Genomic DNA, 72,089 nt, shown 5'->3' on the forward strand with positions numbered 1-72,089 from the left:
GATAACAAAGAAATAAAAGATGATAGATATTGAACTACAACCTTAAAATAACTCGAATAATAGAAAAGAAAACCAGACAAACTACCAAAACCCCTTCCTAGTAAGGAAAGGAGTGTCTTCCTAATTGCTAAGCTTGACATCTTATCCACTGATTTGCATAGATGCATAATTAGAGCTTCCACCACTGTCCAACATATTTCCTTCAATAAATAATTTTTATATATCCATGTTTATCTCATTGCTTCTCACATATTATACATTACGGGGTGTTGGTGAAGGATTCTGTGTGACACTCATAGTGTCAATGGTTTGCACTACGATCAATTTTTCTCAAATCATCCCTTCTATTTCTCTTTTAAAAGAATGACAATCCTCAATATCGTTACCCTGATCATCACAATGATATGCACATCATACATGAGAATCAAAATTTCTTAAATATGGGTTCAAAGTGTACCAAAAGAGAGGAGTGCTCATGCCTAACTATCTCAATCTCCTGAATAAACTGGCATATGATTCCTCAATTGGTACAAAATTATCCTTTGATTTCCTCCTCTTTGCAAACTCCAGTCTTGGTTGAAACTTATATTTAGAGGTTCCTTGGTAAATTTGTAGGGGTCAAGGATGATGTTGAGGGACAAGTGCATGCATTGTGGATAAAAAGACGGATGATCATATAGTTGTGTATTTTTCAAAGGATACTGAGGAAGTGGAATGGAATATCTTTAATTTTGAAAAGAGAAAACTTGTTGTAGATGAGTATGTGGATTTGATGTGTAAGCTCAGGATTGACAATACTATTTAGACTGACCTCTCGAACTCTAGTTTTCCCCTAGAATGATAATAGGTATGTTTTCCTTCTTCTTCATTTTAATTTCTCTTAATTAATTGCAATATCATCCCAAATGTTTCATGAAATCCTCATATACATCATGTTCCTCAAATTTTGATATCTCAAAGCTTGGAGAAAGGTTAACACTTGAAGAAATTCCCCAGTTGTTGTATAAAATATCTTCATAACCTGCAAGTCTTAGGGAGATTTCCATAGCATTTTCTGCACTCTTCATTTTTCCAACCATTTTCTCAGGCTCTTCTGGCATGCTAGGCTTCTTGGTAAGAAATTTTGGTAGTCCAGTTAACATAAATATAGGCTCAGGAGTATAACAATGATCATCAAGAGTATTGAACACAGACTCATTATCAAATTCAAGAAGCACAACTATTTAGTGGATATCCATAGAAGCCTCGGTAGAGGGTTGAGCAAAAAAATCAGAGACGATATATTGTGTTGTTAATGTAGTAGGATTATAATGAAGAGCTAGAGAAAGAGTGGTGGAAGTATTTGGATGCAGTTGACATGTAATGAATTTTGAGGCATTATGTGGTGCATTAACAATAGTAGAAAACTAATTTTGCAATTGTGATGGAAAACTTAAGGTATTTACGGGGTCTATAGTGGAGAATGAAGGGGGAGGCAACCCACTACCCCAAGCTCAATACATTTACATCATTTGTTGCCTTAGTATCACAATCTCTTTCTTTAAACTCTTATTTTCCTAATTCTTTATTTTATCCATGATGTCACTCTTTATATCCTTGTTGGACACAGCTAACCCTTCCTTGGATTTGGTGTAATGTGAAGGACCGACCAGAATACCACAAACCAACAACCTTAAATTAACTGAGCAAAAGACAATAAATGCATTAGAGTTCAACACTTTCTCAAAAAAAAATTCTCTTTTTTCTTTTAAAAAGATCACTGAACCAAAGAAAGGCGCCTACGTATCTCACTATCGAGAGAGGAGAATCAGGTATACGTAGTTCGTGAAGTTTGACCACAAAATGGCCAGTCGAATTATTTTTCTTTTTCTTGAATCTTAATTAGAAAAGGAAATAACAAAGTATCAAAAGAATTGATGAAAATCTTTTGAATTTTTTAGGTTTAAATACCCTATGCAAAATGAAATTTGTGATTACCAATAAATTTTTTTTTTTGTATTTTCATATGGAAAAAGATATTTACAAAAAAAAAAATTGATTTTGGAACTCATAAAAAAATGATACCTAAAATTATCAAAAAATATAAATATTTTTTGTATTTTTCATATGAAGCAACACGTGCATACAACTAATCTAAAATGAAGAGAAAGCCGTTTTTTCTTTTTCTTTTTTCATTATTTTCAAAAGATACTGACAATTTTTTTTTTTGGATTTTCAATTTGAAATTTCATCCCAAAATGAAACCTAAGACTATTAAGGAAAATCTTTTTGTATTTTTCTTTTCAAGGCATATATGAAATAGCTACTCTAAATGAAAGACTGAAGAAAATCTTTTTAATTTTTCTAAATAAGATCACCGAACTCTAGAAGAGCTGCCTACGTATCTCACTCCCGAGAGAGGAGAATCAGGTGTGCGTAGTTCGTCCAAAATAGATAATTAAAGATAAAAAAATCGACTAAACCCTAAATTATGGGACCAAAATAGACAATGAAAAACGTTAATAAAATCTTTTTTGAGTTTTTATATAAAAATGACACCAACAACTATGAAAGAAATATTTTTTGGTATATTCATTATATAAAATGTACAACACTTCTACCATTTTTTTTTTGATTTTTTATTTTATATAAAGCTCCTATTGAAAAAATCTTTTTGAAAATTTTGAATTATGGATGCTTACTAAAGAAAAAAATAGGATGTTTTTTTTTAAAAGAAAATGACTGCAAAAGGTAAAAATCAAAAAAATCTTTTTGAATTTTTGAATTGCAGAAAACGAAAGCCATAAAGAACTCTAAAAACTGCGAAACCCTTTTTTGATTTACTTTTATTTTTTCTTTCTTTTTTTCCTGAACTTTTCCTTGCCTAAACACGCGTTTTCCTTTAATTCTAACATATGTTTTCCCCAATTCAATCTGTTAAATGACCTTGCTACCCTCAAAGATGTAGTAATTAGCATGTAGGGATGCTTTAGGGGTGAGCCTCCTACAAAGGACCAAGTGCCTTAGTCACAATATGATATAGATAAGCATGACCTAAAGGCTTACCAAGGTTGGGGTCTACTAATAAGGTTGTTCGGGGAAGCATATGATCGATAGTAGCTACAATTGCTTTCTACCCACTTCATACGTGTAACGGCTCCCCCTACTAAAATAAAGATGACTCAAATAAAGTTCATGTACACAATGGGTACTTTGGGACTTGTTGACAAAAAAGGTCTCAGGGTATTACATATGATGCCAGATATAAAGCGATAAAATATAAGAAAAACTGTAAACACACAACACGTAAGTAATCAACTATGATATAACAATAACACATATGACAAGACAAAAAAAATGTCAATACACCTATAGTGTCAAACTAAGTTGATACAACTAAAAAAATGAAGCTCGAATTCTAAAAAAAGTCCCTAGCAGAGTCGCCGGAGATGTCACACCCCTTTCTTAACAAAAAGATTGATTTTATGTTTGAAAAGGATTTTATTATTAAAGTTCCTAAAACTAAAAATGTGTTTCAAAAGTGATTTTTACAATTAAACTTACAGTCTCCACTTGGCATAAATCGGGTGTGCCAATTCACCTTTAGAAATCCTTTTCAAAATAATTTGACTCGTTAAAACTGGTCCACTAATAGAGATTTTGATTAAGGAATTCTGTTGACCGAAGAAAAAATGTTAGCCACCCCTTGGTACCATCGTTCAACCATAATCTATTCATGGAGTATATCATCTAGTACGACACTATGGATGTATAAACCAACCAAATACATAAATAGGAAAACAAACAACCAAAACAATCACAAATCCAAAAATAGGGTCCAGTCCAATTTCTTACATATCAAAATAAAAATGCTGAAATAAAAACTTAAACTATTCTAATTACCCTAGTTATTCTTTACCTGATGCCTCAGGCCTTGATCATAAACCTCCTTTGTGTACATGATACTTCAGGCATTCCTCGGTGAATAAGTACAATGTTCCTCGAGGCATTCCCCAGCAAATGAATGGAATCTTAATTATGTGCAATAAAATAGAAATCATTCAACAAACATTCAAACATTCAACAATCCACAGTTCCTAAATTTGCCTATCCGATCGAGCATTTGCCTACTATTTTCAACCTAAAACATGATATTATCAATATTTAAAAAATTTGACGCCTATTTCTCATTAAACAATCATTCACGAATCAGCACCAAGTAATCAAATTCATTTTTATCAATTTTTAATTTGCTCACCCAAATCCATTCTCAACCACATAATTAATCAATTTCAATATAAAGCCAACAAATCAAACGACAACAATCACGAGAGTTCACATACATTCAAAAACACCACAAAATCACATCGTCAACTACATCAACTAAATAATAAAGAGTAGAGTCAAGAATTAAAACCTTAAAAGAGCAGAGTTTTGTTGATAATAGTGAATTAATGAAGCCTGAACTCAAAATTCTTGAATGGAAAATCTAAACAACGAATAAATCAACTCGATATCAAAAAACCAGAACTCAAAAATTTGATTCAAACATAAATCCATAAAGAATATGAGTAATCCAAAATAATGATACTTGAATCTACATGAAATACTAACACTAACATGAATTAGGATCGATTTTTCTGAAGAAAATAGAATTGGCGAGACGTCTGCTGACGGGTCTTGTAGGAACAACAATAGACGGTGATGGTGATGTTTACCAGTGGTGAATTCAGTGGATTACTGACCAAAAATTCATCAAAAATTGTCAAAACCATCTTCTTCTCTCCCTCCATTCACTCCCTCTCTTTTTTTACTTCTTTCTTGATCTCTCTTTGATTTCTGCTACCCCTTTACTATTTTTGTCTATTGTTTTCTTGCTAATCTCATAGTGTGCATGTTTTTTTTGGTGTGTGTGTGCATGTGTTTTCTCTGTGTGTAGTGTTGTAGATGGTGAGTGTGTGTAGAGAAGTTTGTGTATTATAGAAAAATGCAAAAAAAAATACGGGAGTGATGTGTGTCAGTAGAATTGTGTGGTGTAGTGGTTAGGATTAGGTGGGGTAGGGGATTGGTAGGGTAGAGGATGATACATGGAATAGGTAGTTAAATAGTTGAAAATTTGTTATTTTTTGTCTTTTTATGGAAAATTATTAAATGTGGGTGGGGTGAATGATAAGGTAAGGTAAATGCATAAAAATTAATTTTTGGGAGGGATAAAATTATGTGTCTACAATGTCTAACCAACATCATACACCAATTGACCATTCCCAACAGTGCCATAGCTATTAAGATTTGTGTTTTGACTCAGCTATAGCTTACCAAATGACTAATGTGTGAGCAAAAGCCAACACATTTAATGCTTTTTAGCTCAAAATAATTATGAATTCTGAAGCAACTCTTGTTGTTTTGATGTGTTTGCTCATGATATTGTAGAAAAAGGTTGAAGAAATGAAAATAAATGACAATGGAGAAAAAGAGTTAAAAATTTGAGCAAAAGAGAAGAAAAAATGGCTGACAACGTCGGTGATAAGGCGTCAGCCTCATGATAGCCCATCAACATTGGCGTCAGCCTTAACCAAAAATTTGGCTTTGATAACAAATTCTGATGATGACGGTGATAATGTGTCAGGATCGTGATAGCTCATCAGTGACGTTGTCAGAATAAACCAGAGAAATGAGAGTGAAGGAGAAAACCTGAAGACATTGGTGATATGCCATCAGATCCCTGATGTGGCGTCAGCCACAGCATTAGCCTAAGACAGAGTTTGATGGCAAATAGAGCACTTCTGATGCTGTCCGTGATAGGTTATCATCCCCCTAACGTGGCCTCAGCTATGACATCACCTATTTCAAGAAATTTTATTAGTTTGGTTACATTATTTCCTTAATTAGGCTTTAGTATAAATAGCAATTTTTAGGTTTTTTAAATTATCAAGTTTTTATTATTTAGAACAAGAACATTTTAAGAAGAGAGACACAAAAATTGCTCTCTTTCATCAAATATTTTAGTGTTTTGATTATCAACTATATTGTGGGTTTCTACTTTGTGATTCAATCGAAAGGAACTACTTGTTTTTTTCTATCTATTCGTAAGCTTATCATTATCATCATGAATTCAACTTGTTATTTCATTCATCTAATCATAAGCGGATAGTTCCATTAGTCGGGGTTATCGGATCCATGGATTAGGTTTTGACTTGATGCTAGGTGTTTAATGGATTTAAAGAGTAGTAGAATATCTTGAAATTCTGTTGTTTTAATTGAAACCTAGTGGTTGTAAACATTAGGTTATGCCTTAGGTTTTATTTGCTTCTAACGGAGAAGTAGACTAGAGGACGTGAATTATCAACAAAGACTCGGAAGCTACCAACCTTCTGTTTAATGATTAATACCGTAACTAGATTAATCTACCTGAGATAACATCCTATTGGAAATAGATAAGTTATCTAAGTTTGAGAGAATTAGATAATAAATCTGGTGAGGCCGAGAGATAAGACAGATAGCATAATCATCAAGGATAATCTATTGTTCTACTCATTTCGAGGATCTCTAGCATTACCTAGTATCTATTAATACCCGAAACCTTTGGTGAATGTAACTCTGGTTTCCCATTTATATTGATAACAACACTAAAATTCAGATAGAGAAGATTGATTCATTGTGAACCTTAAACCCCCATCTTTTGGAAATAATAAACTACCAGTAAAGCATTTCGTAAACAAATTGACGTTCACACCCTATTCCCTGTGGGATTCGACCCCAACCTAGTTGGGTTTTATATTGACAGTGATCGCTTACACCCATTCAAGAGTGTAATTTGACCGTTATCAAAAATAGCGCCGTTGCCGAGGAATACGATTGTAGACTGAAAACTTTATGCGCAAAAATTTGCTGATAGTTAAGTTTCCTTGATTTATGCTCGGTTGTTGTTTTTGTTTATTTGTAGGATTTGTTTTTGTTTATGCCAAGCGTTACCCAATCCGAAACTCCACAACATGAGCAAAATGGTAGAACAACCACTGCGATATGAGATAGATAATGATGATGATATGGATGGAGCAGGTGTAATAGGTGCGATCATTCCCCCTCCATTAGCACCTGGAGCGAAGTTCAATATTACAAGTATAATGATCTAGCTCTTACATATGAAGGGGTTGTTTGGAGGCCTTCCTGGAGATGACCCCAACCTATATTTGGTGAATTTTGTCACCATTTATAAATCCTTTGATAACCCGGGGGTGATCTAGAGCATTATCTGGTCGAGACTGTTCCCATTGTCTCTGTCCGGTGAGGCAACATTGTGGCTAAATGAGTTGACGCCTGATTCTATAACCAACTGGACGCAGTTGAGAGGAGCTTTCTTAGAAAGATTCTTTCCGTCGTCCAGAAGGGTACAGTTAAGGGATGAGATCAACAATTTTAGACAACTTATGAATGAGGCTTTGCATGAAACTTGGGAGAGGTTCAAGAAGAAGCTAACACAGTGTATGAATCATAACATGACAAACATACATTTGATGGAAACTTTGTATAGAGCTTTTCACTCTGTGACAAAGACAATGGTAGACTATGCTACTGGAGGGTCATTTGTTGCTCTCTTATTTCCAGGTGCTGCTAACATGCTAAATAGGATGACCAAATTAAGTAGGGCTTAGTACGCCAGTGATTCTGTGGTGATAAGTCCAACTATACCTGTTGAATTGAATGTTGAACATCGCAAAAGGGATAAAGATAAGAATCAATACATAGATCATCTAAAGACCCAAATAGACCTGCTCACTAACCACTTAATGTCAGGAAGGATGGAGCAGGTAAAATCTGTAATGACTCGAGATCGTGTTGGTATAGAGCCTAAAAAATAAGTTAACTATTTTGCTAATCATGTGGGTTTTTCAGGCACTAGCCAAGGGAATGAAGGTCAGAACGGGTATGACAATCCTAATCACAAAGACAGGGAGCAAGAAAAATGGAGATGCATCACTGATAGAAATGGGTTGTATGTTTGTGTAGGAAATCAAGAAGCTGCTAGGACTGGTTTGGGAAAGTGGTCTATGAAAGATATGATGAAAGAACTATTGAAAGGAGTAGAGGCTACTAATATAGGAGTAGCTAGTATGAGGAGTGAATTTTCCAATATGAGTCGGCTAGTTAGTTCACATGCAATTTCTATCCAGCAGTTAGAGCAATATATGAGTCAACTATCCTCATTACTAAATCATGGAATAAGTGGCACTTTATGTGCTCAAGCGGCTCAGGATCAAAAGACTGATAATTTATGTCTAGCGATCACCAGCAGGAGTGGTATGATTTTACCTGGCCCGACTGTGGACAAATTTGTAAATATTAAGGCAGTTGAAGAAGAACAAGCAGAACAACACCCAGAGGAGTTCAAGAAAATAAATAGTTCTATTGAGATGTCAGACAAGGAGAAGGAAAAGGAAGTGGTGTTGAAATCCATCCCATGGACACCACATCTCTTTCCTCAACGGCTATGAAAGAAGGCGGATGATGCAAAGTTTAGAAAGTTCCTAGAAATGCTCAAGCAGTTGACTATCAATGTGCCTTTAATCAAGGCACTTGAGCAAATGCCAGGATATGCAAACTTCATGAAAGATCTTATGACCAAAAAATGAGCAGTGAGTTGCGAACTAGAAGCAGACCTCCACCATTGTATTGCGATTTCCACAAGAACCTTGACACAAAAGAAGTCGGATTCAGGTGCAGTCACTATTCCTTGCACAATCAGAACTGTGGAATTCACCAAAGCACTGTGTGATTTAGGAGAAAGCGTTAACCTGATGCCATTGACTATCTATAAAAATTTGGGTCTGGGAAATCCTACACCTACCAATATGAGGCTGGTAATGGCCAACAGATCAGTAAAGCGACCTATTGGCATTCTGTATGATGTGCTGGTCAAGGTCTCTAATTTCATATTCCCTATAAACTTCATTATTCTGGACTCCGAGGTGGACTGCAAGGTGCCCATAATCTTGGGTCAAACTTTCCTCATAACCAGAAGTGTATTGATCGACTTGAGAGCAAGTGTGCTCTTATTCAGGGTGAACGATTCAGAGGTATGGTTTAACGTGGGAAAATCAATGAAACATCATAAGGAAATGAGTGTGTTCTCAGTATTTGATGTATACTTTAAGGACAAATAGGATGTTCCCAGAACTAAACAACTTATTATCCAACCCTTATCAGCGGTTGTGATGAACTATGAAAGTGAAGGAATTAAGGAATATGAAGAGACAGTTGGTGCCCTGACTGTTCTGGGCTCATATTCTTATGCTCCTAAAAAGCTAGACCTTGATATGGCTAATCGACCAATGCCACCAGCCAAGCCATCCATTAAAGAACCTCTGGTTTTAGAGTTGAAGGAGCTGTGGGGTCACTTACGATATGTGTTTCTTGGAAAAGGGAACACACTGCCTATTATTATTGCAGCCGATTTGGTAAAACGACAGGTAACTACACTTATTTTAGTACTTCAAAAGCACAAGAGAGCAATCGGATGGACCATTACAGATATTATTGGCATTCTCCCTGGCATCTGTACTCATAAAATCCAACTACAAAAAGGTTGTACTCCTACCATAGAGCATCAGCATCGTCTTAACTCACCAATAAAAGAAGTATTTAAGAAGGAGATTATTAATTGGTTGGATGCAAGAGTGGTTTACCCCATTTCTGACAGCAAGTGGGTAAGCCCAGTTTAATGTGTGCCCAAGAAAAGAGGTATGGCGGTAGTTGCTAATGAGAAAAATGAACTGATTCCACTTAGACCAGTAACAGGGTGGAGAGTCTACATGGACTACTGTAAGTTAAACTCTTGGACGCTAAAGGACTACTTCCCAATGCCATTTATGAACCAAATACTTAATCGATTGGCTGTTATGGGGTGGTATTATTTCCTGGATGGTTATTACGGATATAATCAAATCAAATCTGCATTGCTCTGAAAGATCAAGATAAGATGACCTTCACATGCCCATATGGCACATTTACATTTAAGAGGATGCCTTTTGGACTATGCAATGCACCTGCCACTTTTCAACAGTGCATGATATCCATTTTCTCTGATATGGTAGAAGACACCATAAAGGTATTCATGGATGATTTCTCTGTGGTAGGTGATTCTTTTAAAATATTTCTGGAGAATATAAATATGGCATTGCAAAGGTTTGTTGAATTTAATTTATTGCTTAACTGAGAAAAATGTCATTTTAAGGTAAATGAGAGTATCATGCTTGGCCACAAAATCTCTGAAAAAGGGATTAAAGTTGATCGAGCAAAGGTAGAAGTTATAGAGAAATTACCACCCCCTATTTAGTAAAGGGAGTGCATAGTTTTCTTGGTCATGTAGGATTCTATCTGAGATTCATAAAAGACTTCTCAAAACTTGCAAATCCACTTTGCAACTTATTAGAGAAGGAATTGAAATTTCCCTTCAATAATGAGTACTTGAAGGCATTTGAATGCCTTATAAAGAAGTTGGTGGAGGTCCCCATTGTTATTGCACCTAACTAGGCAAAGACATTTGAAATAATATGTGATGCAAGTGGTGTTGCACTGGGAGCTGTATTGGGACAAAAGAGGAATAAATTGTTCACCCGTATATATTATGCCAGCAAAGCGCTGAATGGAGCATAAAAGAATTACACAGTAACTAAACAGGAATTGATAGCTATGGTGTATGCTTTTGAGAAATTAAGGTCTTATCTGCTTAGGACTAAAGTGGTAGTCTATACAGACCATGCTGCCTTGCGGTACTTGATGGCCAAGAAGGATGCTAAACCAAGGCTTATTAGATGGGTGTTGCTACTACAAGAGTTTGATTTCAAGGTCAAAGATAGAAAAGGGAGTAAAAACCAGGTTGCAGATTATCTATCTAGACTAGAAGGTGGATAAGAAGTTAGTGATAAAATAGGGATAAATGATACATTTCCAAATGAGGAGATCCTGGCAACTGCTATAGAAACGTTGCCCTAGTACGCTGATTATGCAAATTACATTGTGAGTGAGATCCTCCCAGAAAATTTTTCGTTCCACTAAAGGAAGCATTTCTTGCATGATGTAACACATTATTTTTGGGATGAGCCTTATCTTTTCAGGAGATGTGTAGACAATATCATATGGAGATGCATGCCTAAAGTAGATATACGATGTATACTGGATGCATGTTATGCTTCCCCAGTTGGGGGTCACTATGTAGGGGACCGCATGGCTAGGAAGGTGTTGCAGAGTGGCTATTATTGGCCAACATTGTTTAAAGATGCCCATAAGTTTATGTAGGAATGTGATCAGTGTCAAAGAAAGGGATCAATATCTAAATGACATGAAATTCCCTTGACTAAGATGCTCTAAATGTTTTTATTTGATGTGTGGGGTATTGACTTCATGGTTCCATTTGTAAGTTCTTACGGGATGAAGTACATTCTGGTTGCTATTGATTATGTTTCCAAATGGGTTGAAGCTGTCGCATTGGCTGATCATGAGGGAAAGAGAGTTATTGCATTTCTCATGAAGAATTTCTTCTCTTATTTCGGAGTACCGCATACTATCATAAGCGATAGAGGATCTCACTTTTGAAACAAACTATTTCGAGCAGCTCTGGCGAAGTATGGTGTGAAATAACATAGAGTGGCTACTCCATACCACCCGCAAACCAGTGGGCAAGTGGAGGTGTTGAATCATGAAGTAAAGGCCATCCTATCCTAGACGGTGAATACTAGCCAAAAAGATTGGTCACAAAGACTTGATGATGCCGTGTGGGCATACCAAATTGCTTTTAAGACACCTATTGGAATGTCACCATTTCAACTGGTCTATGGAAAAGCGTGCCATTTGCCAATAGACTTGGAGCACAAGGCCTTATAAGCACTCAAAAAGTTGAATTTGAACTAGAAGGAGGCAACAGAAATAAGATTAGGGCAACTGAATGAGATGGATTAATTCCATCTTAGGGCATATGAATGAGCAGATTTGTATAAAGAAAAAAATAAAAAAGTACCATGACTGGAAGATAGAGAAACAAGAGTTCAAAAAAGAGGACTTGGCACTTCTTTTTAATTCTAGAATTAAATTATTCCCAGGAAAGCTGAAATCTAATTGATCAGGTCCTTTTAAGGTAAATCAAGTCCACTCCTCTGGAGTAGTGGAGCTCAAAAACGAAGATGGCAGTACATTCAAGGTAAATGGGCAATGGGTAAAGCTTTACATTGGACCAGAAGAATCAGTGAAAACCATCACCATTATTTTTCTCGATGAAGTCTGAGGTAACCAAGACACCTGCATCATGCCACGATGTTAAATCAAGTGATGCATAGGAGGCAACCCATGATTCCTGAGAATAATCCACTCCAGGTATATCCTAACCCTTAGTTTTATTTTGTTTTAATTTTAAGTTGAGGGTGTAAGGTAGCATGTTGTTGTGGTATATTCTATAAATAACTAGGAGTAGTGAAAGTTCTGTAGGTAGTCAACTTGTTTTTGTGGTTTTGAACACTTCTCCAAAGGTTTGTTTTGCAATACTGTATGAATTGCCTCAAATAGTGACTATTGTGCAACTGGTTAAGGCATTAGTCTGAATAACAGCATAAACCAGATAGGTAATATTTAGTAAAATTCTTGTGTGCCATGTGTGTGTGAGATCTTACTGTGTTCCCTGTTGTATTGTCGAATCCAAAACTTGCCCAGTTTGTCTTACCATGGTTAAGAGATAGGGGTTATGAAAGGATCATAGGCAGTTTTGGATTTTAAGTCACTTTGAGCCTAAATGACTTCCCTGAATTTACAAAATCCCTTGATCGTTGTTTTGATCCTGAACTAACTATTTTCTTTCTATGAAACCTATCACCTTTTCATTTAGATCATAATGAACTTGTTTTGGCCCTGGTTCTCCTTGGACACTGTGCACCTTGACTGAGGCAAACAACCTAAGTTGAGGGTGGCTATCATAGGGGTGCGTGATGTAAATTGGGCATGAAGACGGGTAGATTAGAAGAAAAAGATTAAGAGAAAAAGAAGTGGACAATTGGGTGTTGGTGAAAAAGAGCAACAAAAGACACTCTGTTTGAATAAAAAGAAGTGCACCCATCCTGAAAGTGTGATAAAAAATAGAAAAAGAAAAGAAAAAGAGAGAAAAAGAGGTTAATAAGTGGACCCCATAAGTTAAGGTAGTGCCAAGGAGTTTAGTCACTCTAAATACCGTGTAATATCATATCAACCCTAGCCTACATTACAAGCCAAGGAAAGACCTATAGTGATCCTAGCATACCTAACTGGAAACCTGGGTAATGATGATAAGGGCAAGCATATGGTATTTGGCATACACTGGTTCGAACTTCATTCTGAGGGTGAGAGTGTTTTTGTGATGATCCCCGTGTTTATATTTTTGATGTCTAACATGAGAGAAAGAGGGGAATTTCTTTGTTGTGAGGGCACACTAGTATCTTGCTAAGTTACTTACTTGTTTGGGTAGTGTACATTGCATGCATGATTGTTTTACTTACTTGATGCCATGGGTAGAAGCCTTTGTGTTACATAGTTGCTTTTAAATAAATGGCACAGTAGTTTGAGTTGGTTGACCATGGAGATGGTAAACTGAGTTTTGAGCTAAAATTGGTTATTGACTGCTGAATGTTCGTTCTATTCTCTTAGTTAGTTGTTTCTTGAGGACATGCAATTGTTTTAAGTTGAGGGTGTTGATGTGTGAGCAAAAACTAACACATTTAATGTTTTTTAGCTCAAAATAACAGTGAATTTTGAAGAAACTCTTGTTGTTTTGATGTGTTTACTCATGATATTGCAGAAAAAGGCCGAAGAAATGAAAATAAATGACAATGGAGCAAAAGAGTTGAAAATTTGAGAAAAAAAGAAGAAAGACTGGCTGACAACGTCGGTGATAAGGCATCAGCCTCGTGATAGTCCATCAGCATTGGTGTCAGCCTTAACCAGAAATTTGGCTCTGAGAAGAAATTCTGACGACGACATTGATAATGCGTCAGGATCCTGATAGCCCATCAGTGACGTCGTCAGCATAAACCAGAGAATTGAGAGTGAAGGAGAAAACCTGACAACATTGGTGATACTTCGTCAGAACCCTGACACGGCGTCAACCACAACGTCAGCCTAAGACAGAGTTTGAGGGCAAATAAAGCACTTCTAACGCCGTCTGTGATAAGTTATCCACCCCCTAACGTGGTACCAACTATGGCATCACCTATTCCGAGAAATTTTATTAGTTTGGTTATTTTATTTCCTTAATTAGCTTTCATATAAATAACATTTTTTAGAGGTTTTAAATTATAAAGTTTTTATTATTCAGAACAAGAACGTTTTAAGAAGAGAGACACGAAAATTGCTCTGTTTCATCAAATATTCTAGTGTTTTGATTATCAACTATATTGTGGGTTTCAACTTTGTGATTCAATCGGAAGGAACTACTTGTTGTTTTCTATCTATTTGTAAGCTTATCATTATCATCATGAATTCAACTTGTTATTTCGTTCATCAAATCATAAGCATCTAATCCCATTAGTCGGGGTTATGGGATCCATGGATTAGGGTTTGACTTGATGCTAGGTGTTTAACGGATTCAAAGAGTAGTAGAACATCTTGAAATTCTGCTGTTTAAATTGAAACCTAGTGGTTGCAAACATTAGGTTATGCCTTAGGTTTTATTTGCTTCTAACGAAGAAATAGACTAGAGGATGTGAATTATCAACAAAGACTCAAAAGCTACCAACCTTCTGTTTAATGATTAATGTCGTAACTGGATTAATCTACCTCAGATAACATCCTATTGGAAATAGATAAGTTATCTATGTTTGAGAGAATTAGATAATAAATTGTCTGGTGAGGTCGAGAGATAAGACAGATAGCACAATCGTTAAGGATAATCTGTTGTTCTACTTATTTCGAGGATCTCTAGCATTACCTAGTATCTATTAATACCCAAAACCTTTGGTGAATGTAACTCTGGCTTCCCATTTATATTCATAACAACACTAAAATTCAGATAGAGAAGATTGATTCATTATGAACCTTAAACCCCCATCTTTTGAAAATGATAAACTACCAGTAAAACATTTTGTAAACAAATTGACGTTCACACCCTATTCCCTGTGGGATTCGACCCCAACCTAGTTGGGTTTTATATTGAGAATGAACGCTTACACCCATTCAAGAGTGTAATTTGAGCGTTATCAATGACTTAACTTAATCTACAAGTTCAGTAACCACATTATAAGCAGAGTTATTCCTTTTATTCTTAAACTTGGATTCTTGAGTATAACCAACAATCTTGAGGCAGTTTTCTCTAGTATGTCCTTTGATTTTGCAAAAATCATAGAATAAATTATAGTTCTTCTTGAACCTTTTTTGGTTCCCATTACTCTTTGAGTACATAACAACATTATAGGACCCTTGCATACCCTGCAGGTTAGTTTGACCAGACCCCAATACACCTACATTTGCTACAACTAATTTCTGGCTTTCATCACTTACAGTCATATATTAAGCTTGATTGACATTAGGTATAGGATTTATCCTTGGAATCTGACTACTAGCTTACAAGTATGAGTCATTGATCCTATGAGAAACTACAATAATTTTTGTTTTTGAAGATGTAGAATGTAATCTCTTGATCCTTCACAAGAACATCATGAACTAGGACCAAAACTTCAAATTCTTCCCATAATCCCTTGAGTTTTGAATAATACATGGACACTGAGTCAGTACCCTGGCTTAGAATTGCAATTTCCTTACGAAAATTAAAGGTTCTTGAACCATCCATCTTGGTGAACTTTTAAAATAGATCATCCCACACCACTTTAGAACTTGAAGCATACATTATGCCTCCTAATAGAGTTTTCGATATAGAGTTCATGATCGAAGATTATACAATAGCACTCACTCTTCCCAATTATTTTCCAAACCTGGAAACATTTCCTTTTTACATGATCCATCAATCAACCCTAACTTGTTTCTATCCAATAAAGCAATTTTCATAGATCTAAACCAGACAAAATTGTTTTCAACTCTGATTAATTGAAAAGAAATGATTCGAATTCCACTTACATCTAGAGCATGCAAGTATAATGGGTGATTGTGATCTATTGTAGTTGAAACTCCACTACTGCTTTCAGCATTTTGTGGTTGATGATCTGTAGAATTATTTGCCATTCTTGCATCTTTAAAGATTCTAGAGTATAGTAATTTCTGAGAAGATAATCACTAACAATTGCAGAATTTTCCTCAATTGACAACTACTTGTAGTGGCTCTGATACCATGTAATTTTTTAAGAATTCATCAATATAACAGTAGAAGTTCTTGATGAACTCCACAATGTAGAGAAATGAGAGTATGAATGGAGAAGCAAAAAAGTAAAAAAAAAAGAGTAGAGATGCTATAAAGAAGGGAAGGATAGAAATTTCTTATTGAACTATTATTCAATTTGTTCCTAATGTTAAACATATCAGAGTAAATATACACTTAAACTAACCAACTTAATAACTAACTTTGTGAAAGAATCTTAACTAGTTGATGGACTACTTCTACTTACACTGTTAATTCTACTATTTTAACTAACTTTTGCATCACTAATATTAATAACCTCAACCTGGATACTAATTTGGCTATTTTCTCTCCATTACTATTTTCTCATACGTTTTACATATGTTATCAAACTACTAGAATATGGTTAAGGACATAAAATTTAGCCTCATTTGATTTACAAGATGACATTAGTCATTTTAATGTACAAGATTACGCAAAAAAATTATTTATTTTTATTCAACACTAACACAATGTTGGATTAAGTTGTCAATGGGATGAACTACCATAACTTCAAGTTCTTCATTAGTTTACAAAAGGATGCTAAGTAGTAAGTGTTAGCTTTGTTAGAGGTGTGAATGGAAAATGAATTGGCAATTTTTTTCAGAAAGGCACCAAGAGAAAAGATGAAATTTAAATAGACGCCTTTTCAGTTTGGATGGTTATGGCCTTTCCAATGGGTATGACTTATCCGAAGAGTTACACCTTTATGAAGGGGTGCACCTTTATGAACCATTTCTTCATGAAGCAACACATTGATTTCTATAAATACCTAAAAGTTTTCTCAGTTAAAGACATGAAATTTGAACAAAAAAATACTCCTCTTTTATGGAAAAACTCTAGTGTGATTTGCTACCGTTGAGTGTGTTCGTAGTTTAACAGAATTTGAGGTATCATTATTTTGTCGAAGTGATTCCTTCTATTTAAGAGTATATATTCCATAACCTTGGGTACTTGAGGGGAATAATTTTCTTGAAGACACACCGTGAATTTGGTGGACTTGAATCTTTTTGTTTTATCTTTTTTTCTAAAAGTTGGTTTAACTATTTTTCCAGAAAATAGTTTGAACTTCATATTGATAATTCTTCAATTATTTGAACTTGTGTTTAGAATTCTTGAAACTTCATTTTGATAGTTCATAAGTTCGTTGAACTTTTGTTGAAGTTCGTAACATTTTATTTTTTTAATTTTCAAGAAAATATTATGAACTTCATTTTTGGTTATTCATAAGTTTGGTTGAACTTATTGTTAAAAGTTCAAAGTTGTAATACAGATCTTAAATGTCATTTGATTGTTTATATTATTATTTGAATATGTATTTGAAGTTCTTGTTAAAGAATACATATTTTACTAAATCCGAGAAAAACAACAATCTTAGGAAATTATTGGAAAAAAATAATTTTTTTCTTGATTGGTGGAAAGAAACAAAAATTCACCATTTATAAAAAAGTTCTTTTGTAATCTATATTGGGACTGATTTTGTAGAGACTAAAGTCTTGTGATTTTTTACTCCCTTGGTTGGAAGAATATACAAATTCACAAAAAAATTAGTGTGAAAATTAAGTTTGAAGAATATAAATACTTCACTGATTCGTTAAACTCTCTGTATTTTTGTGTTTCTAAATATTAAAAATTTTGACTTTCTAATTTGTTTGAAATTAATATTGATTTAAAGATACAAAAATTGTATCACAAGTTAAAGTTCATTTTGTTGACGATTAGAAGAACATAAAAACTTCACCGTTAAACTAGAAGCAAGTTGGTGTTTAGAGTTTTTAAAACTTTATAGTTAGTATTCTTCTGGTATACTAAATTGGTTGTCTTTTTGTGACATCAAAATTTCCTATTGAAAGTCATGCAAATGATGGAATTACAAAAGTAGCAGCAACAACTATTTCTACGATAAGTCTACTAGTTTTGCGCCCGCTATGGCACCAGCAAAAAAATTTAAAAACTTTTAGGATGTGAATTTCAAACATTGGCAATAAAAGATATTCTTCTATTTGACGACTCTTAAATTTTTAAAGGTTCATCTCTGAAAATATTATAGAATTGCTCGAAAAGACATTGGACAAGGAACGTTTTATGGTAATGGAGGCATGAAAAGACTCAGACCTTTTATGTAAGAATTGTATACTGAGTGTTCTCCAAGAGGACCTATACAATGTGTACAACGGTCTAAAAACCTTGAAATAATTGTGGGATGCTTTGGAACGAAAGTATAATTTTGAGGATACTGGAGCTAAAAAGTTCATTATTGCAAAATTTCATAAATTTAAGATGATAGACCGTAAGACTATCATCTCTCAAGTGCCAGAACTACAAGTGATCATCCATGATCTCCTAATATAAGTTATAAACATAGTGAATACCTTTCTTGAACATATTGAAGGTGTTCTTGATAATTATAAAACCTTTGTTGTAGGTATGATTGTGAATGAGGCTTTCTAAGTAGCGGCTATAATAGAGAACTTGTCACCTTTGTGGAAGGACTTTAAAAATTACTTGAAGCATAAAGAAAATAAAATATTAGTTGAAGACCTCATCGTGAGGTTACATACTCCGCTTTTATGAAAAACTCTAGTGTGATTTACTACCATTAAGTGTGTTCGTAGTTCGACAGAATTTGAGGTACCATTATTCTGTCGAAGTGATTTATTTTACACTGGGAGAATATATTTCATAATCTTGGATACTTGAGGAAATAATTTCCTTAAGGACACACCGTGAATTCGATGGCTTGAATCTTTTTTTTTAATCTTGTTTTCTTAAAGTTGGTTTTACTATTTTTCCAGAAAATAGTTTGAACTTTATATTGATAGTTCTTCAACTGTATGAACTTGTGTTTGAAGTTTCTGAAACTTTATTTTGATAGTTCGTAACTTGGTTGAACTTGTATTGAAGTTCGTAATATTTTATTATTTTAATTTTCACAAAAATAGTATGATCTTCATTTTTTGTTGTTCATAAGTGGGATTAAACTTATTGTTAAAATTTCAAAGTTCTAATTATAGAGTTTAAACTTCATTTAATTGTTCATATTATTATTTGAACATGTATTTGAAGTTCTTGTTAAAAAATAAAGACTTTACTAAATTCGAAAAAAACAACAATCTTAAGGAAATTATTGAAAAATAAATATTTATTTTTTTGCTTGATTGGTGGAAAGGAAAAAATTTTCACCATTTATAAAGAAAGTATTTTGTAATCTATATTGAGACTGATTTTGGAAAGACTAATGTCTTGTGATTTGTTACTCCCTTGGTTGGTAGAATATAAAAACTTCCTTTTTTTAATTGAATATGGACCCTAAGGGCCCAATTTTATTTATTTAAACAAGAAAATAAAACCATGTCCATAAAAAAAAGAGCATCCCAATCGATACATTTCCTTGGAAATAATAATACAAAAAGTAAGAAAATGAAGAGGCAAATGAATCAGAAGCTCTGCTAATTCCTCTCCATCATCTTCCATCATTTGAGCAAATAGGAAAGTGATGACCTGCTGTGAAACAAATGTAAGCTCCTTTCCCATATTATTTTTCTTTCTTGGCTTTCCTACCGATATTTTTAGCAACAAAAATGTTTGGTGATGAGCTCCTGGAGCGAAAGACTTCCGGCGAGCTTCTTATTAACCGACCACAACCTGCTTCAAATAGATTTTTGGAGTTTTTTTCCAGGTATAAGTTGGCTTTCCCTTTGCAAATATTTATCTTTATATCTGTGTGTTTTCCTATAGGTTTGACTTGCATCTGTGACGACTCAAAGAAGTTTGAATCTGTACCAAGACTTATAATCATGTCTTCTATAATTCTTCGCTCAAGTACAATGACTTTAGATCTATAAATGCCCTTATGAATTGGGTTTTTGAAATGAATTGTTCCTCTACAAAGGTACTAGAAATACTAATCTACATCAAGAAAATAAAAATGCTTGAACTCATCTTATAATTGTTGTGACGGATCCTTAACACCCATCCTTATATCTAACTATTTCCTTAGTACGAATTCTTAAATTTGGCACTTGATGCTTATCTAGATTCAAAATCTTTCTGGCATGACTTGGTAATTCTGAGAAGAAATTAAAGACAAGTCTACCTGTATTATCAAAAGCTAAATTGGCTAGCAATCAACCAAATAATTACCCTTTTTGTATACATGTTGGATGTGAACCTGACATAGTTCTAAATATTTCTGTACTGCTTCCACGATCCCAATAATATTCCAAGGTAATCACATTTTTGTAAGAATTTTAATCATCATTAGTGAATCCATTTCCAGACTAACTTTAGTAATCCCTTTTGTCACACAGTGTGCTAGAGCCTTTTTTATTGCCATGGCTTCTGCTTCTAGAATTGTGCTTTCCTGAATTTTTTCCCCTTGAGCATATATTAAATCACCTGCAAAGTTCCTCAAGAAGAAATTGCAGGTGCTCCTACATGGATTGCCTCTTGATATACCATCAGTGTTGTATTTTAGACATCCTTCCAGTGGTTTCCAGCAAATTGGAAGATGAAACAGTTTGGCTTTAAGGTTCTCTTAATATACCATAATATTTTACCAGTGTATTGGGAAATCATGTATTTTTGGATGTAGAATTCTCCCGAGTCTTCATAGGTTAGCGTTGACCTTGAAAACTAAATGAGTAAATGATGATGTCTTTCAATGCTTTAATCTATTCCTTCTCTTCCATAGGTTCCAAATAATTATAGGTGATATAGCTCTCATAAGTAGCTTTAAGTTTGAACAACATTTTCTTGGTCACCATTTAATGATCACTTGTGATAACTGTAAGCCTTCAATGTATATACCTGCAACATTAGTAACCATTAGTGCAACACCAACACCTAGAAACCATGTTAACACCCATGTGTTGCACTATTTTATCCACTGGCACCCTGAATTTCCACATTCTCCAAGTGAAAAAAGATATTTTAAAAGGCAGCTTATCACTCCATAAATATTAAAATATGTCTTCTTTCTGATCCTTTTGTATAGTATACTCACACACACTCTTGACTGAGAAAATTCCACTAGGTTCAAGCATCCACACTATTTATCTAGATTATCTATTTGCATTGGAGATCAGATATTTTTAATGATGAAATCTACGTTCTCTTTAGGGAAAAATTTACTCAACCTTTGCTCATTCCACCTATTTACAGTTGTAAAATTCCTAACTTCAATTTCCCCATCCCCTATATCTGCGATAATGTGATATAATGCTCCCATTGTAGTCCAAAAGTCATACCAAAAACTAGAATTCCCATTCTCAATCTTCCACCAAATTTGATGCTCTATGAGCTCTCTGTCAAATCTTAGCTTTTTCCATATAGGGGAATCTCCCCTACATTAGGTCAATACTGGATGAAGCTTTTTTGCAATATTTGTTGGTCATAAAAGCTCCCAATTGTGAAGGTCTACTCCTCAAGTTCCACAAAATTTTACAAAAAAGAACATTAGAAACATCAAAAAGAGACCTAAAACCAACACCTCCTTCTAATTTAGGTAAGCATAAAGTGTCCCAACTCACACAATGTCTACTCTTCTTATCCGTGGTGTTCTTCCGGAAAAACTTAGCAAAGATGCTATGTAAATGCCTTAGTACCCCTTTAGGAGGATTGAGTTTTGATAATAGATGTATAGGGATGCCTTGAAACACATGATTAATCAATACAGATAGAATATAAAAACTTAACCGAGAAATCAGTTTGGGAATTTGGTTTGCAGAATATAAATACTTCACTGATTCATTGAAATCTCTGTATTTTTATGCTTCTAAAGATTAAAGAATTTGAATTTCTACTCTGTTTGAACTTAATAGTGATTTAAAGATATAAAAATTTTACCACAAGTTAAAGTTCATTCGATTGACGATTTGAAAAACATAAAAACTTCACTGTTAAACTAGAAACAAGTTGGTGCTTAGAGTTTTTAAAACTTTATAGTTAGTATTCTTCTGACATACTAAATTGGTTGTCTTTTTGTGACAGAAAAAATGCCTGTTGAAAGTCATTAAAATGGTAAAAAGACAAGTATAGCAACTACAACTGTTGCTACAATAAGCCATACGAGTGTCGCGCTCACTATGGCACCAACAAAAAAATTCAAAATGTTTCCAGGTGTGAATTTCAAACGTTGGTAGCAAAAGATGTTCTTCTATTAGACGACTCTAAGTTTTTAAAGGTTTATCTTTGAAAATGTTAAACAATTTCCCTAAGAGATACCGAACAAGGAACGTTTTATAGTAATGCAGGCAAGAAAAGGCTCAAACTTTTCATGTAAGAAATATATACTAAGTAGTCTTCAAGAGTATCTGTACAATGTGTACAGCGGTCTAAAAACCTTGAAAAAATTATGGGATGCATCGGAATTAAGATATAAAACTGGGGATGCTGGAACTAAATAGTTCTTCTTGCAAAATTTCTTGTATTTAAGATGACAAACCGTAAGAATATCATCTCTCAAGTGCAACAACTGTAAGTGATCATCCATGATCTCCTAGCAGAAGGTATAAACATAGTGAGTACCTTACTTGAACATATTAAAGTTCTTTTTAACAATCATATAATCTTTGTTGTAGGTTTGATTGTGAATAAGGCTTTCAAAGTAGTGGCTATAATAGAAAAGTTGTCACCTTTGTGGAACAACTTTAAAAATTACTAGAAGCATAAAGAAAAGAAAATTTCTGTTGAAGGCCTCATCGTGAGGTTACATACTGAAGAAGATAACAAAGTAGATGAAAAAGGGAATTCTGTAATTAGTGGAGCAAATCTTGATGAAGATGACCCTAATAACTTAAAGAAATAAAAGAAAACATTTGAACAACAAAGCAATCCTCTAAATAAAAAGTTCAAAGAAAATTGCTTTAATTATGGCAAGGCTGGCCATAAATCCATAGATTATCGGGCCCCAAAGAAAGTCAAGAAGAAGGATCAAGCCAACATGGCTGAATCAAAAAATAAAGTGGATGATCTATGATCCATGCTCTTAGAATGTAACTTGGTGGGTAATCCTAAAGAGTGATGGATTGATTCCAGTGCCACATGCTACATATGTGCCAACAAGGAGTTTTTTGGTTCTTATGATTCGGCTCAAGATGAGGAGAAGATTTATATGGATAACTCCACAATAGCAAAGGTTGAAGGAACAAGAAAAATTTTCTTGAAGATAACATAAGGAAAGGCGTTGACACTCAACAAAGTCCTTCATATACTGTAGTTGATAAAGAACTTGGTATTTATATCATTTCTAACCAAAAATAAATTCAAGTGTGTATTTGTAATGAACCTCCAGGCCATTAGCTGTGTTTTGCTTATCTTTGCTTATAGAGCTCCTTCATAGCCGTCACAAGTCATTAGTTACTTGGTGGAATCGATAAGTCGGTTACATGACAGTTTGTTTGGTTTTTAGAACCACTTTTCCAATTTGAAGTCTTCGTCGATTCCAAATGGCCTCTAAACAAAAACTTTACCAAAACAATTTCAGATACAAATTTTGACTACATCAGTAGCTATGTAATATTGATTTTACGATAGGTAGACTTTTGGTTCGGATCCCACAGCACCCAAGCTAATTTGACCCATTAGTCAAAAAGTCAAAAGTTGAAATATATGGGTGTGGGACCAACAAGTAGCTTAAATGACCTCGGATGGCAAATCTAACTTCACCAATGTATCTAAAATATCAAATTTAGTAGGGTTACATAGTTCGTTTGTGAAAAACAGAGTCTGAATGAGTCTGGTAGGTCAAAAACAAGTTTTGACCCTACTGACCCATTTGAACTCGTATAAAAAGGCCCTTTGGCCAATTTTTGAGATATTTTCAGCATTTTCAAAACCCTAAAAGCCATAAATATTTGTTGACAGAAAAAATGAGTCTTGTCGATTGATTAGAAGCTTAGCAACTTGTGTTAATCTAATTTTTCTTCTACAAATCTAAGGTAAGATTTTTTCAAATTTGATATTAATTTCTTGATTTCTAGACCAAAAAATCCTAAGTCTTTGACGTTCAATTGTATCCAAAAATATGATTGATTTACTTAAATTTCTTGAGGGTTATTAGCTCCCTAATAATATTTAGACTATGGGTTGGTATCAGCAACTCATTTTCCAAAGGTGGGACCCACTTGAGGTTTGATGTCATTTTGAAACCCATGGCACAATGGTGCTATAATGGGTATTTTTATTCTTGTTGTAATGATTAGATTATATTGTTGATAGCATTGCTTGTGGAAGAGAAAGCTTCTCAAAAAGGAAAGGAAAAACTCGTTGGTTCATGATTTGCTTGGATTCAAGGTAGGTTAGGCTTACTCGTGGTCCAGATTGAGCTTGTTTATAATATAATCATTAATATCTTGCGAGATTGGGTGGGGAATTTAGACGATAGTTGATTAATTAGTGAACTTGGGATTTATTAATTGTTATAGTCCATGGATTTGTAAGGTATGATATTTGACACTTACTTTAGGACCTTGGTTAGCTTAATTGTGGTCTCATGAATAGTGTGAGAATACTATAGTTGTCCTAAGTAGACATGAATAGTATACTTCTCTATCTGTAGGACTGTATTAACCTATATAATTCCTAGGTAGGAGATGACCTTGGTGTTGGGTTTACTTAGGAAGGATTCTTGAAGAGACTTTCCCTATAGATTTAGAAAAGATTGGTAAGACTTTATGGTGAGGTATGGATGACTTAGCCTAATTTTGGGTAGATGCTAGACATATTTTAGTAAGCTTGGTATTCTCGGGATTTAGAAGTGGGAATTGACCCACCTTAAGCTTGAACAAAGTAAATGCTTAGCGACCTAGATACGTAGTGATTGTCCAAGCTATATGTATATGTATAGAAGTTGGGATGGTTGCACTCGATTATCATATTTTCTTATTATCATGACTTGAATAACCTTGTTAAGTGATTATTGTGAATGTTTGGTAAATACTCATGCTCTTATTGATGCTCACATTACGTGTGAAGCTTATTAGTAAGGTAAAATGTCAAGTGTTATCCCACATCCCTTTTTTTTTATGTATTGCGAGCTTGAGTATTTGGTTATTGGTTTGGCTATGCATGTGGACGTATGTTGTTGTATCTAGAAAAATATGTGATAGTATAATGATGCTCGGTTTGACTCTATAGGAATATGTGATAGTATGATGATGCCCAGTTTGAGTCTGGAGAAATATATGATATTATGATGATGCCCAGTGAATCTGGAGGAATATGTGATATTATAAAGATACCCGATTCGAGTCCGAAGGAATATGTGATATTATGATGATGCCCGATTCGAGTTCGGAGGAATATGTGATATTTTGATGATGCTCGGTGAATTTGGAGGAATATGTTATATTATGATGATGCCCGGTTCAATTCTAGAGGAATGTGTGATATTATGATAATCCCGATGAATTCAGAGAAATATGTCAATATTGTGATGATGCCTGATGAATCCGAAAGAGGTAAGAACATAATGATGCTGTGTGGGCCAAATTTACTTATATGTATTGATATTTGTAAGTTTAGGCCATATGGGGCCAACCACCTATATGCTTGAATTATGAGGTCTCTCCTGGTAAATTATTATTCATTTCTTGTTCCAAATAACTATATAAGAGGTGTGACCCTTGTTGATGCTAAATTAGCTACTAGGGGAAATTTATGTCTAATATTAAGTTAAGGCTTAGCGTTATGTGTAAACTTTCATAAAAAATTCAAGGGCTAACCTATATATATACTTGACTTGAATAAGAGGTTATACTATGAAATCTTGCCTAGTAAGGTGGCTTATGTGATAACTAGCTACTTCTAAAGTATATGATTATTATTTGAAACCTCGAAACCTAGTAAACTAGTTGGTGGACTTTACTTGATTAAAATATGGAAACTAGTCCTTAAGTTTGTGACATGCTTAGTGATGATGGATCTAGTATTGCGTGATGGTTAGTTAAATTATCTCCTAACATGTGAAGTTGAGATGGCTTAGTTGATAACTCATGTAATGATGATCCTAGTTAAAGAATGGCCTTATGATAGTTGAATAACCTATACTATGGGTGTCTTGTAGTTTTTCCCCAATTTGATTACTAGTGATTTTAAGACTTGTAATCTTTTGACTTTTGGAAAAATAAGGTTAAGTAGTGTGGACTTCGCAGTATTTATCAATGAATTATAGAATTAATGATTACAAACCTATGCTATGACAATGTTGCTTTCTTTATGTTGAATTAAGGTATGGGTAATTGGAAGTGGATTTCGGTAATGACCCATGGCGGGGTTATGCTACCTGCGATTTTTGTTAAATTGATGGAGTAGTTGTGCTTTATTGTATTATTGGTTGTATTCTTTGGTGTACTCTCCGGTGGTATAGGATGTTGTGATGAGTTCTTGTTTGATGTTCTTTTATATATTCTTCGGTGGTATGGGATGTTGTGATGCGTTCTTTGTTGTGCTCTCTTTCGTGTACTTCCCGATAGTGGACGTTGTGGTAAGTTCTTGTGTTTATGGTCTAAAGATGGTTAATGATGATTATATAAAGTAGATGTTTTGATATTGTGTATATAACTGTACGCTTTCAAAATGATTCTCAGTTGTTATGGTGATTATGGAGTATTTTGAAATAGGATGTCATGTTATTGCTTTAGTAGTATAGATGTTCTTACAGTAGTATTAAAGTAGATTCAGGTTCGATCCTACCCCTTGACATTAAGATCATTTTCTTACTTTATCTCATCTTTATATCATATTTGAGCTCAGTCAGCCGATGATGCGTAATGAGTACCCGTGTTTTGGTACTCATACTGCATTTATGTACCTTTTTGGTGCAAACCTGAGTTCTAGTTTCCACTGTTGAGTCGAGATCGTGTTGTGTTGATCATCAGGGGATAGGGCGAGATCTTGGAGTTTGAGTTTCCCTCTTTTTATTCTTTCTTTACTTGTCTTTTGTACTCAAGACAGTTGTATAAGACTATTTAAGTTTCTAGACTTCAAATTCTAATTTTTGTTGTCAGATTTAGAGTTGCTCTTGTACTTATACTACTAGGCCATGGTATTGGTATTCGAATGTTAGTCATTTTGTTTGTAGAATGTTGTTGTTATATTGTGTTGCTACATAGGGTCCATGTTGGATGTTTCTACCAAGGTAACCCATTGCATTAGCTCCGGGTTATGGTGTCGGCTTACCTACTAGTGGGTTATGGTAGGTGCCATCATGACTCAAAATTTGGGATGTGACAAATTAGTATCAGAGCCTAGGTTTTACTAGTATTATTGGTACAAGAGCAAGTTTCTAATAGAGTCCTGCGGGTCAAAACATTGATGGCCATTTCCAATCTTCGGGAGGCTATGCGTCATTCTTTGGAGTTCTTTATTTTTTTCATACATATCGTGGTAAGATTCTGAGTTGGTTTGTAGTATTGATGTGTGAGCTAACACTAACACATTTGAGGCTTTTAACTAAGAATAATTGTGAAGTCTTAAGCAACTTTTATCTTTTTTTATTGGTTTATGTTTGATTTTGCAGTAGAAGCTGATATGATAGAGAACGAATAAGAATAGAAGAAAAGAAGTTGAAATCAGAAGAAAAGTGTGGTTGACAACATTTGTGATAAGTCGTCAGCCTTGTGATAAGCTATCAAGGTCATCGTCAGCCATAGATAGAGAATTGGCCTAAGTTGAAGTCTGTGACGACATTTTGTGATAAGTCGTCAAGGGTCTGATAAGCTGTTAAGAATGTCGTCAACCTAAGGCAGCACTAAAGTACTGAAGCAGAGCCTTGACGATATTTTGTGATAGGTCATCAAGGAGTTGATAAGTCATCAAGATTGTCATCAGCCTTAAGTAGGAAGAGCCAAAACTAAAGAAGAAGCTGATGACATTTATGATAAGTCGTCAGCCTCCTGATAGGCTGTCACAAATGTCGTCACCTGATCCAAGAGATTTCTGAATTTTATTATTTTGTTTCCATAATTAGGGTGAACTATTTAAAATCATTGTTTTAGGGTTTTTGAGTCGACATATTGAGTTTTGACAATATACTTTGATATTTTCTCTCTCTACTTTTGGCTTGAAAAAGCAAATACTTTGAATAGATTATTATCATTATTTTGGGATTTCCTTTGTGATCTAATCTGCGATTCACTAGTTATTATTCTTCTTATGGTAATTTTAACTTTCAAAGTGTGAATACAACTCGTTGTTTCGATTGTAGCACTTTGAGTGGCTAAATTTCATTCACCTGAATTATGGGATCTAGGGTTAGGTCTTGATAAGGTGTTGAGTATTCAAGATTCTAAAGGTGGTAGGATTTCTTGATAATTTTGAGGTTTTAGTTAAAGGTTGTTGGTTGAAAACAATAGACAACACCTGCTTTGATTTGCTTGAGAAAGAGATCAAATATAGTGGGAAATAAATTATCAACAGGGACTTGGAAAAACTCCATTTAATGATCAGCGCTATAACAAGGTTAGTTAACCTGAGGTAAAATTTGGGAAGTGAATATAAATGCCCTAAGTCCGAGAGAATTAGGTAATTAAATGCTTAAATTGGTTGAGAGACATTTAAGCATAACTTCAATAAAGATAGCTTGTTGTCCTACCTACCATGAGAATCTTGAACCACTATTAGCATCTGTCAAGTACTGGAAGCCCTAGTGAACATAATTCTTGTTATTGGATGAACTCTTGATTACAAACACTGAAATTGAAGTGACCAATAATTACTTGTTAAACTCAAACCCCCCATTTCAGGATACATTAAACTATCAGTGGATTAAATCGCAAATGACATGAGTTCAGACCATATTCCCTGTGGGATTCGACCCCAACCTAGTTGAGTTTTATATTGACAATGATTGCTTACATTCTCATTAAGAGGTGTAGTTTCAGCGTTATCAAAAATGGCGCCGTTGTCGGGGAATACGGTTGTAAACAGTAGTTTGTATGCACAAATTAACTGTTAGTTAAGTTTCCTAGTTTTGAGTTTATTTGTTGTTTTTGTTTATTTGCAAGATCTTTACAGTGTATGCCAAGAACCAGAAGTTCTGGAGAACCATTTTTACCACTCAATCCAGAATCGCAACAAATTGGAAGAATAGCAGAACAACAAAAGGCTGACAGACTAGCAGCCTTAGCTAGATCTCAGGTGAATGTGCAAAATGTCGGGCAATGGGCACAACATCCAAACCTTGAGGATGAATATTTTGGAGATGAGAAGTTGGTGAATCCTGGTAACCCAAGGTGTTCAGAGCAGATAGCTGCACTATTATGAGGTAATGTTAACAGGAACCGTCCATTCCGAGAAAGGCAAGAGTACCATCCGGTCCAGTATGATCCCAATGATGATAATGATGGCATGGATGGGGCAGGTGCAACGGGTGCAATCATTCCTCCACCATTGGAACCTGGGGCCAAGTTTAACATTACGAGTACAATGATCCAACTCCTCAATTTGAAGGGATTGTTTGGTGGCCTTCCTGGGGATGACCAGAACTTGCATCTGGTGAATTTTGTCACCATCTGTAAATCTTTTGATAATCCAAGAGTGGGCCAGAACGCTATCAGATTGAGATTGTTCCCATTTTCTCTGTCTAGGGAGGCAACATTATGGCTAAATGAGCTGACACCCGATTTTATAGCCAATTGGAAGAAGTTGAAAGAAGCTTTCCTAGAAAAGTTCTTTCCGCCTTCAAGGAGGGTACAGTTGTGGGATGAGATCAGCAACTTTAGTTAGCTCCTGACTAAAGCCTTGCCTGACACTTGGGAGAGATTCAAGAAGAACCTGACACAGTGTCCGAACCACAACATGATGGACAGAAATTTGATGGAGACTTTGTACAGGGCCCTTAACTCTATTACAAAGCCAATTATAGATAATATCGTTGGTGGTTCATTTGTTGATATTACATTCCTAGAGGCTTCAGATATGCTGGACAGAATGACCAAATAGAGTCGGGCATGGCATACCAGAGACTCTGTGGTAGCTAGCCCCGCTGCTTATGTAGGTATTACTATAGAACAACGCAGAAAATAAGATGAGCATGACCAAGACATGGCTCACCTTAAGAAGTAGATGGACTTGCTGATCAAGAACTTGCTATCAGGAAAGATTGAAAAGGAAAATATTGTGGGATCTTAGATAGAGTTGATGCTGATGCTGATGAACAAGCAAACTATGTTAATAATCAGGGGATTTCGAGGCAGTAGCCAAAGGAATCAAGGTCAGACTTACTATGATAAGCTTGGTTATAAAGATAGGGATCAGGGAAATTGGAGGAATAACAATGACAGGAGTGGGCTATATGTTCCTCCTGGAAATCATGAGGCTGGTTCAATAAGTTCTGAAAAAATGTCCTTAAAGGACACGATGGCTAAGTTGTTGAAGGGAGTGGAGGCAACCAACTCTAGTGTAACCACCATGAAGACTGATCTGATATCTATCAGTCAGTTGGTGCACTCCCACTCTACCACAATCAAATAGTTGGAGCAGCAGATGAGCAAATTTTCCATAATATTCAACTAGAGGAAGAGATAAATGTTATCGAGTGATACGGTCCAGAATTGGTAGAATTATGGCTCATGCATGGCATGCTATTACTACTAAAAGTGGTAAGATGTTACCTAGCCCTTTTGTAAGCAAATCTATAAATGATGAGGTAGTTTTTGATGAATCGGAAGGAGGTGATCTAGTGGAGTCGGAGAAGCTAGATAATTCTGATAATGCTCCAGAGAAAAGTAAAGAGAAGGAAAAGGAGGTAATGCTGAAATCTATCCCAATACCACCACCTCCCTTTCCTCAATGATTTAAGAAAAAAATGAACGATGCAAGATTCAACAAATTCATGGCAATGCTCAAGCAATTTACAATAAATGTGCCTTTGGTTGAGGCACCTGAGAAAATTCCAGGATACGTAAAATTCATGAAAGACGTTGTGACTAAGAAATGGAAGGTTATCCATGAGCTGGAGGAGAATCTCCTTCATTGTGGTGCTATCTCTACAAGGTCTTTAGTTCAGAAAAAGAAAGATCTGGGAGCGTTTACTATCCTGTGTACTATTGGTTCCCTGAAATTCACAAAAGAACTATGTCATTTGGGAGCCAGTATAAACCTAATGCCACCATTTGTGTATAAGAAACTAGGTTTGGGGAATCCTACCCAAACAAATATGCGGTTGGTGATGGCAGATAGGTCTGTGAAACGGCCTGTGGGCATATTACATGATGTTTTGGTAAAGGTGGTCGATTTTATTCTGCCTACTGATTTTGTAGTCCTAGATTGCGAGATGGATTTCAAAGTGCCCATTATCTTGGGTAGGCCATTACTTGCAACTGGGAGAGTACTAGTAGACATGGAGTTGAACGACCTAACGTTCCGGCTCAATGACAAAGAAGCATGCTTCAAAATACACTCATCTATGACTCAACAAAAAGAGATGAGTATTTTCTGAATCATTGACGTATTCTATGAAAATGATAAAAGGGTATCAATAGGTTGTCTTGGCAAAGTCTGAGTAGTCAACATAACCAAGTCGTGCCGCAGCAGTAAATCAGGCGCAATTGGAAGGCAACCCAAAATTTTTATATTCCAGTAAAAATTTTTTTATAGTTAGGGTTTAATTCAAAGAAGGTAGAGTCAATTGTATTCAGTCAAGTGCTCCTGACGACATTTTTTGATGGGCTATCACGACTGTGATAAGCTGTCAGCTTTGTCATCAGGGATGTCAGCTCTGAAGAAGGTTCTAATAAGGCTGATGACATTTGTGATAAGCTATCACACTCGTGACGACTTCTCAGTAATGTAGTCACCAAAGCCCCAAAATTTAGCTGACACTCTGGGCCAAATTAAAAATATCTGACCTGGCCCAAAACGTGGCCTTTCAACCTTCCGGCTTAAGTTTTTATTTTCTTTAAGTTATTTTCTTTCCATCATTGGTTTATTTTCCTCCCTTTTCAAAGACTTTCCAACTAAAACAAAAGCAAGTTTTTGGGTGTCTATGGGTTTGCAATTAAAATCAAGAACTTCTTCTTACTTCCTCTTGTTTGTGTAATCACATTGAAGGCTCCCATTAGGTCTTGAAATGGAACCTAAAAGAAAGAGTCCCAAACTTACAAAGAAGGAACAATAGAAGACTGTACCCTAGAGAATCATTGATGAGGAGTCTAATTATGAAGAGGAAGAGCCTCTACTCAGGAATCAAAAGAAGAAGCAAAGCCCTAAAAAGACTCTACCACCCCCACCAGTTGAGGTGGAGGAGAGTGAAGAAAGTGACAATGAACCAACAACATCTGAGCATACAGCTTTTGAATAGACGGCCTCTGAGCAACAAGAGTATGACATGCTTCATCTGAAGAGCATGATTCAGAGCAACCTAAGTCTGACGATCATGAGTTTGAGGGACCAACAACTGAGTCCCCTTCTGCTAAGCCACAAAATGATAATGACTCTCTGATTTGGGGAACTATGGTCAAATACAAGAATCCTGAAATCCGAGATGGCACTATATGGATGATTCCCAAAGCTTAGAAAATCTTTTTTGATGGGCTACATAGAAATAACAAAAGAGCTGTCAAGAGGCCAGCCTTTGAGGAGAAGAAAATCATCACTAAGGGGTTGAGCAGGTACCCAGAGATGGAGCAAAAACTTCATGGCTATGAGTTAGGATGGACTACATAAGGAGGAAATGCATTCTGCCCTACACTAGTTAGGGAATTCTATGCGAACTACCAAGCTTGGTTATAAAACATGTGCAAAGAAGGACAAAAAGCAGCTGACCAACCTTTGTTGGACAAAGTTCCAGTACGGGGCGTAATGGTGGATGTTTCTAAAGCAACAATCAGTATGTTCCTTCATGGCCCAAATTTCACTCCTCAGACCTCTTCACCCACTTTCTATACCCGGTTAAAGCATCCCAAAAATCAACAGACTTGGTTAGCCACACTTATAGTAGATGAGGAATAGGAATAGCTGACCAACCCAGGTGAAAGAATATTCAAAGCCTCACTGACTGCAGAGGTAAGATTTTGGTAGGGTTGTATTCGTACTTGGTTAATGCCCACAGATAGTGATAATATTCTCGGGGATGACAGAGAAATATTAATCTCAAGTTTTGTGGCTAACCTCAAATTAAATTTTGGAGAGATTATTGTCGAAGAGATAAAAATTTGGGTCGCGAGGTCTAATACAGCATATCACTTCCCTTATTTAATTACAAAGTTGTGTAGGGCACCCAATGTGCCTACGATTGTCAAGTTAGAAGAGATAAAAATTCAGGTCGCGAGGTCTAATGCTTGACAGGGGTGCAAAGATTCCCACTGATCCACCAGTCATAGGTACTAGTTCAGTGCCTAATGCAGAGATGTCAAATTCTGAAGCTATACCACCAATATCCATAACAATGGCAGAATCATCAGTGCCTAGAACTGAGTCAAATCCTCCAACTATTATGCCTACAATAGAATTTGCCTTTACTCTTATGAATTTCAAGAGAGTAGAAAATTAGTCCAAGTGGTGCAAGGCTCAGCTTAAACTCTTTGCCAAGCAATTCGCAGTTACAGTTGAAAAAAAAGTTAAGGCTGCACTTGAGCCTTACAAGTCCCTGTCGGGATGGATTGATGAATTGGAGAATCGCTTTAATGCATGGTCAAAGGAGAGGTCATACCCAGAGATGTCACTACTTAGGTAAGAATTGGCCAAGGTGAAGGCAGAGGTTATAAAGTTATAGCAACATCAATTTATGGTGTCATTAGAGCTGACAGTAAAGGAGTCAAAGGGAGAAATCCCATTGTTTGATATCACCGAGGGACCGGTAAAGAAAAAAAAGAAGAAAGGTAAGAAAAAAGGAAAAGAGAAGAGAGAGAAGCCCAACAGTGATAAAGAAAGAATAATAGAAAAGGGGGCAAGAAAGAAGAAGAAAAAGGAGGAGCTAGAGAGGGCAAGGATCGAGTCTCTAGTTGATGATGAGAGATGAGAGGTAGCCATCCGAGCGAGAGCAGCAGGTGACTTTACTAGTAGGCCTTCAGAGACAGAAAGACTAGCTGCACCAGAACAGAGCGAGTCTCCTAATGGAGATGCAGCAGTAGGGTTAGGGAACCATGACCCCTGGGAATGATCCAGTCCAGGTATACTCTAACCCTAAGTTTAGATTTTCTTTGATTTTAAGTTGAGGGTATGGAGTAAATTGTTGTTGTAAAATTTTGTAGCTAGCTAGGAAAAGTACTTATACTTGAGGCAGTTTAATTTTTTTTGTGACTTTTGTACACCTCTTCAAGTGGTCTAATTCTTTAATAGTGTGATTTGCATTCAAGTGTAACCACTGTGCATCTTTATATGGCATTAGTTCTAATAATATAGTAATTATTGCTAAAAAGTTGCATGAACTGAATGAGTCATAGCTTGTGATATACTTGTGGGCCATGTGTGTGTGAGAAACTACTTAGTTCCCTCTGTATGCTGAAGCCAGAACTTACCCAGTTGGTCTTATCTAGATTGAATGATAGGGGTTATGAAAGGATTATAGGCCGTTTTGATTTTAGCTCACTTTCGCCTAAATGACCTTACCTGTGTGCATAGTATCCCTTGATCCCTGTTTTGAGCTTAATTAACCTATTTCTTTGTATGATACCTATCATTTTCTCATTTAGATCATAATGAACCTAATTTGGCCATTGTTCTCCTTGGACAATGTGCACCTTGACCTAGGCAAATGGCCTAAGTTGATGGTGGCTATCATAGAGGTACGTCATATAGAATGAGTATAAAGAGAGGTAGCATAAAAGAAAAGAATACAAAGCTAGGTATGGAGAAAAAAAGAAAAAAAAAGAAAAATTATGAAAAATAATAAGTGATTGTGATAAAAACTGCACTCAGCCTGAATAAGTGTGATCAAGGAAAGAGAAGAGTAAAAAGAGATAACAAGTGAAACCCCAAAAATCTAGTCTAGTTTCAGGGAGGCTTAGTCACTTTAAATACCATCGAGTATCCTACCAGCCCCTAGCCTATATTACAAGCCTAAGAGAAGTCCTATAGTGATCCTAACGGACCTATCTAAAGATCTGGGTAATGCAAATAAGGGCAAGCCTATGGTACTTTTCATACACTGATTGGAACTTTATTCTGAGAGTAAGTGTTTTGATTATCTCCATAGTTACATATATAATTCCTGATATGAGATAAGGGGTATTTCTTTGCTTTAATGGCACACTGCTTACATTGCTAGTTACTAACTTATTCGGGTAGTGTAATATTGGTCTATGCATGGTTGTTATAGTTAAATTGATGTCGTATATGGATCCCTTTGTGTTCATTTGTGTTCTTCATTGTTCTTGAATTGAGTGACCTTGGAGATGGTGAAAGTGTTCTAAGATAATATGGATGATTGACTGCCAAATGTACTTTGTATTCTCTTAGTTGTGCTGAGTTACTTAAGGACAAGCAATTGTTTTAAGTTGAGGGTGTTGATGTGTGAGCTAACGGTAACACATTTGAGGCTTTTGACTAAGAATAATTGCAAAGTCTTAAGCAACTTTTGTCATTTTTGATTGGTTTATGTTTGATTTTACAGTAGAAGCTAATATGATATAGAGCCAACAAAAATAGAAGCAAAGAAATTGAAATCTGAAGAAAAGTATGGTTGACGACATTTATGATAAATTATCAGCCTTGTGATAAGCTATCAAGGTCATTGTCATCTGTAGACAGAGAATTGGCCTAAGATAAAGTCTTTGATGATATTTTGTGATAACTCGTCAAGGGTCTGATAAGCTATCAAGAATGTCGTCAACGTAAGGCAGCACTGAAGAACTGAAGCAGAGCCTTGGCGACATTTTATGATAGGTCATCAAGGAGTTGATAAGGTATCAAGATTGTCGTCAGCCTTAAGTAGGAAGAGCCAAAACTAAAGAAGAAGCTGATGATATTTGTGACAAGTATTCAGCCTCCTGATAGGCTAACATAAATGTCGTCACCTAATCCGAGGTATATCTAAATTTTATTATTTTGTTTCCACAATTAGGGTGAACTATTTAAAAGCTTTGTTTTAGGGTTTTCTGATTCGACACAGTGAGTTTTGACAATATACTTAGATATTTCTCTCTCTATTTTTGGCTTGAAAAAGAAAATACTTTGAAGAGATTATTATCATTATTTTGGGATTTCCTTTGTGATCTAATCTGCGACTCACTAGTTATTATTCTTCTTATGGTAATTTTAACTTTCAAAGCATGAATAGAACTCGTTGTTTCGATTTTTGCATTATGAGTGGCTAAATTCCATTAACCTAAATTATGGGATTCGAAAGGTGGTAGGATTTCTTGATAATTTTGAGGTTTTAATTAAAGTTTGTTGGTTTCAAATAATAGACAACACCTGCTTTGATTTGCATGAGAAATAAATCAAATATAGTGGGAAGTGAATTATTAAAAAGGACTTGGAAATTCCCTAAGTCCGAGAGGATTAGGTAATAAATACTTAAATAGGTCGAGACACATTTAAGCATAACTTCGATAAAGATAACTTGGTGTCCTACCTAACGTGAGAATCTTGAACCACTATTATCATCTGTCAAGTACCGAAAGCCCTAGTGAACATAATTCTGGTTATTTCATAAACTCTTGATTACAAACACTGAAATTAAAGTGACCAATAATTAATTGTTAAACTCAAACCCCCCATTTTAGGAAACATTAAACTACTAGTGGATTAAATTGCAAATGACTTGAGTTCACAACATACTCCCTGTGGGATTTGACCCCAACCTAGTTGGGTTTTATATTGACAATGATCGCTTACATTCTTATTGAGAGGTGTAGTTTGAGCGTTATCAAGTATATTTTCAATAACTAAAAATTTCTCATGGGGGCTGACTTGGGAGCTTATTATCATGTTTTATCACAATTATCTTCAAGATTAAGGTAAGAATTTGAATTCATGCTTGAATTTCTTTATTTGGACCCAAAAACCCAATTTAGCTTAGGATTTGATTTTAGCCCAAAGTATGCTTAGTTTTCACCCATTCTTTGAGGGTTATGATTCCTTGTTCACTTGTGAACATTGGGTTGGCCTTGGAAACTCATTTTCCGTATGTAAGACACACTTGGAGTTTTGGTTTCATATTTGGATCCAGAGCATAGTAGTGAAATATGGGTATCATTAGACTCATATTAATGGGTAGATTATGATTTTGATAGTGTGATGGCATTTTAAGGATTGTAAAGTGAAGGTGATCATGTGGTGCATGAAGTGAGGTTTTGCGGTTTAGCCTTGAGGTAGGCTCCTGTCCACTTTCCTTCATAGATGATGTATGATATGTATTTCGTGTGGATATGAATGTTAGGATTGATTGTGAGTAAGATAGCTTAGGCTTGATTTTTGATGCCTTGGAAATTAGATGAGGGTCTTGGACCCGTAAGATAGTATGTTTATAACTTTGTAAAATTATATTGCCTTCTCATTAGTTTATATTAGTTATAGCATGGATATAATATAATGCTATGTTTGGAATATGATTTTAGCATTTGAAGCATTATTTGTATATTTAGCTTTGTTGGTCTAGTGTGGTAGTCTTGAAATCTTAAGTTGGCTAGAGTTGACTTAAGTGCCCGTATTTCTAGTTAAAGTTTCTATCTTAGGCTTGAATATGGCTTACTTGACATCTAGAAGATAAACTAGATACCTTAGCCTAGATTGGGGTATAGTATGCCTAATTATGGAAATTGTGGATTAGATGTGGGATCATTTGGCCCACTTAGGCCTAAGCTTGTGTTAAGTCCTGTGGACTTAGTTGTGGATATTAGAAATAGATGAGGCTAGGAAACGTTTGAATAAAGTTACATCATAACTTGGTCACTTGTATTGATGTTCCCAAATTATGGATTTGGAGTTATGATTATGATACTCCTTGTGGAAGTGATATTGGGCATTTAGAGATGATATTTCTCTTCGATACGTTATGTGGCCTATAGAGATATTATTTCCTCTTAGACTTGATGATTGTACTATAGAGATGCTATTTCCTCTTAGACTTGATAATTGTCCTATAAAGTTGTTATTTCCTCTTAGACTTGATGGTTGGACTTTAGATATGTTATTTCCTCTTAGACTTGATGATTGTCCTATAGAGTTGTTATTTCCTCTTAGACTTGATGATTGGCCTATAGTGATGTTATTTCTTCTTAGACTTGATAATTGGCCTATAGATTTGCTATTTACTTTAGTTATGATTGTTGGTCCTATAGAGATGATGTTCCTCTTGGATATGTAAATTGACCTAGAGAAGTGATATTCCTCATTGTTATGATGTATGAGCTATTGATATATGATATCCTATACACAAATACATGTCTATCTATATTATTCCTCTTAGATGTGAGATGCCACTTATGTGAGAGATGATGCCATGCTTATCAATATTATGCCTCCTATATGTAAGATGATTAGGGATATGCTAAGGCTTATAAATATGATAATTGATATGAATTCTTGATTTGTGTGGTCCTAAAGCCATGATTATGATATTGTGATTATTTCAAATAAATTAATGGACCAGAGGCAGTGTTATGATAGTGATTGAATAGTTGAGAAGTATTTATCATTATAAATAATGTGATTACAGTTTATGAATATAAATATGTATATGTTTGTGTATTCATCTCTCCGATATGGAATGGAGGAAAATGTGGTGTGTTTCTTACAACTTTATTGATTGAATACTGGTGATGGCATGCATATATTTGGTATATTCATGATTATTATATTGAAAACTTATGTGATCCTAGATTAAATATGATCTTATGATTGTTCTGCTTAACTGAGGGTTACGCTATGTGGTAATTAGTTCTCTTGTAGGAGACTATAGCACTTGGTGGCTAGGAATCAAATGTATTAGTTAATGAGTCTTGCTTAGTTGAAATATGGTAGCTATCGATGGTTGATGCATGGCTAATGATGATGTCTGGTTTAGCATAGGTGAAGATTAGTGTTATTGATGACTAAGTTTATAATGTCAATTAGTTGTCCAATGAGGGGTTATATATTGATGAGGCTAGATAATAACTAATGTCGGTAATAAAGAGGTGTTTAGTTAATAACGCAGAATATTTCCTAAATGATTGATTAATGAATAGTTAAAAAAGGATTAGTTGGTTAACGATGGTTAGTTAATGAATGATGTTAGTTAATAAAAGATGGTTTGGTGATAAATAGTAATGTGTTGTCTAATAATGATTAACAGATATAGGATGAGTAGTTGATAAAAATGAATGGTGGATAAATTGTGATTATGATCTAGTGATGAACCTTGGTTAGATGTTAAATGTTGGCTATTTAGTATATAATGGTTAGTTGTTATCCCCTGAATAAGTATAATGTTTAGACAAATAACTAGAGGTCGTGTGAAGACGAGCGACCTAGTAGTTTCATTACTAATAGCATTGATTAGCTAATAATGAGTAGTTAGGAAATTTCTAGATAGATACTATATGGTGATATGATTATGTTTATGATTATATTAGTATATGTTATTCTGTAATGGTTATTGTGATGATATTGATACCTGGCAAAGATGGAGGTTACTATTGTGATGATATTGATACCCGGCAAGGCCGGAGGAAACTATTGTGATTATATTGACACTCGGCAAGGCTAGAGAATAATATTATGATGATATTGATACCCAAAAAGGCCGGAGGATGGATTGTGATTATATTTATACCCGACAGGGCTAGCGGATATTATGATGATACGTTGATACCCAACAAGGTTGGAGGTTAATTGCAATAATAATGATCATGATAATGATAGTTATGCTGAGTTATGATATTAATTGTGTACCTTGCATTCATCCCTGCATGTGTATCGCCTATCACCAGTATGCACCTATGTCTATTAGCCAGTATGGGACGGTTACGTGGATATGGGTGAAGAATATGCTCTATGTTGTTGTGTGTTGATTGAACCTTCCGAGTCTAGGGCGGTAGGGGTATGCATAGGCTCAGTGAGGTATTTGGTTTCCCAGAGTAGCCAGTTATTCACGTCGTTATTGATATTGTTGTTATCATTGTTATGATCATTATTATGGATAGCTTATTACAGATTGGTCCTTGATTCGGTATCACGATTTAAGGTACATTTTTGGCCTCTCCTATCTTATGATTGCATTATTATGCAAGATTAATTCATATCTAGCCATATGGATTAGAAACCCCAAGTATGATAGTATTTAAATCCTAATAAGTATTATAATGATGTCTTAAATAAGAATATGATGTATAGGTTATGCTTTGAGATGACCTCATGTTTATATGTAAATATATATTCTCATTTATATATATATATATATATATATATATATATATATATATATATATATATATATATATATCTAGTTATATGAAAATATGGTACTACGGTATATATATATACATATTACTTTTCCTTGTATATTACTATATATCTTTCCTTCTGTAAGACCCCACAAAATCCTAAGCTCAACTCAGTCTTTTAAGCTTGCTAAGGGGTCCCAGACTTAGAAAATTCTAGCTATATATTCAGACTTAGTATTATTTTGGCCTTTGTAAGTTGGCAACTCTATTTCACGACTCTTATGACCTTAAGTATCGACCTCTAGATTGATTCATGATCAAGAATGTCACTAGGTGCTCCCAAAAAAGTTTTGGATTTTTCAGACCTCGTTTAGACCATGTTCAGATGACCAAAACACTAAGTCGATATGATCTCGACGTGTCGCATCGTCCATCGCGTAGAAAGATAATTTTTCCCTCAGCTCGGTGTAAATTCTAGTAAACCGACGTGGACTCGACGTGGCGTGTTGGCCATCACATTGATGCCAATGAGGTGGTGCTTGGGTCTGTGCATCGACAGTTTGATTTTTAATCATTAAAAAGCCGCATCCTTAGGAGTATTTGGATCTTTTTCCTACTCCTATTCAGCCCTAAAACACGAGATTCAGTCCACATTAAGAAAAATACACTCCCTTTCTCTCAAATTGCTCAAGAACAAAAACCCTAGGTGATTTAATTTCAAAGCCAAGGCTCAAGATTTCTCCATTATTCTTCAAGAATTTGAAAACCAAGCTATGTGAAATGTTCATCTAAGGGTTCCTTCCACCCTTGGAGTCCAAGAAACACTTTTAAACTTCAAGTAGATCGATTTCATGATTTCAATGATTTGGAATTAAAGTGTATTCATAAGTACTATTTAATTGGGTTTTTTAGTTCATGATTTATTACAAGTTTGATCAAGAATTATTTGATTTGCATGATTTATCATGTGAATTCATGTTGAAACCCATGGAATTGTGAATTTGGAATTGAATCATGATGCTCAAATGTTGTTTAGTATTATGTGCACATACTATGCCATCCAAGTGCTTGATGTACTGCTCATGTGAATGCAGTAATAAGATGATATCATGCTAGTATATGGACTAGTTCATACCATGCAAGTGATTGACAAAATGCCTCTATAGATGCATTATGAACAAGAGTGTATTTGTATGCTATGCAAGGTTATGTGATTCTTTACTTTTCATGTTATCGAGTCCTGGGGGTATTTAATGCCTGACAATTTAGCTGTTTACCTAGATCCAGTGTCAATTATAGAATAATCTCAGTCATGTCACGATCAGTAGTACTCTAAGTCAGTTATAGTACTCAGGAAACAACTCAGTAGACTCAGCATTAGTCCGATCTAGTTCAGTATTCAGTTTGGACCTCAGTAAGCTGAGTTAGCTAATAGAATTCAGTAGTACTGTATCAGTCAACGGAACTCAGTAAGCTCAGTAACAGTTCAGTCAAGCCTAATATGAACTAGAAAATCAGTTCAGTGTCTATTTAATTAGGAGTATGGTTCAGCACTAACTTAACCCAGGGATGGGGGCATTTCTGCTAGCAGAGGGTTTGACCCTTGTAGCAATCTCTGCGTTACAGAACTACATAGCTAGCGTAGGCTAAGATATCTTCCGACCAAATTAGGGTTGATATATCTCACATAAGTTTTACTGTCAGTGAGAGTTGACAAAAGAGCTTCTTATCGAAGAGGGTTAAATTACAGCTTGACTCTATCCATGGAACGACATTGACACCCTTCCAACTGGGGTTACAGGTTGGACCCCAATCTATTTAGAAGGGGCATTTCAATTAGATGATTACCTCTTACATTCTCAGCTTCAAATTCAGTCTCAGTATAAAACTTAGTTAAGTTTTACTAATTCAGTACTGTCAAACATAGTCACTTAGTTCAGTATAGAACTCAGCAACATGAAACAGAATTAGGACTGTCAGATACAGTCATTCATCTATCAGTTACACAGTATTAGTAACCTCAAATAATAGTAAATCAGTAATCCATAGCTCAGTATTTAGTGTTATCACGATCTCAGTTACAGTATACATATTCATACATGTACTCTCATTCAGTTAGTATTGTTCATGCATATGAACCCATGCACTTCAGCTTACTTTACTTTGCATACCAGTATATTCAAGTACTGACACATACTTTTCTCTTACACTGTGATGTCTTATATTATAGGTTCAGATGCACGATCTCCTAAGAACCCTTAGCAGTTCAGATCTTCAGTAGTCAGAGTTAGTAGTGAGTCTTCATAGTTCATACACATGATTATTTTCTTTAGTATTTAGGTTTATCAGTATAGTTTTCAGTAGTTGGAGTTAGTTGGGGTCGTGTCCCATCAACTCCATGATTCAGACAGTAGAAGCTTTTCAAACTAGAGTATTTTCAGACAAATGTTTCAGTTTGGGTATTGTTATACCGAATTCAGTTTTATTTTAGTATTGAGCCTTATGGTAAGTTTTTCCCTAATTTCCACATATTTATAATATTGCTATTTAATTATTTCAGCAGGTATCAGTCATGGGTTAGCTTGTGGTCCTTCAATATTATGAGCACTTGTAGCGTCCGGGGTACAGACTCGAGGCATAACAAACTTGGTATCAGAGCCTAAGGTTCACTAGAGTCCCAGGAAGTATAAAAGTCACATCTAGTATAATTTTATGCATGGGTGTGTAGAGTGCCACACTTATGGACAGACGGCTACGACATGTTTTAGGAAAAGTTTCCCTTCTTTCAATACTCATATCGTGTAAGTTAGAATGAGCTCCAGTTAAACTCTCTATCTAATCCAAGTTTCTCTTCCATTCATAGAACATGCCTCCAAAGAGGACTAAGGGAAGAGAAATGGGAGACCATCCAGAACCCTAGCCTATCCAGCCAGATCCTCTGGACCAACATGTTTCCCACGCTGAGTTTAGAGCAGTTTTCACCACCCTAGTTCATTCTGTGGCAGCCTAGAATAAACATTCAGCTGTTGCTCCAGCCAACCCACTGGCTAATACTGGTACTGCTAAGATTCAGGCTTTTACCTGAATGAACCCTCCATCTTTTATTGGGTCTAAATCAGATGAGGAACCCTAGGAATTTCTTGATCAGGTGTAGAAAGTTATAGATATTATGGGGGTGACAGCTAGTGAAAGTGTCGAGTTAGCTTCATATCAGTTATAGGATATGGCACACTCATGGTTTAAATAGTGGAAAGCGAAAAGGGTCACAAATACAGGGTCCATAGAATGGGAGAAGTTTGTTGTTGCTTTTTTGGATAGGTTCTTCCCGCTAAAGTTGGGGGAAGCAAAGGTTTTGGAGTTTATAAATATGAAGCGTGGAAATATGATGAGGCAAGAGTATTCTCTTAAGTTTACTCAATTATCCAGATACGCTCCTCATGTGGTAGTAGATAGTAGATCTAAGATGAGTAAGTTTGTTTTTGGCGTGTCTAATAGTATGGTTAAGGAATGTAGGACCGTAATGTTGATTAAGGTGATATACATACCCAGGCTCATGGTCCATGCTTAGAAGATAGAGGAGGCTAAGAATAAAGAAAAGGAGAGGGAGAACAAAAAAGCTAGAATAGGTAGTATCAACTTCATTCAGCCTAATTCAGAGGGTGGGAATCGTTCTCAGTTCCACCTAAAATCCTCAATTCTAGCTCCATCCTCAGCTATTGCTCCTATGCCAAATTTCAAAGATGGCAATTGAGATAAGGTGTCAGGCCCTAAACCCCAAGGTAGTGTTAGCAGTGCCCGAACCAATCCCCTTTGTCAAAAGTATGGCAGAAACCACCAGGGTATCTACATAGCTGGCAGTGATGTGTGTTTCGAGTGTTGCAAGCTAGGCCACAGGGTCAGATAGTATCCTCAGGTGGGTTCTCAAAGTCATCATAACCGTCCTCCAGCTCAGTCCGATCGTTCAAATTAGTAGGTGCCGCATCTAGTTCCACTAGTGGGTAGCGCCCAAACAGACTCTACGTACTTTTGTCCTGACAAGATCAGGAGAGTTCTCCTAATATGGTCACTGGTACATTACAAGTTTATCATTTACATGTTTATGCTTTGCTAGACCCAAGAGCTCTTTTGTCCTTTGTTACTTCTTGTATAGTTGTTTACTTTGGAGTCAGTCCCAAAATCCTAGCAGAGACTTTCTTAGTCTCTACCCCAGTGGGTAAATCTGTCATAGCTCAGCGGGTATATAGGAACTATCCGATTATGGTATCTCAGGAAGTCACTTCAGTAGACTTAGTCGAATTAGAGATGACAAATTTTGATGTCATTCTCGAAATGGATTGGCTTCACTCCTTGTATGACTCAGTCAAATGCAGAAACAAAATTATCTAGTTTCAGTTTCTGAATGAGCCCGTCCTAGAATGGAGGGGTAGTGCTTCAGCACTTAGGGGTCAGCTTATTTCTTACCTTCGAGCAAGAAATATGATATCTAAGGGATGGGTCTACCATCTCATTTGAGTCTAAGACTCTAATTCAAAACCCCCTAACATTGAATCAGTGTCAGTAGCATGTGAATTTCCATATGTGTTTCTTGAAGATCTCCCTGGAGTTCCTCCCAAAAAGGAAATTGACTTCGAAATATACCTTTTTCCAGATACTCAACACATATCTATCCCGCCTTATAGAACGGCACCTGCAGAACCCAGAGAATTAAAAGAACAGTTAAAAGATCTCCTAGATAAGGGATTTATTAGACCCAGTATGTCCCCATGGGGCATACCAATTAAGAAAGACGATTATCTAAGAATGTGTATTGATTACCGCCAGTTAAATAAAGTCACGATCAAGAAGAAGTATCCCCTTCCCAGAATTGGTGATTTGTTTGACCAACTTTAGGGTGCCAGTTTCTTCTCCAAATAGACCTCAGATCAGGCTATCATCAGCTCAGGGTTCGGGAATATAACATTCTGAAGATAGCTTTTATAACTCGGTATGGTCACTTTGAATTCTTAGTCATGTCATTTGGTCTTACCAATGCCCCCACCAGATTTTATGGACTTGATGAATCGTGTGTTCAAGCAGTACTTGGATATGTTCATCATAGTCTTCATTGATGACATTCTTCTCTACTCTCGCAGTGAGCGTGATCATGCAAACCATCTCAGAATTATATTGCAGACTCTTAGAAACCATCAGTTATTCGCCAAATTTAGTAAGTGCAAATTTTGGCTAAGGTTAGTAGCTTTTCTTGGCTATATTATTTTCGGTGATAGCATTAAAGTTGATTCCTAAAAGATCAAAGTAGTGAGAAACTGGCCTAGACCCATCTCACGATCAGATATCAGGAGTTTCTTATGCTTGGCTGGTTATTACCTATATTTGTTGAGGGATTTTCATCTATTGCATCCCTTATGTCCAGATTGACTCAGAAGAATGTAAAATTCCAATGGTCAGATTCTTTTGAGAAGAGCTTTTAGGAGTTGAAGACTCAACACATTACAGCTCCATTCCTAAATTTACTAGATGGTTCAGACGGGTTTGTGGTATATTGTTGTAACGCCCTGAATTTGGTACCGGAAATGCTACATGGTGCTCATGACCCCAAAGGACCACAAGCTAACTCATAACTGATATTTGTACCAGAACACTACATACTATACTGTATAATACAAAAATAAAGGCAATAAGGCAGTAAGATTCAAAATCAAGACATAATATATGATAAAATATAACATTTGGGTAGGGTATGAAATACCCAAAACAACTAAAATAAAATGTCTGAACATAATAGTCTAAAAAACCTTTAACTGTCTGAATAAGGAACTGATGGGACATGTCCCCAACTAAATCCAACTACTCAAATAAGCTAAGTAATGAAATAATAAGTAATGATCATATCCTCGAAGGATGAGGACTCACTGCTAACTCTGACTGTCGAAACTGGAATGCTACTAATGCTCTGGAGCTCGTGCTTCTGAACCTATGGTGTAAAATATTATAGCACAAATGCGTTAGTATGATTGAATGAAATGGTATGCATATGAGGTAGACTGAATGCAAAAAGGTTCACATACATGAACTACAGTAACTGACTGGATAACATGAACGTGAGAATACATGTATGAATACATAATAGTTGTAACTGAGTTTGTTATAACATGATTACTGAGTCTGAGTACTGATAACATACAATACTAATAACTGTATAACAAAAAAAACTGATACTGAGAGACCGTATCTGACAGTCTAGGTTCTGATGGAACTAGCTGAGTTCTATACTGTTCTGAGTTGACTGTAGGAATGGCAATGGGGTGGTGCGGGTGCGGTGCTGTGTGGGTTTTAAGCTATATGGTGCGATGTGAGTTTTAAATTATGTGGTGCGGTGCGGGTGCAGTGTGGGTTAAAGTATGTTTTTATTTTAATTGTGCGATGCGGTGCGGGTTGCAGGTATATGCAGGTTTAAATTAACAAAAAATTAAAAAAATAGTATTGTTCTCGTGAATATACCTAAATTATATATGTTCTTTACTTAAATTTTATGATACTTAAAACTACATGCATAACAATACAAATAAATAATTTTATAGTAGCTTTTTTAACATCTCTATTCATTTGAAGAAAAATATGGTATTTGATCATTACTTGTACACGATATAATTTTTGACAAATTTTTAGTGAAAAGTGATATAATAGAAATTATTTATTATTTTCTAGTTATAGATTTGAAAATATTATGATTTTTAATGGAGTTACAAATTTTTTTAAAAAAGGATAAAAATAAAAACATGGGGCGGTACGGTGCAGTTATCCGCGGGTATGAATGTGGGGCGGGTTTATGCGGGATTAAATATGTTGTGGTGCGGTGCAGTACAGTTTTAAAACTTGCGGGTTTAGTAAAAACCCACACCGCACCACACCATTGCCATCCCTAGTTGACTGTATCTAACAATCCTGAATTCTGTAAAACTATCTGAGTTCTATTACTGAGACTGAATGACTATATCTAATAGTCCTGATTCTGTAACTAAAATTGTGGGAAGTAGTCATCTAACCAATATACCCCAAATAATGCATTATAGCTGAGTTGGGGTCCAATCTGTAACCCCAATTAGAAAGGTTTCAATACCGCGCCACTGGTAAGGACAAACTATGCGTAACCCTTATCTAATAGTGTACCCAAAAGAAAATGTGGGGCCCTCATCTGATGGTGCTAATCTACTTCATCAACCCTCATCTGACTGTGTTGATGTCTCAACTTATTCTAGCTACATAGTTCTGTAATGCATGGATTACTTCTAAGAATCACACCCTCATCTGACAGTGTGTGTTCCCATCTTTGGGTTCCCTCGGTGCTAATTCCTACTCCTATCTGAATAGGCACTGAACATGATTAATTGAACTGGACTACGTTGAATTCCTAGAGTATTGTTAACTGATGGAATACTATTGAGATTACTGAATTACTGAGTTTTCTTGAGTCACATGACTAACTCAGTTCTATGGATCATGGCTTGACTGAGGATATCATGAAAACATGTCACTGTCTCTAGGAACACAGCTAAATTTTTGGGTACAAGTATCGGTACCCCCAGGACTCGATCGAAGTAAACTGACAAGGCATGACATTCTTGAATACATGGCTAAAGTCCACAATTCATAATACCATATGTTGGGGATTTCATGAAGCACATGGTTATCATAATCTTATACATAAAAATGGTTATGCATATGAATATGTCATAATTTCATCACCTAGTCTCATGAGTATTCCATCAAACATTCATAATGCACAACAATATATAGAAGTCACTTCGATTATAAGGTAAAGCATGCATTGGTCATTTGGATCCAAAATTGAGCTAAAATGCCTAGTTTCTATCTTTTTAGGCATTTTATCAAACACCTTGCATGCACAACTTAGGAATAGGAATAATTTATCAAATTGGCATATTATAAACCACTCAATTCATGGATTTCACTCACTTGCTAACGTGGTTTTATAGAAAGAACATAAAGATTCTAACTTGGGAATCATACAACAAGGTAAACATGATTACAAACAACCCACAACACAAAAATTATGATTTTTAACTTGAAATAGGGTTCTTGAGCTTTATGGATGGAAGGAATCCATAAATCAACACTGTGCATACCTTAGAATGTAACTCTGTAAAGATCCTCGAAGAGATTCTTGATCCTTTCCCTTGAATTTTTAAGATTAGGGTTTCTTGGCTTTGAGAGAGTATGAAGAAATTGGGGAAAATAAAGTGAATAATGATGTCCTTAGGTCATGTAGGGTTAAATTTCATGTTTAAGGCTGAATTAAAATCATGGGGAAACACTCATTTAACCCTTGAGCTTCACTGGTATTTGACAATTAGGATTTGGGAGCTCTCCACAACGTGGGGGAAATTGCGGGGTCTTACTAGAAATTGACAAATTTTATTTGGCTTATGGTGCGACGCGCCACTAACTGAGATGATGGTGTTTTACGACTGAAAATTTAAATTGCCATAACTTCTCACCTGATTATCGGATTTAGGAGAATATTATATCAACGGAAAGCTTATTGAATTTTCCACATGAAAAAAAGTGAAAATCTTGAAAATTACACGTGTATAAAAATGGATTAATCTTTAAAACATGTCTTTAACATTTTTAGAATGAATTCAAGCTGAGTAATAGTATAGGGTAATACAATTGTGATGCCTCCAGAGTCTTTTTGGGGTGTGTTTTGACGTAGATAGGTAAGGTTATAGCCTATGCCTCTAGACAGCTTAAGCTCAATGAAAAGAACTACCTACTCATGATCTTGAGATAGCATCAGTAGTATTTTCCTTAAAGATTATGAGGCACTATTTGTATAGGGTGCATGTTGATCTGTTCACTGACCATAAGAGCCTTCAGTATGTATTCTCTCAGAAATATTAAAACTTCCATCATAGAAGGTGGTTGGAGATGTTGAAAGACTATGACATGAGCATCCTGTATCAACCGGGTAAAGCCAATGTAGTGGTTGATGCTCTCAGTAAAATGTCTATGGGTAATGTTGCTCATGTGGAGGGTGGTATGAAGAAGTTAGTTTAGGAAGTTCATCAGATTCCCAATTAGGTATACAGTTAGTTGATTCAGTAGAAGGTAGTATATAGGTGCAGAGTAGTTCAGAATCATCCCTGGTTTCTGAGGTAAAGAAAAGCAGAATAGGGAACCCGATCTAGCTAAGTTGAAGGAATCAGTCATAGATCAGAAAGTAGAGGTTTTCTACGAAGGGGGAAATGGTGTTTTACGTTGTCAGCGTCGGCTATGTGTGTCATGTGTAGACGACTTAAGACAATGAATTCTTGCAGAAACGCATGGTGTGCGCTACTCTATTCATCCAAGGGCCACTAAGATGTACCATGATTTGTGGGAGATCTATTAGTAGAGTGGGATGAAGAGAGATATTGCAGAGTTTGTGGCTAAGTGCTCAACATGTCAGCAGGTTAAGATCAAGCATCAGAAACCAAGTGGGTCCATGCAGGAGTTCAGTATTCAAACCTAGAAATCGGAAGAAGTGAACATGGACTTTGTGACGGGTTTGCCTTGTACTCGTCGACAGCATGATTTAGTTTGGGTCATCACAAACAGGATGACCAAATCAGCTCATTTCCTACTAGTCCATATATAACGCACTGAAATTGGGTCCCAAGATATCACACGGTGCTTAGGGTCATAAGTGACCCCAAGCTAACCCTTCTACTGGAATAACTCATAAGCAACTAAATAAGATAGATAAATCTGAACAAAGTAAGCGAAAGATACAGCTTTTCTGAATCTAATCAATACAAAAGTGAATTCACATGATTACAACTCTACTTTTACAAAGAAACTGAGATAAATAAAATGATTGTTCAAACTGTCTATGAAGCCTCTACTAATACTGGTTATAGATAGCTAGGATGCGACCCCAACTATCACTAATCAATATATAAGAGAAATAAAGAAAGAAAATATATAAAGACATCTAACGTAAATCTTCGAAGTAGGAGGACATATCATCTGCTGGCTAAAATATGCAACCGTCTGAGTTTGATGTGCATACTAAAACTTATACCTACATTATGAGACAATGTATCACATAAACGTATATGTGGATCAGTACTTTGAGGATGTACTGAGTATATGGGGGTGCAATGCATATATAAAATAATATCTCAATATCATCACAGTTTATAAAATTATGCATGCTCACGTAAACTACTCACATAGCTTGAATAATATCTGAAATATAAATCTCATAAATCATGAATAATTAAACATTAGTATAAATCTCTTGATTTATTTCACTTCATTCTAAATCTGCATCCTTTCTTTGTTCTCAAACTTGTAGTACAGATAATGTCTTAAAACAACATCTTTCCGAACATACACTTTAATCTCATGAAAACTAAGAACTTCTTTGAAAACTTAAAGATTTTGACACTTGAGAACCTTAGAAATCTTGGAATCATAGCTTTCGAAAAATATATACCTTTATCTTGGATAGAGTAGGGGACTACTTTGGGAGTTTATCTTAACCGACATAAACCATGTGAGCTACATGGAGTCCAATATCTTACCTATATTGGGGAGAGCTGTCCTATCCTTTCCATCGGATAGAACCTTAACTTTTTAGTTCATTAGTGATCACTATATCATCCTCAAGCTCATATCCTACGGGGGCATGTAGCTCTAGGAAAGTACCACACTTCCCACTTGATGCTAAATACTACTTCCAGACTTAGCTCAGAACTTTAAAAATAATCCACAATAATTAATTCAACAATTTTCATCGGGAGCCAATATGCTACCCTTTATCATAAATCAATCAAATGTGAATTTCTTTTCTTACTTGGGTTCAAAAAAACAACTCTTTCCTTAAATCTAGATAGACTCATCATCAAAGCTTTAAAGATCTCATAATAATGGAAATATAAACATACTTCTTGCAATTCGTTAGAAGTCCTCAATAACTCATTAGAAGTCCTCAATAACTAATTCTCAAAATAGCAATCTTTAAATAGGGGTTACTGACCCATATATCGAACTCGTATTAAAACACCAAAAGATTCATGCTTGATAGTGTAAATATTGATGAATCAACTCAAAATCTAAAAATTTCAGCAATAAGCATGAAAATGTACACATACTCATGTAATATCATAGAAAAACATCATACTCAATATACTTCTTGAAAATACTTCAACAATGTCAAAATATAAAAATCAAGAATCACAATATAATGCTTAAACTCACTTGAAAAAATCAGGAAAATCACATTACTTGCATAATTATTTGAAATTAGTCATACAATTACACTTCTAAATCATTGGGAACCTTATAATCTTGTAATTAAAAACCATGGGTATAAACCCCAACTAGAATTTCATGGAAAATAATCAAAAATTCAGTAATTTATAATCTAAAATAAGTTTTGGGCACAAGAACGAAAGGGTGTTCTTATTCAAACCTCACATACCTTGAAATTTAAGCTTTGGATAAACTCTTAACTTCAGATTGCTATTCTTGAGATTAATGGGTGCTTATCATAGCCCTCAGAATGGGAAATCCGAATCTTGAAAAATTATCAAAAACCTACGGTTGAATCTTGAGATATTCAGATTTTTAGGTTGAAACCCTAATGAATGTTCTTGGTGATTTTGAGAGAAAGTTAACTTATTTTGGTGTTATGGGAGTTTAATCCCATGTTATAGCTGGATAGGGTTTGGAAAATACCACTTTTACCCTTAAAAACGCAGAAACAGAACCCGAAAATTATTAGTGTGCGTCGCACGCTTATTGCATAGTGCTACTGCCTCAGCCACTAAAATGGCCATAACTTTTCGCTCGGGTATTGGATTTTTGAGAAATTGGTATCGTTGGAAAACTAATTCAATTATCTACAGTTTAATAGGTCTTGGGATGAAAATTCCATATATATAAAGAGTTATGAACATTTGAAGTAGACCCTTGTAGAATCGAATGACAAACTTTGGACTAATCAATTGATCTTAGATCAACTTTGTTCTAGGTCGTTGCTATGAACATTTTCCACCTCTAAACTACTCCATAGACTAGGATAATGATAATGCAACTTATATTCACGTGAGGATCACTTGGATTAGAGCTTAGACGCGTAGTAACGACAGTTAGAATTCCAGTTCATAAATACGGGATTCATCCTCGAATGTGGATAATTAAACAGAAACACAGAGGAATCTTAGTCTTTAAACTATCATGTACAACTGATATAAACTGAATCACTGAATCTCAAACATAATGAGCCACTGAACTGATCTGTAAGTGCATGAATTCTCATGGAAATAGCTATATGGCTAAGATAGAAACGAGAGTGTCAACTTATGAGTGACCATTACTTTGCGCTGGATCTGATCTCATGAGAAAAAGATGAGAGGTTTATGACATGAAAACTCAGGGTATTATAACATCCCCCTCTTGGGATTCTTTGTCCCTGAATGATAATGATTTGATTTAAAAATCGGGAAAAGACTAAGATGATACACATGATACTTATAGACTGAATCATACTAGATGCTTACACCCAAATAAAGTATTTCTTCAATGCCTTTCTAATAAATTTCTAATGCAATTGGGGAGTAAAGAACTATGGGCATGATCTGAATAAAACATCTAAATAAGAAATTACAACATTGCTACCACTCTGTGGCCTAGAACATAGACCCATAAATCATAAGCTAGGGTAGAATTTCTAGGCCTTAAGAAATGCTAATTCTTACTTTCAAGTTTAGCAACATTTCTCAAATGCTTCCTTGAATATGCTATTCCCCTCAAATATCACACTCGCTTGATTCAACTTATAATTCTGACATGGGCACTGATAAATCTTTTTGCAAGGTCTAAACTAAACTAAGTCCTCTCACCAAAGTCAAGACTAACTAAAAATCATAAGATACAACATGCCACACCACAATACTAGTCTAAACCACATGATTCAATACTCTATATCTTCTTAGGGCTCACACCCTAAGCGTAACATGCCTTACCACTTCAATGACTAAATCAAAACTCTTGATATAGATTCACTAGCGCATATTTTATTCATCATCTTACACCCAACATGACATTAACAACTATCATTAAAATCACATATGAACTTTAAGGCAAAACCGAATAAAGGCATACTTCGCATATTCTCTAAACCTTTATCAATAGCAATTTTCTTGCACTATTCTTAAGAACATACACATAAATTTTAACTAACCATGACATGTGTCAAAGACTTAGCCTCAATCTTACTTCATACTTTGGCCTTAGGTAGAAAAGCATAAATAATCTTTCTTAATGAGGGTCATCAACTCTTTCTCATCTAAAACATCGCTTATCCACTATCATCACCACTATCTTAACATAGGAAGAGGTCACCGAAGGGCTAATACATAAGAACCTGAAGCATGAAAGACTACAATACATAACTTTAACACTTATCCTAGGTCTGATTAATAAAATATCAAAGGCATGGATTCATTAAAAAAATCTAAGATGAGGACATACATGATATAATGTGTACTTCACTAGTATCATGAGTTCTAAAATAGGTCATACTCTGAAACATGAGCTCATACTTATCATGAGCTATTCAATCATAAAACTGGGGTCCATAGATTTTTGATGGATAACTCGAATCATAGAGTGAAACTATTACTTACTAAAAGTTGAGAATGAACTTAAATACACATGAAGTATATAAAAATTATCCCTTAGATAGCTAAAACAGGAGCTGGATAAACAAGGGAGCATACTATGGAGAATACATCGCATGCTATGGAGCATCGAAATAGAGTGTGCGCCACATTCTCTATCTCATTCTACTAGGGGTGGACTAGAGCGTGCGTCGCACGCTAATCGCACGATGTCACTATTTTGAATTCCAAACATTCCCTAAACGGATTCTGAAAATTCCAAAACTCACCCAAGATGTACTGTTGACTCCCCCGATCATGAATCAACTTGAAAATCAACTTTTGGAGGTTAGGAAGGTCATGAACAAAATCCTCAAAGTTTGAAGGCTTTGGAAAAGACTAAGTCTTGGCAATTAGCTGAAAATTTCTAAGTTTTGGGAACTATTTTGTCATGCAACAAGGAACTGAAAAGATCTAGAATATTAAAGGGTATTATACTATCTCCCCCTTAGATTAAAGCCATCTTCTAAACTTATGGATCTATCCCACACTTTTAGGAGTGAGTCGAAATATGTTTGCTCTAACGGTCCACGCTTAAATGCTACACTCGAACTCATAATCTATATTCAAACTTACTGACTTCATTCCTAAACGACCCCCTTTAATATATCATCCTTAACTTAGCTATCCAGAGTACTATGTACTAGACACTATGCTTCTTCAACTTAAAACTCAAGGGTACTACTAACCATACACAATACTTAATAAACTTAGAAAATAATGCAACCTCATATCACCTTGGGCACACCTTTACCTCATACCTACAACATCATACTTAATCTCAAATCAATTAACTTAAATTCTTCCATTCATTGTTTCAAGCCTATTGGTTCACCTCTATATAACTAGCATCACTAACCAAGAAATCATTATCCCCACCTTGATCATCATCTACTATTCGAACTTAGTATCTCGTTCTAGCTATGATTAACCACAATCATAACAACTATTCTTACCTGCAAAATATTCAAAAATTCTATGGTCTATCTTATTATAATTCGCTAGCACCTCCTTCTTCTATACCTCATTACTATTTACCCTTCTTATACATCTAAACTCCTTCATAGCTTTATAAGTTTCAACTAAACTTTCTCTTGCAATCTCAGGAAAGCCTAAATTAACAACAGTCATCCACCAAGTACTTCCATCAAAACCTATACTTTTCTAGCACAATAACTCTTTTCTTACCTCAAGAAAACAACAATCCACCTTAACTAATAATCTCATTCTCTAACTTTCACTAAACTAACAAGAAAGGGTATATCACTTCATTACTAATTTAGTCATAAGTGAAAATTCAGCTATACATATTCAATAAATCGCCCTTACCACCTTTCTTGTCACTACACTTCTAAACCCACACTTTCAACTAACACAAGAACAACAAGATAAACAACAAGTTGCTAGTGAATTGAAATAGGCCTCGCATGGCTTCACTAGACCTGGTTTTGTGTTTTGAATAATAAAATGAGATAAATAACAAAGTAACTATTCTAGTGAATCGAAAGAGCCCCACACGGCTTCACTAGACTTTGATTTTTGTGTTTTGAACAAGAAAATTCGATGAATAACAAAGCAACTATGCTAGTGAATTGAAAGAGCCCCACATGGCTTCACTAGACTTTGAGTTTCAAAAATACCATGACGACAAGATTACATATCATAAGGTATAGAAACTTGACACACAATATTCAATGATCTAAGAATACACATATTGCTCTGTCTTAACTAAATGACTCATAAGAATAAGGGTGTAACTTTAAATTTGAGGGACTTATAACACACTAGAAGGCTCCTCTTAAGCCGCTTTATGAAACTTTTGAAACTTCTTGCTAGCAAGTCTGAGAGAATTATTAGGGGAGGAAATTAGAACTTGCCGATCATGTTACCTCAAGGATAGTACATAGATAGAGAAGTATAGATTATCATTATGAATTCTGAGGAGGAATCTGAAAGCACATCTGACTTGGGCTTGGTGAATTATTTTTTTACAAACATGATAAAGCACTTCAATCTTTGAAACTCAAAAGCACTGATGGGATACTTTCTATCTCTCTTATAATTTAGCTTAACTATTTTTGATACCTTAAAAATAAGGAAAAGATGGCCTGAATAGAGTAAGATAAAAATCTATATAAGTGTCTTGGAGAACCTTTCTATAGCACGATCTGAGGCTAGAAAGAATGGAGACATTTCCTAAATGTCATGTAGCCTATCAAAGAAAAGTACAAACATCTCTATACCATTCTGCAAAACTCTACTAGGCACAGCTTCACAGACACCCTAGGACTCTTGAACGTTGTGCTTTGATACCAAGTTTGTAGTGCCCCAAAATTGAATCCTGAGATGTTACACGGTGCTTAGGGTCATAAGTGATCCCAAGCTAACCCTTCTACCGGCATAACTCATATGCAACTATATAAGATAGATAAATCTAAACAAATTAAGTGGAAGATACATCTTTTCTAAATCTGATCAATACAAAAGTGAATTCACACGATTAAAACTTTGCTTTTACAAAAAACTGAGATAAATACAATGACTCTACTGACTATCTATGAAACCTCTACTAATACTAACTATAGATAGCTAAGATGCGACCCCAACTATCACTAATCAGTATATAAGAAAAATAAAGAAAGAAGATAAATAATGACATCTAACTTAAATCCCTGAAGTAGGAGGACATATCATCTGCTGGCTGAAATCTGCAACCGTCTGAATCTGATGTACATACTAAAACTTGTACCTACATTATGAGACAATGTAGAACATAGACGTATATATAGATCAGTACTTTAAGGATGTACTGAGTATATAGGGGTGCAATGCATATATAAAATAATATCTTAATATCATCACAGTTTATAAAATTATGCTTGCTGACATAAACGACTCACATAGCTTGAATAATATCTGAAATATAAATCTCATAAATCATGAATAATTAAACATTTAGTATAAATCTCATGAGTCATTTCACTTCATTCTAAATCTGCATCCTTTCTTTGTTCCCAAACTTATAGTATAGATAATGTCTTAAAATAACATCTTTCCAAACATAAACTTTAATCTCATGAAAACTAAGAACTTTTTTTGAAAATTTAAAGATTTTGACACTTGAGAAACTTAGAAATCTTGGAATCATAGCTTTCGAAAAACATATACCCTTATCTTAGATAGAGTGGCGGACGACTTTGGGAGTTTCTCTTAACTGACATAAACTATGTGAGCTACAAGGAGTCCAATGTATTACCCACATTGGGGAGAGCTGTCCTATCCTTTCCCTCAAATAGAACCTTAACTTTTCAATTGCTTAGTGATTACTATATCAGCCTCAGGATCACATCCTATGGAGGCACGTAGTTCTAGGGAGGTACCACACTTCCCGCTCGGTGCTAAATACTACACTCGGACTTATCTCAAAACTTTAAAGAAAATCCATAATAAACAATTCAACAATTTGTATCGGGAGACAATATGCTACCCCTTTATCATAAATCAATCAAATGTGGATTTCTTTTCTTACTTGGGTTCAAAAAAACAACTCTTTCCTGAAATCTTGATAGACTCATCATCAAAGCTTTTAAGATCTCATAATAGCAATTCTTTAGAAGTCCTCAATAACTTATCCTCAAAATAACAATCTTTAAATAGGGGTTACTGACCCATATATCTAACTCATATTAAAACACCAAAAGATTCATGCTTGATAATGTAAATATTGATGAATCAACTCAAAATCTAAAAATTTCAGCAATAAGCATGAAAACATAAACATACTCATGTAATATTACAGCAAAACATCATACTCAATATACTTCTTGAAAATACTTCAACATGTCAAAATATAGAAATCAAGAATCACAATATAATGCTTAAACTCACTTGAAAATATCTGAAAAATCACATTACTTGCATGAATATGTGAAATTAGTCATACAATTACACTTCTAAATCATTAGGAACCTTATAAGCTTGTAATTAACAACCATGGGTATAAAACCCAACTAGAATTTCATGAAAAATAATAAAAAAATTCAATAATTTATAATTTAAAATAAGTTGTGGCCACAAGAACAAAAGGGTGTTCTTGTTCAAACCCCACATACCTTGAAATTTAAGCTTTGGATGAACTCTTAACTTCAGATTGCTATTCTTTAGTTTAATGGGTGCTTCTCATAGACCTAGGAATGGGGAATCTGAAACTTGAAAAATTATCGAAAACCTACAGTTGAATCTTGAGATATTTGGATTTTTAGGTTGAAACCCTAATGAATGTTCTTGGTGATTTTGAGAGAAAGTTACCTTAGTTTGGTGTTATAGGAGTTTAATCCCATGCTATAGCTCGATTGGGGTTGGAAAATACAAATTTTGCCCTTAAAAATGTGGAAACAGAACCTGAAAATTATTAGCGTGCGATAGAGCATGTGTCGCACGCTTATCGCATGGTGCTACTGCCTCGGCCACTAAAATGGCCATAACTTTTAGCTTGGGTATCGGATTTTTTTGAAATTGGTATCGTTGGAAAGATAATTTAATAATTTACAATTTGATAGGTCTTTGGATAAAAAATTACATGTATATAAATATTTATGAACATTTGAAGTAGACCCTTGTAGAATCGAATGACAAAGTTTTGACGAATCAATTGATCTTAGCTCAACTTTGTTCTAGGTCATTGATATGAATATTTTCCACCTCTAATTTACTACATATGCTAGGATAATGATCATGCAACTTATATTCACATGAGAATCACCTAGATTAGAGCTCAGACGTGTAGAAACGGTGGTTAGAATTCCAGCACATAAATACGGGGTATTACACCATACCTCCTATTCAGCCAAGGATTATGCCAAACTCTATATAATAAGGAGTTGGTCATATTGCACGGTGTTTCATTGTCCATTATCTCATATGGAGGCACCCATTTTATCTCTCATTTTTTGAAGGCATTCTAAAAGGGTCTTGGTACTCGAGTTCACCTCAGTACATCCTTTCATCCTCAGATAAATGGTCAAGCAGAAAGGACCATTCAGACTTTAGAAAATATGTTGTGAGCGTATATGATATACTAGTAAGGTAGTTGGGATGACCACTTTTTTTAATTCAATTTGCATATAATAATAGTTATCATTCCAACATTTAGATGGCTTTATTTCAGGCACTTTATGAAAGAAGGTGTAGATATCCCATTGGTTGGTTTGAAGTGGGTGAACCCATAGTGGTAGATCCAAACTTGGTATTTGATACCTTAAAGAAAGTTTAGTTGGTCAGAAAAAGGCTTAAGACAGCTCAGATCATACTAAAATCGTACGTAAAAAGGATCTTGAGTTCGAGATTGGTGATTTTATGTATTTGAAAATCTCTCCTATGAAAGAAGTGAAGAGGTGGGGAAAGAAGGGGAAACTCAGTCCCCGATATATTAGTCCTTACCAAATTCTCAGTCATTTTGGAAAGGTAGCTGACAAGCTAGAGTTGCCTTTAGACTTAACTTCAATGCATCCAAGATTCCATTCCATGTCTCCTTTCTTAAGAAATGTGTAGGTGACCCAGCCGTTGTAGTCCCTATAGAGGGCATAGGAATTCAGAACAGCCTCTGTTATGAAGAGATTCCTGTCGAAACCCTTGTTTATTACATTCACAGACTGAGAAGCAAAGAAGTCCCTTTAGTCAAAGTACTTTGGCAAAATCAGTCCGTGGAGGGAGCTACTTGGTAAGCAAAAGCAGACATGCGGACAAAGTATCCTCAACTCTTCTTGTAACACCCCAAAATCTCATCCCGAGACGTTACACGATGCTTAAATCTATAAGTAGCCCCAAGCTAACCCTTTGAGCCTACTACTACTTTTAACACTTACTTTAGAATGAATAAACCACGCAACAATACTATATCATGCCAAATCTGAACTGGAATAACTGAAAAAATATCTACATAACAAAATACTAATAATCTAGAACTCTACTAACAATCTGACAAGCCTCTACTTACTAAGGGACTAGAGAGTCATTGGGACAAACCCCCAATTGACTTAAACTGAAATGAAAACAATATGCAACTGCTATTAAGACTAAAATCAAGGAAATAGGTCCTCGAACTATGAGGACTCACCAACTACAAAAGTGTAGATAAGGTACTCGGAAATCACTGTCACTACTCAGATTGAGCACCTGAACCTACTTTATGAGACAATGCAGCACATAGACATATATATGGATCAGTATTTTGAGGATGTACTGAGCATATGGGGGTGTATACAATAATTAAAACAACAATATCACCAATCTTTATAGAAATCATGCATGCTGATATAACTAACTCACATAGCTTTAATAACTCTGAAAATGTAAGTCTCATAAATTATGAATAATGGAACATGTAGTATAAATCCCGTGAGTCAATATACTCATTTTTGAAATCTGTAGTCTATTTCCTTCTCAAATATATAAACTAAGTGGTCAAGTGCTCACCTCTGTATCTGAAAACTCTGACTGTAACTTTAAAACTGAAATCTCAAGTAAAACAATATTTGAATAAGTTTGTGAGCATTTACACTTATTATCTAAAAATCTTTACTGGCCAGGATATCTTTGAAAGATTTAGGGAAAATAACTCATATCAAAGGAACATACTTTACTTTAGGAACTGATTATTTACTTTTACTAGTAGGAAAAAATACTTTCTTCAAGGGAAAATATACTTTAAGAAACTACTCTGAAAATCTTACTATTAGGGAGGTTCTCTTAACTAACATATACCATGCGAGATACATGGAGTCCAATGTTTTGCCTCATGAGGAAGATACCTCATGTTGGGAAGAGGCGTCATACTCTTCCAGGGAGTGTAACCTTAACTCAGTGATCACTTTCTCAGCCGCGAGCCCATAAATCTCAATCCTACGGTGGCACGTAGTTCTGGGGTATGAAACCGTAGTAACTTACCCAACTCGGTGCTAAATACTACTCCCATTAGTTAGCTACACTCATCTCATGGAAATCCACTTTAAAATAATATCATGATAAAGAACTCAACTATAAAATCTGTAATTTCATTTAGAAAAGTGGATTTCAAAGCTACTATGACCGTCAAGGTCAAAACTTTCTCAATTAATCTTAAAATACTCAAATCATGGGTGCTAATAGCACAAAAATTCTTAAGATTTCAATCCCAAGGAGGGATTAATGACCCATAATTCAATCTCAGGTTAAGATGTGTCAAAATGCATACTAAATATCATAAAGATTCATAAATCATATAGAAATCTGGAAATTTTCAGCAATATGCCTTATAATCTCACCATACTTATGTACTTCAATTTCTAAAGCATTGAAAACCTCATAATATCAAGAATAACAACATAAGGTACAAACCCATACTTCAATTCCATTAGAAAATATGAAAAATCAAATATCTTTGTAATTAAAGACAAGTTTTGGGCACAAAGACGAAAGGATTGTCCTTGGTCAAACCCCACATATCCTACATTGTGAATTTAGATGGACAAGCTTTCTTGAGACTCTTTTTTGTGCTCTTTAGTGAGGTTTATTGAAGCTTTTGACTTGGAAACCTTGAATCTTAAACCAATTTGTAAAAACTATGGTGAAATCATGGAAAAGGAATTGGGTCTTTCTCTTGTGGGTTAATTTTGAGAGAAAACCCTAGTTCTTGATGTTTTGGGTCAATCTAAAGTTCTATGCTTCGTTTTTATATATCTAGGTGTTAAAAAACATGGAAAAGGACCAAAAAGCCCTTTTTAAAATAGCTTTAAAATGCTCCACATGATTTGCAATGGTTCATCGCTAGCTCGACGGTCCGTCGGCCTGACCATTGCACTTGGATAGAGAATGAGTTTACTGCCTCAGTTGTGATGGTTGGAGCGATGGTACGTCACTGGTTTGACTGTTCGTTGGCCTGTCGTCGCTCCTGGGTAGTTCGAACAGCTCTCTATAAAATGTCCATATCTTTCTATCCCGACATTAGATTATGGTGAAATGGGTATCGTTGGAAAGATAATTTAATTTCCCACACGATAAAAACTCAAAATTGGGAAAAATCTATATGATTTAAACACTACTCACTTTGGAAGTCATTTTTTATCTTATAGAGATAAAATTTAGGCTTAAGGATAGTTTGGGGTATTACAATATCTCCCCCTTGGGAACATTCGTCCTCGAATGTCACTAGTTAGGCTAAGAATATAGAGAATGCACGGTTGAAATAAATGGCTTAACTGAATCTAAATCATTCTAAGCTTTTGAGTACTTCAAAGAATGCATGAACTCATAGAGAAGACAACTATATAGTTGAATACACAGATTTAGAAAGGAACTGAATTAAAGATGAGTAGTACCTTCAACTAAATCTAAGTTTGCAGAGAATAGATGAGGGTAGTTGGCTCATATGTCTGATTCAGCTTCCTAAGAATCTCCCTCAACTTACTAGTTTCGCCAAAGAACTTTGACCAAAGGAACCTCTTTGTTTCTTAGTCTACGGGTCTGATAGTCTAGAATCTAGACTGGAATCTCTTCATAAGAAAGACTAGTCTGAATCTCTCAGCTCTCAGAAGGATCTACAAAAATGGAATCACCAATGCTCTTTTTGAGCATGGAGATGTGAAAGATGGGATGAATAGCTGACAGATCTACGGGAAACTCAACTTCATAAGCTATTTCCTCAACACATCTCAGAATTCTGTAAGGGCCAACGTAACGGGGACTAAGCTTCCCCTTTTTGCCAAACCTTTCCAACCCTTTCATGGGTGAAATTTGTAGATACACCAAGTCATCAACTTCAAACTCAATATTCCTTCTTATATCTGCATATTACTTCTGATGACTCTGGTCTATCTTCAGCCTTTCTCTATTCAATTTAACCTTTTCCATAGCCTCAAACACAATATTAGGCCCAATCAAAGCAATTTCACCCATTTCAAACCAACCTATGGGTGATCTACATCTCCTCCCATACAAAGTCTCAAATGGGGCCATTTGAATGCTAGAGTGACAACTATTATTATACGTGAATTCAATCAGTGGCGAATGCTCATCCCAACTACCTTTGAATCAAGAGCACATTCCTTCAATTTATCTTCTAGAGTTTGGATGGTCCTCTCATCCTAACCATCTGTTTGTGGATGGAAAGTGAAACTAAGATAACCTTCGGTACTAAGACCCTTCTAAAAAGCTCTCCAAAACTGAGAAGTAAATTGAGTACCCCAATATAAGATAATAGACAAGGGAACTACATACAATATGACTAACTCCTAAATATACAACCTAGCATAATCCTCAGTAGTATAAGATGTATGAACTGGTAGGAAATGTGCTGACTTAGTCAACCTATCTACAACAACCCAAATCAAATCATGATGGCGACGCAAAAGGGGTAGACTAGTTACGAAATCTATATTCACCTCTTCTCACTTCTAAGTGGGAATACTAAACTCTTGTAACTTACCACCAGGTATTTGGTGCTCTACCTTAACCTATTGATAAGTTGCATATTTTGCCACAAACTCAGTTATATCCTTCTTTATGCCACTCCATAAATAGATTTCCCATAAATTGAGGTACATCTTAGCAGCACGGGGATAAGTAGAATATCGCACACCATACGCCTCAGCCATAGGTCTCTACCTTAAATCACCAACATAAGAAACACACAATCTATCCTGAAACCTTAACACACCATCTCCCACTTAGGAGAAAATCTCTACCTTTTGGTCTTTAACTGACTCCTTCAATCTGACCAAACTAGCATCCAAGTCTTATTTATCCTTCACTTCTGAAACTAAAGAGGATTTGGAATAACTCTAAACCCAAACATTACCTTCAGCTGAGTCAAGTAACCTAACATCCAATCTTTCCAAATGATACACTTCTCGAGCTAACTCCTTATTCTTCTCTGCATGTGCCACACTGCCCATACACAACCTACTAAGGGCATCTGCCACTACATTGGCCTTACCTAGATGATATAACATACTCATATCATAATCCTTCAGTAACTCCAACCATCTTCTTTATCTAAGATTCAAATACCTTTGAGTAAACATGTACTGCAGTCTTTTATGGTCCGTGAACACATCCATATGAACACCATAAAGATAGTGTCTCCATATTTTCAAAGAAAAAAACATAATAGCTAATTCAAGAACATGGGTTGGGTAATTCTTTTCATGTGTCTTTAACTGTCTAGAGGCATAGGCTATAACCTTACCTCGCTACATCAACACACAACCCAAACCAACTCTAGAGGCATCATAATACACCATAAAACCATCTGTACCATCAGGCAATGTCAACATAGAAGATAAAGTGAGTCTAGTTTTCAACTCCTAAAAACTCTTCTCACGGGAATCTGACCATAAGAACTTAATTTTCTTTAGGGTCAATCGGGTCATGGGAGATTCAATAGATGAGAAACCTTCAACAAAATGGTGGTAATAGCCAGCTAGACTTAGGAAACTTCTAATATATGATGGAGATATAGGTCTAGGCCAATTTCTTACAGCTTTTGTCTTTTGGGGATCAACTCTAATGCCTTCGGCTAAAATAATATAATCGATAAATTCTACTAACCTTAGCCAAAAATCACACTTGCCAAATTTGGCAAACAATTGATGATCTCGGAGAGTTTGCAAGACAATTCTAAGATTATTTTCATATTCATCCTCACTATGGGAGTAAACAAGGATATTATCTATGAACATTATGACAAACATATCAAGATACTATTTGAACAATCGATTCATGAGATCCATGAAAGCTGCTGGAGCATTTGTTATCCCAAAAGAGATAACTAGAAACTCAAAATGACCATAACAATTTTGGAAGGCTGTCTTTGGAATGTCACACTCCCTTACTTTAAGCTGATGATAGTTGGATCTAAAGTCTATCATTGAGAAATAACTTGAACCTTTTAATAGATCAAAAAGGTCATCAATTCTAGGAAAAAGGTACTTGTTCTTGACTGTAACCTTATTAAACTAACGATAGACAATGCACATACGTAAAGAACCATCTTTTTTTTGCATGAACAGGACAGGTGTGGTCCATGGAGAAACACTAGGCCTTATGAAACCTTTACTAAAAAATTATTGAGTTGCTTTAAGCACTGTGGGTTCCCTATGATATGGAGGAATAGAAATAGGCTATGTATCGGGAAGAAGGTCAATCCCGAACTCTATCTCTCTATCGAGAGGTACCCCTGGGAGATCTTCTGGAAAAACATCAAGAAACTCATTAACTATAATGACTAACTGAATAGTTGGAGTCTTACACTTAGTGTCTTTAACTCAAACTAGATGATAGATGCAACCTTTGGAAATTAGCATTCTGGCTTTAAGATAGGATATGAAATGGCTCTTAGGAGATACAGATTTGCCTGACCATTCAAAAACTGGCTTATTTGGGAATTGAAATTTAACCAAACGGGTATAATAGTATACAGACACATACAGGAATGAAGCAAATCCATACCCACAATAAGATCAAAATCGACCATATCAAACTCTATCAAATCTATGAATATAACCTTATAAAGAATAGTAATAGGGCACTTCTTATACACTTGCTTAGCAACAACGAACTCTCCTACTGGGTAGAAACCATGATAGGCTCAGGGATCTTTTTAAAAATTATCTCAAAATTCACAACAACTAATGGGGTCACATAAGAGAAACTTGACCCAGGGTCCAATAATACATACACATCAAAATGTAAGACACGAAGCATACCAGTAACAACATCTGGAGAATCCTCCTACACTTGGTGGGATGTAAAAGCATAGAATCTATTCTAGCACTGACCGCCAAAAGTGTTGGATGAAGCGCCCTGAGTAGAGCATGGATGGTCTAAAGGAGCCTGACTCCCCTGAGAAGAGGCTGGATGGGCTAAAGAAGTTGATGCATGTAATACCCTGATCATTCCTTAACCCTAAATCTGTCTTTTTAAATGGATATGTATGACTTAAAAAGTGATTAATGTTTAAACCATGTTGTATTTCTCTAATTTACACTTTTTTATTGTAGATTATTGAATAAGAGTTCCATCAATACCAATTTCATGACAATCCGACATCAGATGAGTGAGTTATGGTCGTTTTACTAAATACTATCAGATCGCCCAGATTTGACGATCGAACAGATAGACCATTAGGTCCTTGGTGGACCGTCAAGGCAAGGCAATATCTCCCTTTTTAGGCCTTCGTATGACGGTCAAAATGGTGGAGAGTCACAAAGTTGACGGATGTCAAGGGGTTCGTCAGACCGAGGCAGAATGTCCCATTCCTGGCCCCGAGTGACAGACAATATAGTGGACCTTCAGTCCCTCTAATGGACCGTCACTTTGACCGTTACTTTGAGGCAGAGCATTCCAATTTTTACACTTAAGTGATGGACGACCTGGTGGACCGTCATCTCATCTAACGGATCGTCAGATCGACCGTCACAGGCCTCGATCTGCAATTTTCAATTTTTTTCAAAGAGGCATCTTGGTCATTTCCACTCCTTGTGGCCTTATATATATATCCATGTAGAGAAGATAATATCATTTCTCTCCAAATTTCTTTCAAGAATTCTTTAGAAACCTAGGGATTCTTCCAAACCTAAAAATCAAATCATCTCCAAGAAATTCAAGAAATCTCCCATAAATTTCTTCAAGTTGTTCAAAAACTAAGTTCCTCAAGTCAAAGGAAATAAGGTCTTGGTCTAAAAGTGTGAGAAAGATTTCCAAGCAAGTTTCTACATCTTCAAAATCAAAATCCAAGGTATGTGGGGTTTGAACAAGAACACTCCTTTCGTTTTTATGCCTAAAGATTAAATTTCTCTTATTTATTTGCATGATTTTGCAAGTGGGTTTACACCCAAAATTCTTTATTTATGATTTATGAGATTTGAGTTGAATAGGTTTGATATTTATGATTATTTCACCATCATGTCTCTTAAATTGAGACTTTATTCCATGAGTTGTATAATGTCTTTATGTATTGATGATTTCTAAGCAATTTAAGACAAGTGTCACGAGTTATACCTTTCCATGAGAAATTTGACTATTGAATATATATCGACATTTGAGATTGAAAGTCAAGATGGGTTCTATGATGTTTCCTTGAAGCTTTTGATATTTGAAATAACTTGATAAGCAGATGTACTTGATGTTGAGAAGGAAGTGTTGAGTTGAGTTGAGTTAGGAATCCACAAGATGTTTATGATTCACAAATGAGATATATATATATATATATATATATATATATATATTATGTTTTGGTCTTCATGATAGACCCATGAGTTGATATTGATTAAGGTGGATTTCCTAACGCATTCTAAGATAAGTCTGGGAGGATTATTTAGCACCGAGCAAGAAATTTGGTATTTCCCCAGAACTACGTGCCACCATAGGATTGATGTTGATAATTGTGGGCCAAAGGCCGAGTATGAGATTTTGATATTGAGATTGAGGTTGTACTCCCTGACGAGAGTATAAGACCCCTGCCAATGTAGGGATCCCTCCTTAGAAGAGCAAAACATTGGACTTCATGCGGTTCACATGGTGTAGTTATGTAGGTTATAAGAAACTCCCAAGTCCATAATGATCTAAGTCTCTTGAGTTACCAAGCCACTCTAAGTCATGAATCAAAGAGTTTGATTTGAGTTAAATAATTTACGAGATTTATGAAGCATGTGTTATTACTAATGATTTATGGGAATAATGTTTCAGATAATTAAGCGACGAGAGCTATTATTGTTAGTATGCATGATTTTCTTATACAAGTATGATATTATTTAAAATGTTTCATCCACCCCTATATACTCAGTACATTCCCAAGTATTGACTCCTATACTCTTTTGTATTCTATATTTCATCGTGATATAGGTTCAGGTGCTCAGTCTCAGCAACGATAGTGATCTTCGAGTACCTTCTTCTTCATTTCTATAGCTGGTGAGTCTTCATGGTTCAAGGACCTATATCTCTTATTTTATCTTGCTAATAGATGGTTTTTTATTTTCAGTTCAGTATGAGTTAGTTGGGGATCTATCCCAATGGCTCCTCAATCTTTTGTAGTAGAGGCTTTGTCAGACTAGTATGCCAGTATGTATAGAATCTTAGTATTTTGGTTGTACAAGATAGTATTATTTTGTATCTAAGCATGGTCATGACATATTTATTCCTCATTATCTTAATATGATTTACGTTATAGTGAGTTCTGAAAGTGATAACAGGCTTAGAGGGTTAGCTTGAGGCCACATATGGCCTTGAGTACTATGTGACATCACGGGATAGGTTCTTGGGGTGTTATAAGCTTTGTATCAGAGCCTAAGGTTTGAAGAGTCCTAGTGAGTCTGACAAGCCGTGTTACGTAGAGTCTTGATCATCGGTGTGTAGAGCGCCACATCTATGAGCAAGAGGCTACAAGACATTTTAGGAAAAGTTATTTCCTTCTTTCAAGAGTCTATCGTGCCTATGACTATTTCTCTTTGCTGCTAATTCGGGCTCTCTTATGACAGAAAATGCCTCCTCATAGAGCTCGCAGAAATAATGAATGATTTCAAGCCATTGATCCTTTAGGTGACACAGTGTCCCTCGTAGAATTCTAGGAAGTTTTCCAAGCGCTAGACCAGGCGGTCACCGCCAATACTCAGGCCAACACCCAGGCTACTGTTCTACTTCTGCAAGGGATTAATTCTGCTGCTGCCCGAGTTCACAACATTATGTGAATGAATCCACCTGAGCTCTATGGGTTGAAAGTAGGTAAAGATCCACAAATGTATTTAGATAAAGTAAGAAAAATCACTCAGATTATGCATGTGACTAAGGAGTAGAGTGTTGAATTGGCTGCCTATCGAATGAAAGATATTCTTATGATTGGATAGAGATGTGGAGGAAAAGTAGAAGGGAGAATGATGCTCATGTGAGTTGGCAATTATTTTAGGATGCCTTCTTAGATAGATTCTTTCCCCCAGAGCTGAGAGAAGCGAAATTAAAAGAATTTATGAACTTGAGACAGGGCTCCATGACAGTTAAGGAGTATTGCCATAAGTTTAACCAATTATCTAAATATTCTCCTGGTATGATGGCTAATTCTAGAACTAGTATGAGTAATTTCTTGGCTGGTGTATCTAGTTATGTTGTGAAATAGTGTAGATCTACTATGCTTAATAGGAACATGGACCTTTCAATACTAATGATTCATGCTCAGTAAATTGAAGCAGATAAAGTGAAGGAGAGAGAGAAAATAAGAGGAAATAAGAGAGTTAGATCTGAGCAGCAGGGGTATAGTTAGACTAGATTTTCTAGAGGGATCCGTCCTCAGTTCCAGAGTCGTTCTCTTATACCAGTGCCTTCATTAGCCCGTACTCCTGTATTCAGAATAAGGTTGGAGCAGGGTAATAGGCCTACTATGTCCAGGTCCCAGGATAGTGTGAGCAACAGACTTTGCCCTCCCCCATGCCTAAAGTATGTTAGGGACCATCCGAGTGAGTGCTTATTCGATCAGAGAGATTGTTTTAGTTGTGGTAAGATAGGCCACAGGTTCAAGGATTGCTCGCATGCTATATAGGAGAGTCAAAATGTTTGTCCTTAGAGTCAGACTATTAGTGCTCCAGCCCCTGTAGTTCGTCCTACTCCTCCTCAAGGTGCCTCATCTAGTGCTACCGGCGGTCAGCGCCAAAATCTTTTTTATGCTATACGACCCTACCAGGAGTAGGAGAAATCACCAGATATTGCTACTGGTATGCTCCGTATATTTCATTTTGATGCGTAAGTATTGATGGACCCTGGGTCAAGTATTTCTTATATGACTCCATTGGTGGCTTTGAATTTTGAAATTTGTGCTGAAAAGATCCCAGAGACTTTCCTAGTCTCTACACCCATGGGTGAATCTATTGTTGCCAAGCAAGTATATAGAAAGTGTCTTATCACTATCCTTCATAGAGTCATGTTTGCAGATTTGATTGAGCTAGACATAGTTAATTTTGATATTATTTTAGGTATGGATTGGCTTTACTCTTTCTATACGTCTATAGACTATCGTACCCGTGTAGTCAAATTTTAGTTTCCTAATGAGTCAGCTTTTGAGTGGTCCAAAAATTCAGTGTCTCCTAAAAGTCATTTTATATCTTATCTTAAAGCTAGGAAATTGATATCCAAGGGTTGTATCTATCATTTGGTTCGAGTTAGGGACACTAAATCTGACGCTCCAACTATTCAATCTCTTAGTGTTGTTAATGAGTTTCTTAATGTTTTCCCGAAAGATCTCCCAGGGGTATCTCCCGATAGAGAAATAGAATTCAGAATTAATCTTCTCCCTGATACACAGCCTATTTCTATTCCTCCATATCGATGGCCCCAGAAGAACTTAAGGAGTTGAAAGAGCAACTCAAAGATCTTCTTGATAAGGATTTTATAAGGCCCAGTGTGTCTCCCTAGAGCCCATTTTATTCGTACAAAAGAAAGATGGTCCATTATGCATGTGTATTGACTATCGTCAACTCAACAAGGTCACAGTCAAGAACAAGTACCCTCTTCCTCGAATTGATAACCTATTTGATCAGCTGCAAGGTGCTAGCTACTTCTCGAAAATAGATTTGAAACCCGATTACCACCAACTTAAAGTCAGAGAGAGTGACATTCCAAAAATAGCTTTCTGCACTTGTTATGGTTATTTTGAATTCTTGTTCATGTCCTTTGGATTAACTAATGCACCATCAGCTTTCATAGACTTCATGAATCAGGTGTTTAAACCATACCTGGATATGTTCATTTTTGTGTTCATAGATGATATTCTTGTGTACGCCCAAAGTGAGAACGACCATGAAAATTATCTCCGAATTGTTTTGTAGACCCTTAGAAATCAGCAATTATTTGCTAAATTTAACAAGTGTGAATTTTGGCTTTGGTCAGTTGTTTTTCTAGGTCATATTATTTCTTCTAATGGTATTCGAGTTGATCCTCAAAAGGTAGAACCTGTGAAGAATTGGCCTAGACCTATTTCCTCATCTGACATTAGGAGTTTCTTGGGTCTATCTAGCTACTACCATCATTTTGACGAAGGTTTCCCTTCCATTGCCTCTCCTTTGACTCGGTTGACTTAAAAGAAGTTTACATTTCAATGGTCAGATTCTTGCGAGAAGAGTTTTCAGGAATTGAAGACTCGACTCACTTCAGCCCCCGTAATGACCCTACCTAATGGTGTAGATGATTTTGTGGTATATTGTGATGCTTTCTAAGTTGGTTTAGGTTGTGTGTTGATGCAAAAGGGTAAGGCTATATCTTATGCCCTCCCGATAGTTGAAACCTCACGAGAGAAACTATCTGACCTATGACCTCGAGTTAGCTACTGTGGTTTTTGCTTTGAAAATTTAGAGATACTACCTATACAGTGTTCATGTTGATGTCTTTATGGATAACAAGAGTGTGTAGTATGTGTTTACTCAGAGAGAGTTGAATCTTCAGCAGAGGTGATGGTTAGAATTGCCGAAGAACTACGGTATGAGTGTGTTGTATCACCCGAGAAAGGCCAATGTAGTGGCGGATGCCCTTAGTAGATCATCCATGGGTAGTGTAGCTCATATTCAGGAAGATAAGAGGGAGTTGGTCCGTGAAGTGCATCATTTGGATAGGTTAGGTATCAAATTGATCGATTCAACTGAGGGTAGTGTTTAGGTTCAGAGTAGCTCTGTATCTTCCTAGTTTCGAAAGTGAAAGAGAAGCAAAATATGGATT

General features: G+C 35.6%; 1 long non-coding RNA gene across 3 annotated transcripts; it reads left to right on the plus strand.

Annotated features, from left to right (window-relative positions):
- The first annotated feature begins 19,670 nt into the window (after positions 1-19,670).
- On the plus strand, positions 19,671-42,920 carry LOC124887620. 3 transcript variants are annotated; one of them, XR_007045388.1, is made up of 3 exons: positions 19,672-19,997; positions 25,457-25,779; positions 42,860-42,920. It is a non-coding gene; the product is annotated as an uncharacterized LOC124887620 (long non-coding RNA). The 3 variants fall into 3 exon arrangements; XR_007045389.1 differs by lacking the exon at positions 42,860-42,920 and adding an exon at positions 35,874-35,939; XR_007045387.1 differs by lacking the exon at positions 42,860-42,920 and having other exon boundaries at positions 19,671-19,997; positions 25,457-27,887.
- Positions 42,921-72,089: the final 29,169 nt, after the last annotated feature.

This window comes from Capsicum annuum, chromosome 10, assembly GCF_002878395.1.
Source record: "Capsicum annuum cultivar UCD-10X-F1 chromosome 10, UCD10Xv1.1, whole genome shotgun sequence".
Classification (NCBI taxonomy): domain Eukaryota; kingdom Viridiplantae; phylum Streptophyta; class Magnoliopsida; order Solanales; family Solanaceae; genus Capsicum; species Capsicum annuum.